This window comes from Triticum urartu, chromosome 4A (assembly GCF_056163025.1).
Source record: "Triticum urartu cultivar PI428250 chromosome 4A, HENAU_Tu73, whole genome shotgun sequence".
In the NCBI taxonomy this organism is placed as follows: Eukaryota; Viridiplantae; Streptophyta; class Magnoliopsida; order Poales; family Poaceae; genus Triticum; species Triticum urartu.
In genome coordinates this window covers 28,652,163-28,718,828 of record NC_141876.1, presented here as the reverse complement: position 1 = coordinate 28,718,828, position 66,666 = coordinate 28,652,163, and the positions used below count along the sequence as shown (strand labels likewise).

At 48.4% G+C, this 66,666-nt stretch overlaps 2 protein-coding genes across 2 annotated transcripts; one reads left to right on the top strand and one right to left on the bottom strand.

The window, feature by feature from the left end:
* Positions 1-18,223: 18,223 nt before the first annotated feature.
* Positions 18,224-21,368, top strand: LOC125531228 (glutamine synthetase cytosolic isozyme 1-3). Its single transcript, XM_048695634.2, has 12 exons — positions 18,224-18,470; positions 18,958-18,997; positions 19,129-19,232; positions 19,327-19,375; positions 19,514-19,620; positions 19,737-19,824; positions 20,003-20,131; positions 20,221-20,295; positions 20,383-20,436; positions 20,575-20,612; positions 20,707-20,866; positions 20,972-21,368. The coding sequence occupies exons 1-12, from the start codon at positions 18,397-18,399 to the stop codon at positions 21,140-21,142; spliced, it is 1,089 nt and encodes a 362-aa protein (XP_048551591.2). The 5' UTR covers positions 18,224-18,396; the 3' UTR covers positions 21,143-21,368.
* Positions 21,369-21,702: 334 nt separating this feature from the next.
* LOC125531227 (phosphoglucomutase, cytoplasmic) lies at positions 21,703-28,836 on the bottom strand. Its single transcript, XM_087517603.1, has 18 exons — positions 28,480-28,836; positions 27,125-27,206; positions 26,778-26,833; positions 26,117-26,230; positions 25,650-25,712; positions 25,429-25,548; positions 25,228-25,328; positions 24,990-25,049; positions 24,807-24,906; positions 24,576-24,730; positions 24,403-24,498; positions 23,596-23,659; positions 23,441-23,522; positions 22,960-23,135; positions 22,808-22,884; positions 22,466-22,598; positions 22,118-22,234; positions 21,703-22,017 (listed from the first exon to the last, which is right to left on the bottom strand). The coding sequence occupies exons 1-18, from the start codon at positions 28,759-28,761 to the stop codon at positions 21,946-21,948; spliced, it is 1,950 nt and encodes a 649-aa protein (XP_087373729.1). The 5' UTR covers positions 28,762-28,836; the 3' UTR covers positions 21,703-21,945.
* Positions 28,837-66,666: the final 37,830 nt, after the last annotated feature.

Here is a 66,666-nt window from a genome sequence, read left to right as displayed (position 1 = left end):
AAAAAGCATTCTTCTTGATTATATCTCACCTTCTATTTATATATCTCACCTTCTATTTATAGAAGAAACACAAGCCATCACAATATCAACAATATCTCTATGGGAACCCAATTTAATCATCATTCTTTCCAAGAACCTACATTCAACATGATCGTGAGCTTTATGAAGGAAATATGCCCTAGAGGCAATAATAAAGTTGTTATTTATATTTCCTTATATCATGATAAATGTTTATTATTCATACTAGAATTGTATTAACCGGAAACTTAGTACATGTGTGAATACATAGACAAACAGAGTTTCACTAGTATGCCTCTACTTCACTAGCTCGTTGAATCAATGATGGTTATGTTTCCTAACCATAGACAAGAGTTTTCACTTGATTAACGGGATCACATCATTAGAGAATGATGTGGTTGACTTGACCCATTCGTTAGCTTAGCACGATGATCGTTTAGTTTGTTGCTATTGCTTTCTCCATAACTTATACATGTTCCTATGACTATGAGATCATGCAACTCCCGAATACCAGAGGAACACTTAGTGTGCTATCAATGTCACAACATAACTGGGTGACTATAAAGATGCTCTACAGGTGTCTCCGATGGTGTTTGTTGAGTTGGCATAGATCGAGATTAGGATTTGTCACTCCGAGTATCGGAGAGGTATCTCTGGGCCCTCTCGATAATGCACATCACTATAAGCCTTGCAAGCAATGTAACTAATGAGTTAGTTGCGGGATGGTGCATTACGGAACAAGTAAAAAGACTTGTCGGTAACGAGATTGAACTAGGATTGAGATATCGACGATCGAATCTCGGGCAAGTACCATACCGATGACAAAGGGAACAACGTATGTTGTTGTGCGGTTTGACCGATAAAGATCTTCGTAGAATATGTAGGAACCAATATGAGCATCCAGGTTCCACTATTGGTTATTGACCGGAGATGAGTCTCGGTCATGTCTACATAGTTCTTGAACCTGTAGGGTCCGCATGCTTAACGTTCGGTGACGATCGGTATTATAAGTTTATGTGTTTTGATGTACCGAAGGTAGTTCGGAGTCCCGGATTTGATCACGGACATGACGAGGAGTCTCGAAATGGTCGAGACATAAAGATCGATATATTGGAAGCCTATGTTTGAACATCGGGATGCTTCCGGATGAGTTCGGGCATTTTCAGGAGTACCGGGAGGTTACCGGGACCCCCCGGGGACTATATGGGCCTTATTGGGTCTTAGTGGAATAGAGGAGAGGAAGGGAAAAGGTGGGAGGCGCGCCCCCTGGCCCAATCCAAATTGGGTTCCCCCCCCTTTCCTTCCTTCTCTCCCCCCCCCTTCCTTCTCTCCTACTCCTACTACTTGGAAGGGGGGAGTCCTACTCCCAGTGGGAGTAGAACTCCCCTAGGGCGCGCCATAGAGGGCCGACCCACCCCTCCTCCACTCCTTTATATACGGGGGAGGGGGCACCCCATAGACACACAAGTTGGTCATTGTCTTAACCGTGTGCGGTGCCCCCTCTACCATAATCCACCTCGGTCATATCATAGCGGTGCTTAGGCAAAGCCCTATTCCGGTAGCTTCATCATCACCGTCATCACACCATCGTGCTGACGAAACTCTCCCTCGACACTCAGCTGGATCTACAGTTCGTGGGACGTCACCGAGCTGAACGTGTGCAGATCGCGGAGGTGCCGTACCTTCAGTGCTAGGATCGGTCGGATCGTGAAGACGTTCGACTACTCAACCGCGTTGTCATAACGCTTCCGCTTACAGTCTACGAGGTTACGTGGACAATACTCTTCCCTTCTCGTTGCTATGCATCACCTAGATAGACCTTGTGTGTGCGTAGAATTTTTTTGAAATTACTGCGTTCCCCAACACTTTATGCATATCCAACTTAACCGCACAATATCCAACCTTTCATTTCTTATTTTTTTATTGTGTGTCTGAATTCATAGGCCAATAAAATATTGTGAGTGATGAGGTGACCGGGAACAGAGGCACTTTGGACCGGAGAAATATCTTCGTCAAGACAAACTTTCAACTAAAAAGCTATCATTTTAGGGATCACCTTATATAACACACTACATGAACTTATCTCGAGCTTTCGAGTCACCAATAGAACATAACCCCTTCTTTACCTCCTCAGCGGTCTAGGACTTCAAAACACCCTCGTTCATCTCTTGTGTTACCTGAGGGGCAACTTTCTCAATGAACGTGTGATATGGTTCATCAATTTTTGTGGTAAATATCCCATCAAAATAATAAAACTTTAATGGATCTAAATATGTCGTACTTTCATGCCAAACTCCCTGGTCATCCACAAATCGCTTAATCTAGTTCCTTTTCCTACATGTTAAACCAAAATTATGAAAGTGTGGTATTCTTGTCACCAAAATTGAGGCAATTTATCTAGCTTCCTTGGTCCCAATGTTTCTCCTCAAACTATAATAGTCTTTTGTTCTCCTATGGTAATTTCTTCTAGTGATTAATATTTTCATGTGATGTCACATATTGCATAACCCTTTCAAGATCTCTATGGACCTTCTTTAGTTTCTTTGATGATTTCTTAAGTATTGTTTTATCCCAATTATGTGGATGTTTATGAACAAGGTCTAACCTTCCTTTCGAACCTGTATTTTGAACTAGAGGTTCCGAGGCATGTCATGCTTCCTCAACTACGTATTAGAACCGGGTCTCTCTCAACCACCAAGCCTCAAAATGAAGAACTGTTGGCCCTCCTATGTCATGGGCCAATTCTTCCTCCAAAATCATTAGCAGAAATCTATAATAAGAATGGTAATAATCCAGATGTTATAGTATTGCACTAGGGAAAATTAATTTCCAACCTTCATTTGTTAATGCCCCTATCAAGCCTTTCTATAATCAAACCCCCATGCCACGTGAATTTATCGCCAACAAATCCATGGCCCGAGAGGTTACAGTCCTCTAGAGCATCTCTGAAAGCTTGCATAAAATGAGTCGGTCGATCATTACCACCCTCTTTTTTAAAAGAATATAAGATTTTATTAAGATCACCAATTACCTTCCAGGTCATGCTACGAAAACATTTTAGATATGTGAGCCTTCTCCAAGTGAGATGTTTATCTGCCCACTTGGGCTCCCCATAAAATCCGGTTAGCCAGCAAAACTTCTCTTGTCTAGTTCCAGCAGAAACATAATATAGTTGTTCGCCTTCTGTCAAAGAGAGACGCCACCTCCTTTTCCCAAAAAATCAAACCACTACTCTGGAAAACTATCTTTTGATCCATATTTAACCTTTGACGTAAGCATTAAGGAGGATATCCATCCAAGTTAGTTTCCAATGACATGACATCAGGGTTCCCATGCTTCTGAACATTCAGAAGCGCCCTCACTGGCGCAGCATGTTGAAGACCACGGATTTCAATTGAGAATCTTCATTGTAGTCTAGATCCCGGTGACTAAGCCCAAGATCTCACCCTCTACCTTGGCCGGGAAGGTGTGCAAGGATACCCCTTAGTCAACATGAGTAGGAGGTTTGTCCCAGAGGGAGGGAAGATGAGGACTAGTGAAGGAAAAAACTCTCGGTCGAAGGAGTCGTCGGAGGACTGCAAAGCATGGATTTTATCGCTTGGGGATAACAATTCTCGAAATGAGGTGCCCTCATCTTGACATCAAGCTAGCTTCACAAAGAGGCAACTAGGTTAACGGCGGTCCAAACATAGATCGCCAAATCAATCTCCTCTCAAGAGAGTTCGTGTGACTTTTGCAACACCATATGTTGAGCGTTGGGTAACGTATTACCTCTCATGGGTGACACAATAGTTGGGACCATCTTAAAAATTTCACAAGTGACCACCAATGTGTGACATATTTTATATTTTTGACAATCAAAGAGAAACTCTTAAAAAATTGGTGAGTCCTCATACCTAAATAGGTAGATTCACATCCACGTCTGCCCACCATTACACCATAGGAAAGTTTTAAATGGATAAGAACTTTTTTACCGATGTATCCAGATACACAAAGTCAATTGTTAAAAAGTTCACTAAGTCCAAAAATAAATAAATAATGTCCCACAAAAAAGGTCATGCACCAAGCCATAAACATACTAAGAAATCGTGTATTATATAGTCAAATGCCAAACAACAATTATGGTAACTTGCTCTAGTTTAGGTTACTAGCTATCATTTGTTCCTGATGTTTCAGCACATTGTACACCAAGAACACAACCAGCTGATAGCTAGACAAGAACATAGATGTTGAAATCTTTTTTAGTCAAAATTTGTATATGGCCAAAATTGTTGGTGGGTAACCTGACGATATTGCACCAACACTAGTATGAAATTCCATTGGTAATATTACTCATACATGACAAAATTGCTAATGCATCTGCATAGCCTTCAAGACGTATCGGAAGTAGCAGGGAATCTTGATTCCCTAATCTCCATATCAAAGATCAGTTTGCCCAGAGCCGGAGCGGCCATTCCAGAAACCAGCTAGCTCGTGAGAAAATATCTTACCAAGACAATAAATAGTAGTTGGTATAAGAGGATGATCAGACACACTGTGACTAAGACACGTCCCAAATTCCTACATGATCCATAAGTGGGGAATTTTACGCGATGGTGGGAAGCCTACCAGAGTAATGTCGCGTGGAGGTGGAATGCATATGATTCATCAACTTCTTTTCAACATTACTACAAGCAACATTGATGTCGTTGTGAGACCCGGTCATCTCGTAGAGACAGTTAGCCCGAAATGAACCAAATTCTAGCAACAATTATTTTACTTTCACGAACCATCTCCAAAATACCAAACATTAGCCTTCTCCAATGAAGATTTACCTCCTAAATATTTGTTTTTAGCAAGTCCCGCCACACCCATCCTCGTGCTTAAAGATTCATTTTCTCAATCAACCCTTATTCTCCTATAAACTCACAATATTGAGTCCCTGTTATTTTTTGGAGATGGACATGGTACCCAATTTTACATATCTATTGAAGAACCAAGAGCACAAAAAGACTAGGTGCTTATGGACTCTACTAACACTTCAAAAAGGGAAATGTGAACATCAGCATACTTGTGATAACTAAACTGATAGGCACAAGCCTCCCTTGATGGGATAAGTTCATACCTTTCCAACACCTCAATTATCTTATCTATTCTATATTTCGTGACTTTCTAGATGTTGTTTCATAACTTCCTATACTGAATGGGATGGAAAGACACGCAAAGGGAATTCACTAATAGTAGAGCCAAAAAGTTGTACATGTCGAACTTTAATTTCCTTAGTCTTTCCAACACATTACATCTTACTATTGTGGAAGTTCATTTTTTATCCGGCTCATAAGCATAGAGTATTAATTTCAAATTTCTGGCACATTCCATGTCTCCAAAATGAGCATGACGTAGTTTGTAAATTGTGAAAAAATGATACACACGTGTCGACTAAGTGAGGAATAATACCACGAGTTTTCCCATAATATTTACCCCTTTTAATAAAAATAACAACATATCCACCACAATATTAACTACAATGAGGGATATAGGTTCATTGTGTCCCTGGCACTATGAGTCTGGAACAAATTTCCAAATATCATCACATATGGTTTGAGGATGCAAGAATATTATCACTATATTTTTCTTGTGAAACTAGTCTATGTTGCATACTCCCTCCGTCCCAAAATAATTGACTCAACTTTGTACTAAGCTTAGTACAAAGTTAGTACAAAGTTGAGCCACTTATTTTGGGACGGAGGGGGTATTATTTTCCTATTTTTTGGGCATACGAGCAAAGTTATAGTCAAATTTGAGCATGGAGAACATGGAATATTCACTATGTCTTATATTTCCAGACAGAGTGAGTATTGGCATAGTGTATGCATGCTAACACAGCACAACTGCAGATGCTCACATACACGCACATGCACTCACCCTATGAATGCACACACACACACACTACCCCCTTTAACACCTCCAAGATACTGAGCCGATAGAACATCTTGAGATTGATGAAGTCACCACAGGCGTGTCATAGTCGATGGGAACGTCTCCTCCCACTGAACACACATCGCCAGAAAGCCTACAACAAACCAAGGAAAGTGCGAGCAACAGTGCCAAGTCTAGGACTTGAACCTTTGTGGGTTGGTTCCACCACAAGGAACCTAACCATCTGAGCTATGCTACTAGATCCTACCTTGGGGTGTTCTACAAACTTCAAACTTAATATTCCTAGCCGAAAACAAAAAAAATATGTATTCGAGAATGATCGGTGGGTGGTTTTGCATGCTTACAAATATTTTTTCTCAAGATAATCTCTTCTTCATCATCCTTTATTTTTGTTGTCTGGTTTTGCTCGGAGCTAGAGTCAAACTCAATGCCGACAAGGGAAGCGGTGTCGTAGAGACAAGGGTGATGTGAAACGTTAGGTATTAGGATGGAGGGATGCACCAAAGTCTCGGGATAGTCTCTAGAGAAGGTCTGATCCATTCATGGTTGTAGTAGCCACCAAAATAAATAAGTGACAAGGGGTGGGTGGCAGAAGAGACAATGTAGGTAAGAGATAAGTAAGGTAAATAAAGCAGGGTAGTTAGGGGCTGGAAAGTATGGACTATTATTTGAAGATCTTGTAGTAAACAAATCGATTATATTAACTGGGAATTTATTAGATGAGGTCATTAAAAACAAAAATAGAAACTTGATTATTCATGCACGAAGTAACAACTTACTAGAAGTGATCATTACTACTTACTTTCCTTCCCACCAAGGCATGTATAGCATGTATATTATGTTTTTAATAGTCACGGGGGAGGAGGGAGCCCCCCACCTAAATTTCATAACGGTTAGGTCAAGAGGCATGTTCTCCCACTAGGTATTACATACAAGGCAAAGAAAGTGTGTGGGGGAGGGGTAGATCAAGGGAGCACTATGGGTAAGGCATGTGAGCCATGATTCAATGAACTTGCTAGAGAATAATGTCATCAAGACACTTCTTAACCATGAAACCTATTCAAACACGGTAATTTATGGGGTAAATGAACTTGCTAAAGAATGATGTCGTTGTGACACTTCTTCAACCATGAAACTTACATTTAATTACTGCTTAATTAATTCAACCATGTAGATTTCATGTCTTCTTTCAACAAGAAATGAGAAATTTTGAATAAGATTCAGTCCAACTCTTCTAAGATTACCTCCAACAAGGAAACTCAAATCAAACTCTCAAACTGCCATTTGACCGCCACCCCCACCCCCCCCACACACACACACATATTCTGGCCCTTAAATTTTGAACTCTACTCCAACACTAGCTATCATTTCATATTTCCTTCTATTTGCACATATACATATTACACCTATTTTGACACCACAATAACTAAAACTAAAATTTTCTATGCATACGATTCAATGATATTAAATTAGATGAGGCTACTCACATGTCTATTGTCACTATTTATGATGAGTGTGGTATATCTATAACAATGATCATGGTTAAAGATAATTATGATACTTATTGTGGCATTGAAGATTTACTTGGTACTGATAATGAATATATATTTGACTACAATGATTGCCATGTTATTGAATGTGAGTTTGGAGAGGTCATGCCTTTAGGTAGTAATGTTCCCATTATTTTGGCAAATGTTCAATCTAATTGCGATACTAATAGAAGTGTGTTGAGAGGTCATGACTTTAGTCACTAATAATTCCACTATTTTGGAGAGCGATAAAATATATGTGCATGTGGATCATGAGGAAACTTTCCTAGGTGATAGCTATATTATTGAGTTTGATCATGATCCCACGTGTAATTATTACGAGAGAGGAAAATATGATTATAGAAATCTTCATGTTACTAAATCACCTCTCTTTATGTTGAAAGTTTTGAAGTTGCATTCTTCTGTGTTGCCTATGCTAGGGATCTTTTGTCTCGATGAATTGTTTACTTATAAGATGCATATGGATAGAAAGTGGGCCAGGCTTAAATGTATTTGATATAGGCTATCTTATACTCTCTTTTATGCTTCAATTCATGTTTTCATGTGAGCATCATTAAAATTGCAATCCTAGCTAACAAGACTATAAAGAAAGCGCTTACGTGAGGCAACCTATAGTAATTGTCAATAAAGTTTTACCTTTTGTAAAAACATTCTTTTTATGTTTTGCTTGAATAAAGGCCCATGATTTCCTTTACCATGTTAAGATTACAAATGTATGTGTTGTTATGCTGAAACAAAAAGTTTTGTTGTTGTTGTTGCTGTTGTTTATTTTGTAGAGAATTGATAAAACATGATAAAGGCAGAAAAAACACAATACACCTATATGAATTATATGCTACTATTTTATTTTAGAATGTAATTATTTACAAAAGAGTGGATTGAACTTTTCATATTTGCATACTACTCTTGTTCGCTCTGCTTAGACATATTGTCGTTATGATTGTCTTTATTTACTTATGTTTGCATTTTATTCTTCCCATAGGGATGTGGGAATTTTAAAATTGTGTTATCATACAGTAGTTAATGATGGGTTACAACTTTATAATTAGTCTATAGCGAGGCACGGTTAGATTGAAGTGTTCTTTATACTAACATATCCCATGAGTTATATGTAAGTTTTGTGTGGTTGAAATATTTATGAGTTGGGTGAGATAGTAATATGAGAGAAATCAGGAGATGCAAACGCTCAAGCTTGGGGGTGCCCAGGGCACCCCAAGAAATATTTTAAGAGATCCCAAGCTTCTAAGCTTGGGGATGCCCAAGGTATCCCCCTTCTTCAACAACTATCGTTTTGTCTTGGTTGGACCCATGTTTTTATTCTTTCACATGTTATGTGTTGTTCTTTGAGCGTATGCTTATTTTGATTATTGATCATTATAATCATCACACCTAAGGAACATTATCTGGGAGAGCTTATGCAGTGTCATGATAATTAGTCTAAATAGAAATACTTTAAACTCTTTATGCTTCACTTATATTTTTTTAGAGAGTTGGACAGAAATTGGTAGTTGGCATGACCTTAATATGTTGGCACTAAAATTGATAGGTATGTATAGGTGGTATAATCAAAAACTTTGGAGGAGTGCACACTTCCGTGAGTAGTAATGGCAGTGTGGTGTGTGATTCTCATTGTGTTTGAGCAATATGAATGACCTTTGCTTTTTCATGAGCTTTGCATTCGCATGATGTTTGATCATAGGATATATTATGTGGGGTGATGGCAAAGTATTTGGGATAATGGACACATATTTTGGTTCATTTATAACATAAATTTTATGTGATTTCGAATTTGAACATTTAAAATTATGAATTTGAAATGTTGTTGAATAATATGTGGTGGAAACATAGAAAGGGAATTGTTATGATATAAAATTAGTGTTTAAATGGGGTTCATATTTGCAAAGATAAACATATATTGGAAAGGGTGAGACTTTGGATTATATGATTCTGCAAAAGCCAAAAAGTGAGATAAAAGTGAAGGAAATATGCCCTAGAGGCAATAATAAAGTTATTATTTATTTCCTTATATCATGATAAAAGTTTATTATTCATGCTAGAATTGTATTAACCGGAAACATAATACATGTGTGAATACATAGACAAACAGAGTGTCACTATTATGCCTCTACTTGACTAGCTTGTTAATCAAAGATGGTTATGTTTCCTAACCATGGACAAAGAGTTGTTATTTGATTAATGGGATCACATCATTAGTTGAATGATCTGATTGACATGACCCATTCCATTAGCTTAGCACCCGATCGTTTAGTATGTTGCTATTGCTTTCTTCATGACTTATACATGTTCCTATGACTATGAGATTATGCAACTCCCGTTTGCCAGAGGAACACTTTGTGTGCTACCAAATGTCACAACGTAACTGGGTGATTATAAAGGAGCTCTACAGGTGTCTCCAAACGTACATATTGGGTTGGCGTATTTCGAGATTAGGATTTGTCACTCCGATTGTCGGAGAGGTATCTCTGGGCCCTCTCGGTAATGCACATCACTTAAGCCTTGCAAGCATTGCAACTAATGAGTTAGTTGTGGGATGATGTATTACAGAACGAGTAAAGAGACTTGCCGGTAACGAGATTGAACTAGGTATGGGATACCGACGATCGAATCTCGGGCAAGTAACATACCGATGACAAAGGGAACAAAGTATGTTGTTATGCGATCTGACCGATAAAAGATCTTCGTAGAATACGTAGGAGCCAACATGAGCATCCAGGTTCCGCTATTGGTTATTGATCGGAGACGTGTCTCGGTCATGTCTACATTGTTCTCGAACCCGTAGGGTCCGCACGCTTAAGGTTACGATGATAGTTATATTATGAGTTTATGCATTTTGATGTACCGAAGGTTGTTCGGAGTCCCGGATGTGATCACGGACATGACGAGGAGTCTCGAAATGGTCGAGACATAAAGATTGATATATTGGAAGCCTATGTTTGGATATCGGAAGTGTTCCGGGTGAAATCGGGATTTTACCGGAGTACCGGGAGGTTACCCGAACCCCCCCCCCCCCCGGGGAGGTATATGGGCCTTAGTGAGCCTTAGTGGAAGAGAGGAGAGGTGGCCAGAGATGGGCCGCGCACCCCTCCCCCCCCTTGGTCCGAATTGGACAAGGAGAGGGGGCCGGCCCCCCTTCCTCCTCTCTCTCCTCTTTCCCCCCTCCACGAATCCTATTCCAACTAGGAAAGGGGGGAAACGGTTCCAAAGTCGATGTGATCGCAGTCGGCACGCTACCTCTACATCTATCTTCGGGATTAATATTAGACCTAAATAATTGTTATTTGGTGCCAGCGTTGAGCATGAACATTATATCTGGATCTTGTTTGATGCGAGACGGTTATTCATTTAAATCAGAGAACAATGGTTGTTCTATTTATATGAGTAATATCTTTTATGGTCATGCACCTTTGAAGAGTGGTCTATTTTTGATGAATCTCGATAGTAGTAACACACATATTCATAATGTTGAAGCCAAAAGATGCAGAGTTGATAATGATAGTGCAACTTATTTGTGGCACTGCCGTTTAGGTCATATCGGTGTAAAGCGCATGAAGAAACTCCATACCGATGGACTTTTGGAACCTCTTGATTATGAATCACTTGGTACTTGCGAACCGTGCCTCATGGGCAAGATGACTAAAACACCGTTCTCCGGTACAATGGAGAGATCAACAGATTTGTTGGAAATCATACATACAGATGTATGTGGTCCGATGAATGTTGAGGCTCGTGGCGGATATCGTTATTTTCTCACCTTCACAAATGATTTAAGCAGATATGGGTATATCTACTTAATGAAGCATAAGTTTGAAACATTTGAAAAGTTCAAAGAATTTCAGAGTGAAGTTGAAAATCATCGTAACAAGAAAATAAAGTTTCTGCGATCTGATCGTGGAGGAGAATATTTGAGTTACGAGTTTGGTCTACATCTGAAACAATGCGGAATAGTTTCGCAACTCACGCCACCCGGAACACCTCAGCGTAATGGTGTGTCCGAACGTCGTAATCGTACTTTACTTGATATGGTGCGATCTATGATGTCTCTTACAAATTTACCGCTATCATTTTGGGGTTATGCTTTAGAGACGGCCGCATTCATGTTAAATAGGGCACCATCAAAATCCGTTGAGACGACACCTTATGAACTATGGTTTGGCAAGAAACCAAAGTTGTCGTTTCTTAAAGTTTGGGGCTGCGATGCTTATGTGAAAAAGCTTCAACCTGATAAGCTCGAACCCAAATCGGAGAAATGTGTCTTCATAGGATACCCAAAGGAGACTGTTGGGTACACCTTCTATCACAGATCCGAAGGCAAGACATTCGTTGCTAAGAATGGATCCTTTCTAGAGAAGGAGTTTCTCTCGAAAGAAGTGAGTGGGAGGAAAGTAGAACTTGACGAGGTAACTGTACCTGCTCCCTTATTGGAAAGTGGTACATCACAGAAACCTGTTTCTGCGACACCTACACCAATTAGTGAGGAAGCTAATGATAATGATCATGAAACTTCAGAACAAGATACTACTGAACCTCGTAGATCAACCAGAGTAAGATCCGCGCCAGAGTGGTACGGTAATCCTGTTCTGGAAGTCATGCTACTAGATCATGATGAACCTACGAACTATGAAGAAGCGATGGTGAGCCAAGATTCCGAAAAATGGCTTGAAGCCATGAAATCTGAGATGGGATCCATGTATGAGAACAAGGTATGGACTTTGGTTGACTTGCCCGATGATCGGCAAGCAATTGAGAATAAATGGATCTTCAAGAAGAAGACTGACGCTGACGGTAATATTACTGTCTACAAAGCTCGACTTGTCGCAAAAGGTTTTCGACAAGTTCAAGGGGTTGACTACGATGAGACCTTCTCACCCGTAGCGATGCTTAAGTCTGTCCGAATCATGTTAGCAATTGACGCATTTTATGATTATGAAATTTGGCAGATGGATGTAAAAACTGCATTCCTGAATGGATTTCTGGAAGAAGAGTTGTATATGATGCAACCAGAAGGTTTTGTCGATCCAAAGGGAGCTAACAAAGTGTGCAAGCTCCAGCGATCCATTTATGGACTGGTGCAAGCCTCTCGGAGTTGGAATAAACGCTTTGATAGTGTGATCAAAGCATTTGGTTTTATACAGACTTTTGGAGAAGCCTGTATTTACAAGAAAGTGAGTGGGAGCTCTGTAGCATTTCTGATATTATATGTAGATGACATATTACTAATTGGAAATGATATAGAATTTCTGGATAGCATAAAGGGATACTTGAATAAGAGTTTTTCAATGAAAGACCTCGGTGAAGCTGCTTACATATTAGGCATTAAGATCTATAGAGATAGATCAAAACGCTTAATTGGACTTTCACAAACCACATACCTTGACAAAGTTTTGAAGAAGTTCAAAATGGATCAAGCAAAGAAAGGGTTCTTGCCTGTGTTACAAGGTGTGAAGTTGAGTCAGACTCAATGCCCGACCACTGCAGAAGATAGAGAGAATATGAAAGATGTTCCCTATGCATCAGCCATAGGATCTATCATGTATGCAATGCTGTGTACCAGACCTGATGTGTGCCTTGCTATAAGTCTAGCAGGGAGGTACCAAAGTAATCCAGGAGTGGATCACTGGACAGCGGTCAAGAGCATCCTGAAATACCTGAAAAGGACTAAGGATATGTTTCTCATATATGGAGGTGACAAAGAGCTCATCACAAAAGGTTACGTTGATGCAAGCTTTGACACTGATCCGGATGATTCTAAATCGCAAACCGGATACGTGTTTACATTAAACGGTGGAGCTATCAGTTGGTGCAGTTCTAAACAAAGCGTTGTAGCGGGATCTACATGTGAAGCGGAGTACATAGCTGCTTCGGAAGCAGCAAATGAAGGAGTCTGGATGAAGGAGTTCATATCCGATCTAGGTGTCATACCTAGTGCATCGGGTCCAATGAAAATCTTTTGTGACAATACTGGTGCAATTGCCTTGGCAAAGGAATCCAGATTTCACAAGAGAACCAAGCACATCAAGAGACGCTTCAATTCCATCCGGGATTTAGTCCAGGTGGGAGACATAGAGATTTGCAAGATACATACGGATCTGAATGTTGCAGACCCGTTGACTAAGCCTCTTCCACGAGCAAAACATGATCAGCACCAAGCAAAACATGATCTAGGTGTCATACAGATTATTGACTCTAGTGCAAGTGGGAGACTGAAGGAAATATGCCCTAGAGGCAATAATAAAGTTATTATTTATTTCCTTATATCATGATAAAAGTTTATTATTCATGCTAGAATTGTATTAACCGGAAACATAATACATGTGTGAATACATAGACAAATAGAGTGTCACTAGTATGCCTCTACTTGACTAGCTCGTTAATCAAAGATGGTTATGTTTCCTAACCATGGACAAAGAGTTGTTATTTGATTAACGGGATCACATCATTAGTTGAATGATCTGATTGACATGACCCATTCCATTAGCTTAGCACCCGATCGTTTAGTATGTTGCTATTGCTTTCTTCATGACTTATACATGTTCCTATGACTATGAGATTATGCAACTCCCGTTTGCCAGAGGAACACTTTGTGTGCTACCAAACGTCACAACGTAACTGGGTGATTATAAAGGAGCTCTACAGGTGTCTCCAAAGGTACATGTTGGGTTGGCGTATTTCGAGATTAGGATTTGTCACTCCGATTGTCGGAGAGGTATCTCTGGGCCCTCTCGGTAATGCACATCACTTAAGCCTTGCAAGCATTGCAACTAATGAGTTAGTTGCAGGATGATGTATTACAGAACGAGTAAAGAGACTTGCCGGTAACGAGATTGAACTAGGTATGGGATACCGACGATCGAATCTCGGGCAAGTAACATACCGATGACAAAGGGAACAACGTATGTTGTTATGCGGTCTGACCGATAAAAGATCTTCGTAGAATATGTAGGAGCCAATATGAGCATCCAGGTTCCACTATTGGTTATTGACCGGAGACGTGTCTCGGTCATGTCTACATTGTTCTCGAACCCGTAGGGTCCGCACGCTTAAGGTTACGATGATAGTTATATTATGAGTTTATGCATTTTGATGTACTGAAGGTTGTTCGGAGTCCCGGATGTGATCACGAACATGACGAGGAGTCTCGAAATGGTCGAGACATAAAGATTGATATATTGGAAGCCTATGTTTGGATATCGGAAGAGTTCCGGGTGAAATCGGGATTTTACCGGAGTACCGGGAGGTTACCGGAACCCTCCCCCCCGGGGGAGGTATATGGGCCTTAGTGGGCCTTAGTGGAAGAGAGGAGAGGTGGCCAGAGATGGGCCGCGCGTCCCTCCCCCCTTGGTCCGAATTGGACAAGGAGAGGGGGCCGTCCCCCCTTCCTCCTCTCTCTCCTCTTTCCCCCCCTCCACGAATCCTATTCCAACTAGGAAAGGGGGGAGTCCTACTCCCAGAGGGAGTAGGACTCCTCCTGGCGCGCCTCTCCTGGCCGGCCGGCCCCCCTCCCTTGAGCTTTTATATACGGAGGCAGGGGCACCCCCTAGAGACACAAGTTGATCCACGTGATCATATTCTTAGCCGTGTGCGGTGCCCCCTTCCACCATAGTCCTCGATAATATTGTAGCGGTGCTTAGGCGAAGCCCTGCGACGGTAGTACATCAAGATCGTCACCACGCCGTCGTGCTGACGGAACTCTTCCCCGACACTTTGCTGGATCGGAGTCCGGGGATCGTCATCGAGCTGAACGTGTGCTAGAACTCGGAGGTGCCGTAGTTTCGGTGCTTGATCGGTCGGGCCGTGGAGACGTACGATTACATCAACCAAACGCTTCCGTTGTCGATCTACAAGGGTACGTAGATCATACTCTCCCCTCTCGTTGCTATGCATCACCATCATCTTGCGTGTGCGTAGGAAATTTTTTGAAATTACTACGAAACCCTTCAAAAAGACCATCTAAAACTACTCATTCAGTTAGGGTTTTTTTTTAAGTATTCCAATGCAGCTTTAACCAATAAGATATTTGTTTCTATGTATTTGTGTAGATGCTAGATTCCTTAGGATTGTGTCCGTTTTGACATAATTCCTTAGGATTCTAAGTATTAGGTGATTCTTTGTAGAAAACTCCTAATGATTAGAGCGGTCAGTGCATCCTACTCCCTCTGTTTAAAAATGTTTGAAGTTCTAGGTTTGTCCTAAGTCAGACTTCTTTAAGTTTGACCAAATTTATAGGAAAATATAAAATTATCTACAATACCAAATTAGCTTCATTGGATTCATCATAAGATATATTTTTCATACTATGTATATTTGATGTCCGCGGACAGGGGATAGGGGCAGCCCGTCCAACTCTATGTACCCAATGCCTGACACTTTTTTCCTATATTTGGACCACTTCATCCTTCACCCATAATCATGTTGTGCAAATATTCCAATGCTACAGTAATTCAAATATAAATATTACAATCCAAACATCAATTTTCAATAGAATGGTTCAAATTTGAATTCAATTTATTTGGACACATTTTTAGTTCTCCCCTCGAAGCGCCCACAAATGCTCGATCAGATCATTTCGAAGTTGCTCAATGGCAAATCTATTGATGCATTTGGATAAAATCCTCAAGCATCGTTGGGTTATGCTTTAAAAGTTGGATAGGATCACTCATGGGCTCAAATTCTATAATGCGGCGAACTTCGTCATCATCATCCTCCACAACCATGTTGTGCATGATCACACAATCTGTCATCATCTCCCACAACGTTCCTGGATCCAATATCTTTGCAGGTCCTCGGACAACTGCAAAACAAGCTTGGGGCACTCCAAATGCCCTCTCAACATCCTTTCCATCTCCTTATTGTCTTTGCGAAAAGTTAGATCTGTTCTCACCCCTTGGATTAGAGATGGTCTTGACGAAGGTTGCACGCGAAGGATAAATACCATCACAAAGATAATAGCCCATGTTATAGTCATGACCATTGATGGTATAGTTGCACAGAGGAGCTTCTCCCATACACACAACCTTGCAAACAATGGAGACCACTGCAACACATTGATGTCATTGCGAGACCCGGGCATTCCAAATAAAGAGTGTCAAATCCAGATGTCTTCTAATGCAACTACTTCAAGAATGATGTGTACTTCTTGCAATGGCCCTGATATTGCCCTTCTAGAGCATACGGGTGATTCTTCCATTGTCCGTGCATGCAATCCAGGGATCCGAGCATACCTGACCATCTTCCTGCTTTTGACGGTCCCAAAAGTCATGCGGTGTCTTTGGTAGTTGGTTCTCTGAAGTACTCCGGTCCAAACACCTTGAATACCGCAGTAGAAAACCTGGCCATGGCTTCGAGACATGTGGTTCAGACATTTAGAGGTACTCGTCCCGCAAATCTGTGATGCCACCGGCAAGCATCCTCAACGCATATGTGCACTTTTAGTAACCAGAGAATCCATTGTTCCCAATGACATCCTTCTTCAAGATGAAGTAGTCATCATATGCACGGACATCATTGTAGAGGCAGTCGAACACAGTTCAACTCATCGGAAATCGATGACGGAAAAAGGACTCGAATAGCTCATCGGGGACCAAACAGTCGTCCACCAGCATCATATCCCCTCGTGCCCTATGCCGATTCAACACGCGATGTCCCTTGACCGATCCTTTGAAAATGGGGACATGTTCCACCGCACGTTCCACGTCTTCAATTACCGCTTGCATCATCCTCAAATCCGTCCTCATCTGACGAGGACGAATCCATGAACTCGACGTCGAAGTAAATTTGGTCATGACATTTAGCCGAACACTTGTCGGGCATGGTTTCCATCATGGACAACACTGTGCAGAGGCGGGCGTTACCTGGGCGGTGGCCAAACCAATGGGGGGGCGTAGGCAAGTCGGGGCTGGCACCCGGGCGGAGCGGCGGAGGTTTGGCGAGGCCTGGGCGGCGGAGTGGGTGTTACGGCAACGGTGGCAGATCGACTACTGGATTCAGAGCAAGGGCGTGGGGTCGGAGAGAGAAGAGCGGGGCTCTAGGCGGGTTTTTGTGTGGGCCAGGTGTGTCAAATGCCTGCGTGGTGGTTGTCCGGAGGTCCGCAAACCTCCTCCTCATGTATGCTTACGGTTTATGGGAATTCGGACGGCCAACCCGATTCACGAGCCATCGAACCCTTTGATGTATGACATCGGATGACACAAAGAATCTGAACCCTAGACGTTTGGCAGCATTTTTGATGATGAAGGGCGTTGGAGACGCCCTAAGCGTCTGCTAGAGTTGGCTGTGCATTTCCTCATGAACTCGTTAGGTGAATGTATTTTGTCGTCCACGAGATAATGATAGGCACGGTGGGTATAAAAGATTTGCTACTAGCGTGTTCAGGAAGTTGCACGGTGGTCGCTTTCCTACATATCTTGCCGGTGTCACTCACGTCTCACTCATGTCACCATCTAACTTTGACCCCTCGGGAAGATCCGTCGGGTCAGTCAGTCCACTGGGATCTGCACTGCACGGACGCTGGGACAAGAGAACGTGAATTTGCCCTTCACCACCGGTGTGCGGATCAGCGAAGCGCGGCGCGCTTGTCCGTACGCATGGGATCGAATCGGATCACAGCGAAGCGCGCCGGCGTCCCGTGCACAGTGGAAAAGGGGTGCCGTGCGCGCAGGCCGCGGAAACGTACGCACGCAAGGACAGCCGTACGTACCAGCCGCCCGCAACGCCCACCAACCTTTCGGGGGCAGGGGCTCGTCGCCACGCTACTTATAGAGGGGCAGGGCACCACTCGGCTCGCTCCTCTGTCCCGCATTCCCAACAACACCTCTCCCTCCGCTTGCTCTGCCCTCTCCATCACCGTCTCCATCTCCGGCGACCGGGGGAAGAAGAAGAAGAAGTAGCAGCCATGTCTCCGCTCGCTGAGCTTCTCAGCCTCGACCTGTCCGGCTGCACCGGCAAGATCATCGCCGAGTACATATGGTAACATCGCTCTGCTCCCTCTTCCTCAGCACTGTCCCAACCTCCCATCTCATCTTCCTTCCAAGTTAGGCAGGCCACAGATTTTTTGTCCTCCCCACAAATCCCATCTGACGTTTCTTTAGTTTAGTTTACTAGTGGGTTTCTCAAATTTGAGCCCGGTAAAAACCCTTCTCGTCTTGTTTTTACTCCTTGATGATCCGTTGCCAATATGGTGTTTTTCTTTTTTCTTTGTTAGACGTTTGGCTCTATGCATCTTAGCTATGCGTTGGCCGGGTGCCGCTCATCATGATATATACCTGCATGATACTGGTACTTTCTCTGTAAAAAAAAATATAAGAGTGTTTAGATCACTACTTTGATCCAAACGCTCTTATATTTCTCTATGAAGGGAGTACATCATAAGTTAATAAAATGGGAAAATCGGCATCGTACTTTTAGGCCTTAATACTGATCTACTTCTATTTACACCTTGCCTTGCCTAATTCAGGGTCGGCGGCACCGGGATGGACGTCAGGAGCAAAGCCAGGGTAAGCCTAACCCTCGACGACTCATAACTTTGCCGGCCGGCTCCTTTTTGTCCAGCTGTGACGGCACTGCAAATATGTTCCTAATTAACACTTCTTGTGACCCTTTTGATGCCTTGGATATTCACAATCAGACGCTGCCCGGACCCGTCGATGACCCCAGCAAGCTTCCAAAATGGAATTTTGACGGCTCCAGCACCGGCCAAGCCACGGGTGACGACAGCGAGGTCATCCTCTGGTAAGCCCTTGACTGCACCCTTCAGTTAACCCTGCCTTGGCTTGCGTGCCTTGAGGCTGAGCTGATCTGAATTTCATGTGTTGCTTCTCCCAAGCCCTCAAGCCATCTTCAGGGACCCGTTCAGGAAGGGGAACAACATCCTGGTAAGAATGATCAAGATCTTCCCTTTTTTTTTACTCATGGGTTTCGTATCGTTGTTTTGTTTATTTGTGTGAATGAATTTTGAAAATTGTTCATGAATGCTTTTTCACCTGTGGTAAATTGTTTTTAACCTCGTTTAGGTCATCTGTGACTGCTATGCGCCTAACGGAGAGCCGATTCCGAGCAACAAGCGGTACAACGCAGCGAGGATATTCGGCCACCCTGATGTCAAGGATGAAGAACCATGGTCAGTATCAGTTGCTCTGTTCTTTAGAAATTAGTCGACTGATTAATTTTTGCACATAATTTTATTTATGTGGCAATTAATCTTGTGACACCCTCTTATGTTGCCTGAAATGTAAGGTATGGGATTGAGCAGGAGTACACCCTTCTTCAGAAGGACACCAACTGGCCCATTGGCTGGCCACTAGGGGGTTACCCTGGCCCTCAGGTAACTTAACTAGACATGTTCCATACTGCAGCACTCTTATTAAGTCTTAACCAAGATCGCTCCCCTAAACATGGGAGGAAACTTGGCTGTAAATGCTATTATAGCTTAGCACTTGCTGATAACAGTTCAAAAATGTTGGACCGATAGTGACACTGACAGAGCAAAATGTGTGTGACAGGGACCTTACTACTGCGCCGTGGGTGCAGAGAAATCTTACGGGCGCGACATCGTCGACGCGCACTACAAGGCCTGCCTCTACGCCGGCATCAACATCGGCGGCATCAATGCAGAAGTCATGCCAGGACAGGTAGTTTCAGGCGCAGGAATACCTTCACTTGGATGCCCCTTATTCCTATCAAAATTGTTCATGGACTGATTTCTCTCTGAACCAACCAGTGGGAGTTCCAAGTTGGCCCTTCCGTCGGCATCTCTGCCGGCGACGAGCTCTGGGCGGCTCGCTACATCCTGGAGGTAAATAAAACTACTGCCTCATCTAGTGAAATGAATCAAATGCAACATTTTGTAATAAGAACAATTTTGTTTTGTGTAACCCAACAGAGGATCACTGAGATTGCTGGCGTCGTCGTCTCCTTCGACCCCAAACCGATCCCGGTGAGCATTTCTTCTTCTTCTTCTTCTTCTTCTTCTTCTTCTTCTTCTTCTTCTTCTTCTTGTGCCAAAATTTCAGCTTGATCTGCCGTTTCACTGGCCAGCAGCGATATGTAACTGTGTATATGTGTGTGACTGTAGGGAGAGTGGAATGGTGCTGGTGCCCACACAAACTACAGGTAAGATACAGAGAGGAAGCCAAGGGATGCATCTCCGTCTGCTCTAGTCTTGTGTCATGGGTTATGACATGATCCTCCCGATGTCTGAATGCAGCACCAAGTCGATGAGGAGCGAGGGCGGGTACGAGGTGATCAAGAAGGCGATCCAGAAGCTGGAGGCGCGGCACATGGACCACATCGCCGCCTACGGCGAGGGCAACGAACGCCGGCTCACCGGCCGCCACGAGACCGCCGACATCAACACCTTCGTCTGGGTAAGCACGAAAGCCCCACGGGGAGTCCAGACTTCAGACAGAGTCACCACCATTGCTGCTCTTCTCTTACTGCTTTCCGGCTGCATTGTTTGTTTGTTTTTGCAGGGCGTGGCGAACCGCGGCGCGTCGGTGCGGGTGGGCCGCGACACCGAGAAGGAAGGCAAGGGGTACTTCGAGGACCGGAGGCCGGGGTCCAACATGGATCCCTACGTCGTCACCTCCATGATCGCCGACACCACCATCCTCTGGAACGCCGGCCTCTCCAATGGCAGGTAGATGTCATCTTTGATGGGCTCTGTCTTCTGTGTGAGTGCCCGTGGTTGTGTGTGTGTGTGCGCGCGCGCGCGTGAACTGCATTGCAGTGATGAGACCGGCAGGGTTTGAATAATAATGATAAAACAATAACATCCGATGTGATGTGGTGTATGCTTGTCGTAGCTGGATGTATGTAACTCGTCCTGAACTTGTGTGTGGTTTGCAAATATCTCGTGCTGAGCGTCCACTTGTTTGTTGTCTGCATCAATCGTTGCCATAGGGTAATCAACAACAAAGAAACAGACCATTGTAGACACAAAAGCTCAAAAAACATTTCAATGTCACATCGGGAAGGAAAAATTGTAGACAGAGAGAAAATCTCAAGGGCTCCTAAATTCCCGTGGAGTAGCAAATTCCGTTGTTCCTCGGGGAATTTCAGAGAGAAGTAAGATGGTGATTCCGTTGTTCCAAACGGTGCCTAAGGAATATTTCCTATACAAATGATATCCGTCAGAAATTCCTATGTTTTTCCAGTTTTCCTTTGGATGTTCAAGAAAAGATTGGTACGCGAATCCTCGACGAAAAAGAAACACGTCAATATATTGCATGAAGAAACACACTCTTGATTACAATCACTGCGACAAGATTACTGCCATACACTGTACGTCTGTACCAGCAGCAGAGTATGCAGTATAGGCAACGAAACAAGGACGGTCTGGCACATACATTTATTCAGGTGCAAGGGAGATGTAAAAAAAAAGCTATCGAACAGGAGGCCAGAACTGAACTTCATACGCGGCCTCGGCGCATATCTAGGTCAAAATTTATGTGATCACCGTGGGGGCAGATCGGCCGGTGTACTCCTGGATCTTCGAAAGCTTCAGGGCCACGTCAACCTGGATAAAAGAATAGAATCAGAACTGCATCCTCGCCAAAATGTTTCAGTGATTGTTACAGGCATGAGAGGGTATACAGTACAGGGGAGTTGGATCTTACCAGTGGAGAAAGAGCATCGCTCGACTCCCTCCCGGTTTTGGAAGAATCCTTCTCATACTGCTCAATGTAAATACGGATAGTAGCACCAACTGAACCAGTTCCAGAAAGGCGGAACACCTACAATAGCAAGATTTAGTGTTAGTTCACCTTCACCAGCATTTGTTGCCCCCAAAAGGATCAACTCTGCCAATGTTAAGCATCGACTGGTTACATTGCAAATTTGCAAGGTCAAATTTGAGTATAAAGACTTAGGCTTTATGCTACTTGTGTTGGTTTGGTTAAAGAAACGTGACGGGAAACGTTTGAAGTGTACGGTTCACCAATAAATAACAGCATGAGATTCCGTACCAGTCGGGAACCATCTCCAAAGAGATACCGGATACCCTGATGCTTGGAGACAGAACCATCAACAGGGTCCTTGTACTCAAACTCATCAGCCGAAACCACATCTGCAACAGTAGGCTGGATCTCCTTGATCGACCTGAGGAAAAGATACAACTTAGATGTAGTTTCCAATGCATACACTTTCTCAGTGACATGAAATAAAAAGCTCCAAATACTTCAGTGCTTATGATAGTACACTCTAATTTCACAGCAAATCGGAGAGGCTTAAATATGTGCATGAAGTCCATTTGGGTGACAAGAGAGATCTTCATATAGGTGCATTAAGTGCGACAGTAACATACGTACTTGTTAACGTCAGACAGGGACGACTGCATCTTTACTAGGTTAGCCATAAGTTCCTTGGCAGCTTCTGCATCAACATTCTTCGATAACAAATGGTTTTGTTAGCATGTTATCAAATGTGCAGTATATACACAAGTGTCAGTTGAATGAAGTACCTCATAGTCATATCGTGTATAATAATGGCGACCATAAGTAGCCCAGTGCTGAAGAACAATGTCTTCAACCGTAACAAGCTTATCTCCTCCAAGGTTGTCCTTGTTCTTGTAAGCTAGAATAGATAGCCAAGCTAGAACAGCCCAAATACCATCCTTTTCACGGATGTGGTCAGAACCTAGAATAAGTAGAGGATATCAGCAACCCCATGACCATATCGTGTCCAGTTAACGCTATGAATATCAACACGTCTTTCAGCTTCATGTTGATCCTTCATGGAAATCCAAATAATAATAGTTCATTTTTTTCAGAACATCATGTCACCTGTCCTGTTCCTTTTTACAAAAGGAAAAACAAATTTGCTGAATATCCCAAGAGAGGTGCTACATGCCAGAATGCATGGCATTTACCATAAGGCAAGACCAATTTGTTCAATTAATTCACATGCATGTTATTGTGATCAAGATAGTCCCCAAGCATTACCCGTGCCAAAGCTTTCTTCACCACAAACTGAGCACATTCCAGCATCCATCAGGTTTCCAAAAAATTTCCACCCAGTAGGCACCTGAAAAACATGGTCTTCGTCATATATCTGTCCTATATTTGAAGTATAGCGATTGATGATCATAACACACTACCTCAAAGAACTTGAGATTTAGATTCTTTGCAACTACATCAAGTGCAGCTGATGTTGGCATGCTCCTGCAAATTCACCAATGGATCAGGAAAAAGTGAAGCACTGAAGCACAACAAAATATTAAAACATGGGTAGGATGGCGACTGTAATCTTGGGCATATAGTACATGATTCAACAACATGGATGCAAATCATAAGATGGTACTCCCTCCGTAAAGAAATATAAGAGCATTTAGATTACTAAAGTAGTGATCTAAATGCTCTTATATTTGTTTACAGAGGGAGTAGTATTTAACTTAACTAAATACCCCAGTACAAATAAATTTCAAACTGTACCAGTCAGACAAACATAGCTAACAGTTTAAGTGAGTACTGAGTAGTAAGCCAGCTCTTCAGTCAAGTCTAATTAAAATTTTACTTTTCATCTCTATTTCCCTAGCTAGTTATTTCTTCAATCTTATGTATCCAGTGTTTTCCTCAAATGGTGTCAAGTCTAGCTAAACGGTGTCAAGTCTAGGAAAGCAACATAGCTCCAGAACTGCCCATTGTAGATTCTGGACTACCCATGGGCAAATAATATCTGTTAACTGATGGTACGACGAGTTACCATCAGAAATGGAGAGCTACCACAGTATCCTGCCTAGTCCCTGAATGCTTATTTGGATGGACAACTCTATAGGAGAACATGTGTGCTTACTGCAGACATCAGTGCTATTTGCAACTTAAAGCCTTGATTTGACTTGGTGTAAGTAGTAACCAGAAAGAAAAGAGCATATGGTAGAACCTCAATTTGCAGGAGATAATTTTACCTGGCAACTCCCTTCAGGCCAGAAGCGAAGTAAGGAATTGATTGGACAGCATTGGCTGCGATAATGGCAACCGAATCTGATGGTGTCACGAAGAATCTAGAATAGGACAGAAGAATTATTATGAAAACCTTCAAGTGCTTTTGTAGATTTCCTAAATGTAGTCAAAACATTACCGTTTACCCAGAACCATGTTACGGTCAGCATCTCCATCAGCTGCCGCACCAAATTCAGGGGGGTCAGCGTTTGAGGTTTTCCCAAGACCCATCCGCTCAACCAGTTCTTTTGCATAGGTGAGGTTAGGGTCAGGATGACCACCTCCAAAGTCTTCCTGTAAGAACACAAATGACAAATTAACACCAACCCAAACTCCATGTTCAACTTGTGATGATGGAAGAAAGTGTTACCTTTGGAACACAGTTCAACAGTGAGCTTTCACTGGCGCCGAGCTCATCCACAAACATGCGCTTTGCATAAGCTCCAGCAACACCGTGAAGGCCATCAAAACTAAAATTGCAAACCGAGGGTTCAGATATGCTATTTGCTGTTAATAGGAGGATGATAACAAAATTTAGGCTAAAGATAAGTACCAGAACGAGAACTTTGGAGATGCCAGAAGCTTTTTAATAGACTCAAAGTCAAAGATTGTCCTGGAATTGAATGCACACTGTTAATGAAATCACTAATCATCATGTTTTTATTCTTGTGTTATGAGATTATAGTGTTTCCCCTTCATAAATGCAAAAAAAAAAATCACTTTCAGTCAAAGAAACCAGCAAATGATACTTGAAACATAATATTTGATGTATTGAAACAGAAGCTACATACTTCATTAGCTTGATGTAATCTGTAGCAGAGTCAAAGACATCGACATCAAAAGGTCCTTCAGGTCCAGTGAAGGAAGTGACACCTGTCACAGAAATATCAACCTACAATGTGGGAACACAGAAGAGTAAATGGGGATTCCACTACCTTGGGATCAAAAGGAACAGAAAGAGAACAAAAATACAAGCAGGCACCAAATCGTACATTTGGAAGGTCCTCCGCAATGAGGTATTCAGTAATTGTCTTTGTATTAGAGAAGATCTTATCGGTAACAGACTCAGGGGCGGGTCCACCATTCCCCATGTTGTATTTGATTCCAAAGTCCTGGAAAATCCAATAAAAGGTGTTGATTTACAAAGAACACCAACGGCCTTGATTTGCCAGAGATGGTAACAGTGAACATCCTAACTTTCAAAGCATGTTACCTCGGTTGGACCACCTGGGTTGTGGCTGGCTGTTAAAATGAAGGCACCAGTAGCCTTTGCGCCCTGTTATTCATTGTGTCAATAGATCAATATACAGATACTTTGTTGCAACAGAAAAAGAGGCAAACAATAAAATAATTATATCATATTTGTTCATCTAAACATTTCATTTAGTGATAATGCCTCATCTGCCATCTGCCACCATTACCTGACAGCTGGCATCAATAGGATTAGTTGGTAACTCGTGAACAGTTTAATACAATGTGCGGGTTAAGAGGTTTGAACTCAGACATCCTTGCTAGTGGGCATTGTATCGTGTCACAACCAAACTACATACTATATGTCATGTTTATACATACATGATCCACTTATGTAAAACTACTTCCATGGTTCAGCTACAACAATGGTTTATATGGGATATGCTGCAATGCATACACACTTGCCAAATTGGAAGAAACAAGACTTACATCTGCAGAAATTCTTTCACGGATGATAGCAGATACAGCTGGAGTTGACAAGAGACTGTCTTGTCCAACCCAGACACGTCTTACTCCATTAGCAGCAGCCATTTTTGCAATGATCTATAACAAGGAAAATAATATCAACTTGTAATGGTCATTCAATGAAAATGAAGATGTCTTAATAATAATAGAAGTCACACATATAAAGGAGTTACATAGAACAGGTGATTTGCTATTTAAGTTCTTAACAGCCAATAGGCTAAATTTTGGCCAGCATATTTTTAAGAACAAGAACGGCACAACTACAATACGCACGTGGAAATCTGAAGCAGCTACCATAAAACTATACATATTCTACAAAATGGGGTTAACAAAAGGTGCACGAGGCATACGGGTCTGAAATAGTGAATACTCCCTCCATTCCAAAACAATTGAAGTTCTAGGATTTTCCTAAGTCAAACGTTATAGAAAAATCCGCAAGGATCTAGGATATCAAATATAGATGATATGAAAATACATTTCATTATGAATCTAACTAAGTAAATTTGATTTTGTAGATGCAGATATATTTTTGTATAGACTTGGTCAAACTTAATGAAGTTTGACTTAGGACAATCCTAGAACTTCAATTATTTTGAGAAGGAGAGGATGGTTTATCACAAAGCACCTGAACAGCATCCTTTGAGAAATAGCGCCCATCGCCGGAGACAACAATGGTGGCACCTACAAGGAAAGAAATGATAGCAGTTATGAGGAAGGACTCTAGAGACAAGACAAGAAACACTGGTAACATCATTTACAAGGTAAATGACAAAGAAATATGTGCAAAAATGCTCAATCATAATTAATTAAACCCTTTCGATATTTTGAAAGTTCTATAGATCTGGTTATTTTTCGTTATCTGACAGTTAAAGTTGATACCAGGAAATGGAAGTGACTTCAATTATATTTATTGGTACTTTTCGTGCCTAGCAAAAAAGGATTATTTTCTAACAAGCAGCATAAGCAACTAACCTTTTACTTGGTCAGCTGGAAGGGCATTAAATGTTGCTTGAACGAAATTCGCGAGGTAATGAGGCTGCTGGAATACTGTAACCTGATAACAGTAACAGCCAATTATGAATAAGCAAATACAACAAATGAATTGTGCTGGGCCGCTGACAACATCGAAAGTACTTCAACAGAGAAATAACAGAACTAACAAGAGAACAGCTATGCCATAAGCAATCAGTGATCATCATTCATGAACATTCAATCATTTTATTTATGTATCATAAAATTAAACTATCAACCCTTTTATCTTCCATTAAGGTTATCTGGCTAGGAACAGATTGTTATGTCAGATAAACTAAAACCAATATATTTTATAGAAGGCAAATCATAGACACTAAAACCAATATATTATATAGAAGGCAAATCATAGACACCAGCGAATACAGATGCCATAGATTTGGCTGCCTGAACACTAGCAATCATTTATTGCTCTATAACCCATTAAATAACAAACATTTTACTGTTTGCTTGCTTATTTATGAAGAGTGAAAACAATGAAAAAAACCTCTCCCGTAATCAAAATTGCACCCAAACATGAATTGGATCACATCTGACATGTCACCAGAGACAAACGAAACCAGAACAGCATTTGAGCAACAGGTCAGTGCTGTACAGCTGTAGCACTGTACCGCACTACACATTCAGAGTGTTAAAATCTTCTGCTTCGTCATGTTTACAAGCCACGTGAATGCACTCCTTATTTAAATATATGATGAGGTCCCCGCAGAAGAACAAAAAAAAAATGCGAGGCAGAGTCCAAAAACGATCAGACCAAGCATGGCACCGCTACATGCCAGATCCCAAACGCAATAGGACATTGCAGTATGGCTGTCAGCCATGGTAGCAGATCATCGCCATGCGTGGCGCCATTGGCAGGCAGTTTGCAGGCAATTTAACCGCACTCAGCGAGATCCAGTGATCATTAACGAAACTGATGATCTGCGCGAGTGCACATCTCCCGGATCAGACCCCCACAATTCGAATCGCACTAGCCCTCCTGCTTCGACCCAACGTTGCCAACGGAACAGGGGATCCCACCGAAACGCGCCGAACCAAAGCAATTCGACCGCCCGAGCACATGGGCGCAGATCACGGTAAAACCATTGGAGATCAGCCCGATTCCCCAGAGCTGGGGGCCGAAATCCCTCCCGCGCACGTGCATGGGGCGAGATCACGGGGCCCGACACCCGGGGTTAAAAAAATTACAGAGGAGCGGCCATCGCGGATCGGGGCACAAAAGCCTAACCGCGCAATGAGATCCGGATCGGGGCCGCGGGAATGGGGAGCAGGGGCGGGGGAGGGGAGGGGGGGCGGACCTTCTTGCGGAGGCCGGAGGTGCCGGGCTTCTGGCCCTCGTAGGGCTTGGTCTCCTTCTTCGTCACGGAGAACACCATCTCCGCTGCCGTGGGCGCGGCGGCGAGCCGCTGCGCGCGCGCGAGGGGGCGGGGGGTCGGAGCGGGCGAGGCGAGGAGGAGGTGGCGGTGGGGGGATCGGGAGTGAGGTAGGGAGGGAGTGGTGGTGCGGTGACGAAGGCGACGAGGGCGTGGCGCTATTATAGCGGGTGTGGACGGGGAGGAGGATGCGCACAGCGGAATCATTCGGTTGCTCGCCTTCGCTCCTCCTTTTTTTCCTTATTTTTTTTAGGGAAATTCGGTGGGTCGCGAGCGAGCTCTGGGCCTGGGGCGCCTTTTCTAGTCGGTGCGCTGCTGCCGTGCCGCCGATGGAAGGCGATGGCGGAAGACATGTGGCTGTAAATTTATAGCATATCCGTGGGGGCATATCCCAGGGGTTGCGCGAGGTGAAACTGTCAGCGGTAGTTTTGTAGGAGTAGTTCTGCATTTTTTTTAGCATTTACTATTTATATTTATGTATTCACTGAATGGCTTTTTTTTAAACATCCGAGGTTAATTATGGTAGTACAATGAACATAAGAAATAATAAAAATTACATCTAGATTTATAGACCACCTAGCGACGACTACAAGCACTAAAGGAAGCCGAAGGCGCGCCGCCGTCAACGCCTCTCCCTCACGGGAGCCGCGCAAAACTTGTTGTAGTAAACAGTCCGGAAGTTGTCGTGCTAAGGCCATATAGGACCAGCACACCAGAAATAGCAACCGCCGCCGATGAAGAATGGCGTAGGTCGGAAGAATACAACCTGAAGACACAAAAACGTAGACGAACTACGAACATATCCGAGCAAATCCACCAAAAGCAGGTCCACCGGAGACACACCTCCACATGCCCATCGACAATGCTAGATGCACCACCGGAACGGGGCCTGGGTAGGGAGAACCTTATTCCATCTTCAGGGAGCCGCTGCTACCTATTGAGCACTTGCGTTGGTTTTCCCTTGAAGAGGAAAGGGTGGTGCAGCAAAGTAGCGTAAGTATTTCCCTCAGTTTTTGAGAACCAATGTATCAATCCAGTAGGAAGCTACGCGCGAGTCCCTCGTACCTGCACAAAACAAATAACTCCTCGCAACCAACACGATAAGGGGTTGTCAATCCCTTCACGGTCACTTACGAAAGTGAGATCTGATAGATATGATAAGATAATATTTTTGGTATTTTTATGATAAAGATGCAAAGTAAAATAAAAGCAAAGGAAATAACTAAGTATTGGAAGATTAATATGATGAAGATAGACCTGGGGGCCATAGGTTTCACTAGTGGCTTCTCTCAAAAGCATAGGTATTTTACGATGGGTGAACGAATTACTGTTGAGCAATTGACAGAATTGAGCATAGTTATGAGAATATCTAGGTATGATCATGTATATAGGCATCACGTCCGAGACAAGTAGACTGACTCCTGTCTGCATCTACTACTATTACTCCACTCATCGACCGCTATCCGGCATGCATCTAGAGTATTAAGTTCATGAAAACAGAGTAACGCCTTAAGCAAGATGACATGATGTAGAGGGATTAATTCATGCAATATGATAAAAAAAACCATCTTGTTATCCTCGATGGCAATAATACAATATGTGTCTTGCTGCCCCTACTGTCACTGGGAAAGGACACCGCAAGATTGAACCCAAAGCTAAGCACTTCTCCCATTGCAAGAAAGATCAATCTAGCTAGTAGGCCAAACCAAACTGATAATTCGAAGAGACTTGCAAAGATAACCAATTATACATAAAAAAATTCAGAGAAGATTCAAATATTGTTCATAGATAATCTTGATCATAAACCCACAATTCATCGGTCTCAACAAACACACTGCAAAAAGAAGATTACATCGAATAGATCTCCACAAGAGAGGGGGAGAACATTGTATTGAGATCCAAAAAGAGAGAAGAAGTCGTCTAGATAATAATTATGGACCCAAAGGTCTGAGGTAAACTACTCACACTTTATCGGAGAGGCTATGATGTTGATGTAGAAGCCCTCCGTGATGGATGCCCCCTCCGGTGGAGCTCTGAAACAGGCCCCAAGATAGGATCTCGTGGATACAGAAAGTTGTGACGGTGGAATTAGGGTTTTGGCTCCGTATCTGATCGTTTGGGGGTACGTAGGTATATATAGGAGGAAGGAGTACGTCGGTGGAGCAACAGGGGGCCCACGAGGGTGGAGGGCGCGTCTGGGGAGGGTAGGCGCACCCCCCTACCTCGTGGCCTCCTCCTTTATTTCTTGACGTAGGGTCCAAGTCTCCTGGATCATGTTCAGTGAGAAAATCACGTTCCCGAAGGTTTCATTCCGTTTGGACTCCGTTTGATATTCCTTTTTTTCGAAACCCTAAAATAGGCAAAAAAACAGCAATTATGGGTTGGGCCTCCGGTTAATTGGTTAGTCCCAAAAATAATATAAAATGGATAATAAAGCCCAATAATGTCCAAAACAGTAGATAATATAGCATGAAGCAATCAAAAATTATAAATACATTGGAGACGTATCAAGCATCTCCAAGCTTAATTCCTACTCGTCCTCGAGTAGGTAAATGATAAAAAAGATAATTTTTGATGCGGAGTGCTACTTGGCATAATTTTAATGTAATTCTTATTAATTGTGGTATGAATATTCAGATCCGAAAGATTCAAGATAAAAGTTCATTTTGACATAAAAATAATAATACTTTAAGCATACTAACTAAGCAATTATATCTTCTCAAAATAACATGGCCAAAGAAAGTTCATCCCTACAAAATCATATAATTTAGTCATGCTCCTTTTTGTCACACAAGAATACTCTCATCATGCACAACCCCGATGACAAGCCAAGCAATTGTTTCATACTTTAGTAATCTCAAACCTATAAACTTTCACGCAATATATGAGCGTGAGCCATGGACATAGCACTATGGGTGGAATAGAATATGATGGGGGTTATGTGGAGAAGACAAAAAGGAGAAAGTCTCACATCAACGAGGCTAATCAATGGGCTATGGAGATGCCCATCGATTGATATTAATGCGAGGAGTAGGGATTGCCATGCAACGGATGCACTAGAGCTATAAATGTATGAAAGCTCAACAAAAGAAACTAAGTGGGTGTGCATCCAACTTGCTTGCTCACGAAGACATAGGGCACTTGAGGAGGCCCATTGTTGGAATATACAAGCCAAGTTCTATAATGAAAAATTCCCACTAGTATATGAAAGTGACAAAATAAGGGACTCTCTATCATGAAGATCATGGTGCTACTTTGAAGCACAAGTGTGGAAAAAGAGGATAGTAACATTGTCCCTTTTTTGTCCTTTCCCTTCTTTTTTTTATTTGGTCTTTCTCTTTTTTGAGGGGGGGGGACAATGCTCAATGAATGATGATCATCACACTTCTATTTACTTACAACTCAAGAATTACAACTCGATACTTAGAACAAGATATGACTCTATATGAATGCCTCCGGCGGTGTACCGGGATATGCAATGAACCAATAGTGACATGTATGAAAGAATTATGAACGGTGGCTTTGCCACAAATACTATGTCAACTACATGATCATGCTAAGCAATATGACAATGATGAATGTGTCATGATGAACAGAAATGGTGGAAAGTTGCATGGCAATATATCTCGGAATGGCTATGGAAATGCCATAATAGGTAGGTATGGTGGTTGTTTTAAGGAAGATATAAGGAGGTTTATGTGTGAAAGAGCGTATCATATCACGGGGTTTGGATGCACCGGCGAAGTTTGCACCAACTCTCAAGGTGAGAAAGGGCAATGCACGGTATCGAAGAGGCTAGCAATGATGGAAGGGTGAGAGTGCATATAATCCATGGACTCAACATTAGTCATAAAGAACTCACATACTTATTGCAAAAATCTATAAGTCATCAAAAACCAAGCATTACGCGCATGCTCCTAGGGGGATAGATTGGTAGGAAAAGACCATCGCTCGTCCCCGACCGCCACTCATAAGGAGGACAATCAAAGAACACCTCATGTTTCAAATTTGTTACATAACGTTTACCATACGTGCATGCTACGGGACTTGCAAACTTCAACACAAGCATTTCTCAATTTCACAACTACTCAACTAGAACGACTTTGATATTATTACCTCCATATCTCAGAACAATCATCAAGCATCAAACTTCTCTTAGTATTCAAAACACTCTTAAGAAAAAATACTAATCTTGAATGCCTAGCATATTAGGATTATTTAAGCAAATTACCATGCTATTTAAAACTCTCAAAATAATCTAAGTGAAGCATGAGAGATCAACCGTTTCTATAAAACAAATCCACCACTGTGCTCTAAAAGATATAAGTGAAGTACTAGAGCAAAACTATATAACTCAAAAAGATATAAGTGAAGCACATAGAGTATTCTAACAAACTCCAAATCATGTATGGATCTCTTAAAAGGTGTGTACAGCAAGGATGATTGTGGTAAACTAAAAAGCAAAGACTCAAATCATACAAGATGCTCCAAGCAAAACACATATCATGTGGTGAATAAAAATATAGCTCCAAGTAAAGTTACCGATAGAAGTAGACGAAAGAGGGGATGCCTTCCGGGGCATCCCCAAGCTTTGGATTTTAGGTGTCCTTAGATTATCTTGGGGGTGCCATGGGCATCCCCAAGCTTAGGCTCTTTGTCGGTGTTAAAACCGGCGGATCTCGGATAGGGGGTCCCGAACTGTGCGTTTAAGGCAGATGGTAACAGGAGGCAGGGAACATGATGTTTTACCCAGGTTCGGGCCCTCTTGATGGAGGTAAAACCCTACGTCCTGCTTGATTTATTATTGATGATATGAGTATTACAAGAGTTGATCTACCACGAGATCAAAGAGGCTAAACCCTAGAAGCTAGCCTATGGTATGATTGTATGTTGTCCTACGGACTAAAACCCTCCGGTTTATATAGACACCGGAGGGGGCTAGGGTTACACAAGGTCGGTTACAAAGGAAGAGATATACATATCCGTATTGCCTAGCTTGCCTTTCACGCCAAGTAGAGTCCCATCCAGACACGAGACGAATCTTGTATCTTCATAGTCCAACAGTCCGGCCAAAGGATATAATCCGGCTGTCCGGATACCCCCTAATCCAGGACTCCCTCAGTAGCCCCCGAACCAGGCTTCAATGACGATGAGTCCGGCGCGCAGTATTGTCTTCGGCATTGCAAGGCGGGTTCTTCTCCATCTTTCGAACGTCTGTAAAGCAGTGTCCGGTCCCATAAATGTTTGGACCTCTTGGCTTATGTGCCCAATAAGGGCTTTCTCTCATGCATCGAATGAATACGAGGTGCCATGGCGTTTTTACATTCGCCCCCTAGCCAGATAAATAAATTGTCTATTAAAGGGATGGGGATCCTTAGATCTGATCCATACCATCCTCCCCAGCAAGAGTCCATCAGAGCGCGTTCCGGAAAGATCCATTCCAGCATGGCCGACCTCCGCAACTCCTCCTCCCGCCTCGGAAGCCCTAAGCCCGGTGATTGGGAGAGGTGTTTAGTCCCGCACAGTCGTTTAGTCGAACTACAGACTAAGGGATTTCTCCCTCTGGCGTACATGGTGCCCGTTCGAGCCAGGCTCGCCACCTATAATGGCGGAGAGCTTTCCCTGTCCCTCTATGGGGGAACGGGTCTGCCTTGTTCCCTATCTATTAAGGGGACTCGGATTTCCAATTCATCCGTTCCTCCGCGGGCTCCTAGAGTTCTACGGCCTCCAATTACACAATTTTACCCCCCGCCTCCATCCTACATATCGCCGGCTATGTGGCTCTCTGCGAGTTGTTCCTGGGCTGCGAGGCTCACTTCGAGCTGTGGAAAAGGCTATTTTGCCTCGTCCCTCGCACACAGAGGGGGTCTCTTTATCAAGTGGGCGGAGCTGAAATATGGCGCATCGCCGATACCGGATACCTGTCCGGTACTCCGACGAAATCGCCCGAAGACTGGCCTTCAGAATGGTTTTATATGGAGGATGTTCCCCTTCCGGACCCTGTTCGGCGGGGTCTTCCTGAGTTGAACAATGCCCCTCTGAAGAAACGCCGAAGTTGGTGCCCACGGAGCCCCCAGGTGGAAGACAACAGAGAAGTCCTCTATTTGATGAACCGGATCAAAGCTCTGGCTCAATCAGGATTGACAATAATCGAAGTTATGTCGATTTGCATAATGCGGGGAGTGCAGCCACTTCAATATCGTGGGCACCCCTTGTGGTGTTATAACGGGGCGGATGACGCCAGCCACTGCGGGCGTAAGGGTCCGGACAATGCCGCCGCTTTAGCGAAAATTCTGTCCGAATTGTTCAAGGGTGAGGAAGGGGAGTTCACCCGCATCAAGCCACGGGATGGGTTCTCCATGTACAATCCTCCAAGCCGGGTAAGTTATATCTTCCTGCTCCCATTTTTCTCGCATTCTTTGTCGTAAGTATTCACCTTGCCACTTTGCGGCAGGAACTACGAAAAGCCATAAAGGAGGTCAGCATCCCTTCTCCACAACCAGAGGACCCTGACCGGGCCCTCGACTCCGGACTCGAAGAAGATTCGGTTATATCCATGGAGCTGATAGACCGACGGTTCTATCAATTAAGCTGCAACGATGCCATGGTGGCCATTACGACCGACTATCCCGGACTGCTCCCTGCATCGCACGTAAGAAAAACCAAAAATCCCAACTCCAAAACTAGGATCCCCTTTTAGACACTTCACCCACCATATACACATGGCATTTTACAGGGAAGGCATTCGGGACGCCCTGCCGAACCCACGGCAACGCGCCAACAAGAGGCACCGAGGCAGGGTAGGCCAAAAAGGAAGGCGGTCAGGACGGAGACGCCGGCGCAAAGGTATAGGAAAAACCCCGCTCCGTGGTTGTCGTCTTTCTCAAAATGTAATGACGCCCTCATTTCTTTAACAGAAAGAACGCTCGCCGGAATATGTCCGGTGATGCTGCCAATCAAGCTTCCACCAGTCGGGCGCCTGGACCGGACATAGAGGCGGAAGGCAATATGGGGCAGGCGCCGGATAATCCCCCGATAGAGGATGCAGATAGATTGTCCGCTGCAAACTCAGAAGTGGAAAGTGCCATGAATCATAGGCGCCGCCGGGCCGTACTCCGTGACGCTTGTTTCTCACCAGAGGCGTTTGACGCCTTCAATTCTGGAGAGGCGTACCTTCGTGCTGCTCAAGATGGTCTAACCAGAGCCACGGATCAGTATGGAAAGGATGTACGGGTGAGTAAATCTGATGATTTATATGTATCAGTAGCCCCTGAGACTTGAAACAGTTAGCAGAACTGATTTAAGGATCATCTTTATTGTGCGGGTTCTTACAGAGAAGAATACTAGGCTGTCACAGGAGCTGGAGGAATGCAAGACCCAATTGCGGGCTGCTGTGGCCGCATTGCAGGAATCGAAAAAGTCACCTGCTGGTAACATTTACTTTAAAGAATGATGGTTACCATATAACGTGCGGCCTGGCTGCAGATCTAACAACAGATGTTGCAGATGAATCCGGAGAGAATCCGGAGGACCAACATGTTATGCGGCAGCTAGAGGCTGGCAAACGCGTGCTGACTGAGGTTAGGCGGGAGAAAAACAATCTCCAAGATGCCAATATTAAGCTGAGCGTGGAACTAAAAGACATTCGGGGCCAGCTTGCAGACTCCGAGAAGGAGAATAAGCGACTTCGGCGCGGCATTTTCAGTAAGTGCTTGAACGAATCCTTTTAAAGGAGTTCGGCGAAGAAGCCGACTAACAGCGTTATGTCTATAGGTATGCTGACGGGTCGTCCCGCGGAGGAAATGCCCGGTGAGGGAGTCCTGGATTAGGGGGTCTCCGGACAGCCGGACTATCTCCATTGGCCGGACTGTTATACTATGAAGATACAAGATTGAAGACTTCGTCTCGTGTCCGAATGGGACTCTACTTGGCGTGGAAGGCAATCTAGGCAATACGTATATGGATATATCCTCCTTTGTAACCGACCTTGTGTAACCCTAACCCTCTCCGGTGTCCATATAAACCGGAGGGTTTTAGTCCTTAGGACAACAATCACAACATACAATTATACCGTAGGCTAGCTTCTAGGGTTTAGCCTCTCTGATCTCGTGGTAGATCTACTCTTGTAACACCCATATCTTCAATATTAATCAAGCAAAACATAGGGTTTTACCTCCATCAAGAGGGCCCGAACCTGGGTAAAACTTCGTGTCCCTTGCCTCCTGTTACCATCCGGCCTAGACGCACAGTTCGGGACCCCCTACCCGAGTTCCGCCGGTTTTGACACCGACATTGGTGCTTTCATTGAGAGTTCCTCTGTGTCGTCGCCATTAGGCTTGATGGCTCCTGCTATCATCGATAGCGATGCGGTCCAGGGTGAGACTTTTCTCCCCAGACAGATCTTCGTACTCGGCGGCTTTGCACAGCGGGCTAATTCGCTTGGCCATCAGGTCAGATTTGGAAGTTTGGATTACACGGCCAATATCCGTGGGGACTTGATCTTCGACGGATTCGAGCCACAGCCGGGCGCGCCGCACTGTCGCGATGGGTATGACCTAGCTCTGCCACCGGACGATACTCCAGAGGCCGCGCCCGCATCAGCTCCGACCCTTAGATCGGAGCCAACTGCGCCAATCAAGGACGGGTGGCTAGACACCGCCTCATGGGCTGCAGTCTCGACGGCGATCGAGCCAAACACCAGCATAATCCTCTGCACGACCCGTGACTCCAAGGTGCCGGACTCTCTTCCGGACCACGAACCATCCGCGCCCCTGCCAATCGAATCCGATTGGGCGCCGATCATGGAGTTCACCGCCACGGATATCTTTCAGCACTCGCCTTTCGGCGACATTCTAAATTCACTAAGGTCTCTTTCTTTGTCAGGAGAGCCCTGGCCGGATTATGGCCAACAGGATTGGGATGCGGACGACGAAGAAATTCGACGCCCACCCACCACCCACTTTGTAGCCACTGTCGAGGATTTAACCGACATGCTCGACTTCGACTCCGCAGACATCGACAGTATGGACAACGATGTGGGAGGTGAAGATGAACCACTGCCCACAGGCGCTGGACGTACACTTCATCATATGACGTATACATGGTGGACACACCAAAAGAAAACGACGACGAGGAACGGAAGGACGCACTGAAGGCTTGTTCCCTTGAGAAGCAGTCAAAGCGGCGGCGCAAGCGCCGCCCCAAATCCCGCCTCGCCAGAAATAATGATCACACAGACCAAGCGTTGGAGCAGGGCGAACCACTGCCGGACCATGGCAATATGGAGAATCAAACCGAACAAGCCAATTCTGTCAAAGATAATAGTCCGGACGACACAACACCGGACAGGCACCCAGAGTAGCAGAATGCTCGTCAAAGGCTTGTTGCCACCGCGAGGAGTCTAAAAAAGCAGAAGCAAAGGCTCAAGGCTGCGCAGGACACACTCCAAATCAGATGGAGTAAAGTACTCAACACAGCAGCGAAGTACGGCGACAATCGCCCCACCAAGAGCTACCCAAAGCGGAAGTTGCTACCTGAATTTGATGAGGAGGCTTCGAACCCCTCACAACCAAAAGTCAAAATAGCCACCTGGCCAGATAGACGACCTCACGGCCAACATAGAGCGGCAAACAATGCCACTCACAAGACAATACGCGATTCACGCGGGGGCTTGCACCAAAAGGACAGCGCAACCAGATCCATCTATGGACCACGCAAGCATGCCCCAGCATACGATATAACATCCGAACAACGCGGTACACCCAGATACAGGGGTGCCGCACACCCCCTATGTTTCACCGATGAGGTGCTGGATCATGAATTTCCAGAGGGATTCAAACCTGTAAACATAGAGGCATACAACGGAACAACAGACCCTGGGGTCTGGATCGAGGACTATATCCTCCACATCCATATGGCTCGAGGAGATGATCTCCACACCATCAAGTACCTACCACTCAAACTGAAAGGGCCATCTCGTCATTGGCTTAAAGGCCTCCCCGAAAACTCCATTGGAAGCTGGGCAGAGCTCGAAGACGCTTTTCGGGCAAACTTTCAAGGGACTTATGTCCGACCTCCGGACGCGGATGATTTGAGTCATATAACTCAACAGCCCGGAGAGTCAGCCTGAAAGCTTTGGAATAGGTTTCTTACTAAAAAGAACCAAATTGTGACTGTCCGGACGCCGAAGCCTTGGCAGCTTTCAAGCACAGCGCCCGTGACGAATGGCTTGCCCGACACCTCGGCCAAGAAAAACCGAGAACAATGGCAGCATTAACAAGCCTCGTGACCCGCTTTTGCGCGGGTGAAGACGGCTGGCTAGCCCGATGCAGCACCAGCAACCCCAGTACATCTGAAGTTAAAGATGAAAACGGGTGAGGGAATCCTGGATTAGGGGGTGTTCGGATAGCCGGACTATACCTTCAGCCGGACTCCTGGACTATGAAGATACAAGATTGAAGACTTCGTCCCGTGTCCGGAAGGGACTTTCCTTGGCGTGGAAGGCAAGCTTGGCGATACGGATATTCAAATCTCCTACCATTGTAACCGACTTTGTGTAACCCTAACCCTCTCCGGTGTCTATATAAACCGGAGGGTTTTAGTCCGTAGGACAACATAGACAACAACAATCATACCATAGGCTAGCTTCTAGGGTTTAGCCTCTCTGATCTCGTGGTAGATCTACTCTTGTACTACCCATATCATCAATATTAATCAAGCAGGACGTAGGGTTTTACCTCCATCGAGAGGGCCCGAACCTGGGTAAAACTTCGTGTCCCTTGCCTCCTGTTACCATCCGGCCTAGATGCACAGTTCGGGACCCCCTACCCGAGATCCGCCGGTTTTGACACTGACATTGGTGCTTTCATTGAGAGTTCCTCTGTGTCATCGCCGTCAGGCTCGATGGCTCCTACGATCATCGATAGCGATGCAGTCCAGGGTGAGACCTTCCTCCCCGGACAGATCTTCGTCTTTGACGGCTTCGCTCTGCGGGCCAATTCACTTGGCCGTCTGGAGCAGATCGAAAGCTACGCCCCTGGCCGTCAGGTCAGATTCGGATGTTTAAACTACACGGCTGGCATCCGCGGAGACTTGATCTTCGACGGATTTGAGCCACTACCGAGCGCGCCGCGCTGTCCCGACGAGCATGATTTAGCTCTGCCGCCGAACAGTGCCCTGGAGGCCGCACCCGCACCAGCTTCGACCCTTAAGTCGGAACCAACTGCGCCGATCGAGGATGGGCGGTTGGACGCCACCTCGAGGGTTGCGATCCCAACGGCGATTGAGCCGAACAACAGCCCCGTACTCCGCGAGATTCGTGACTCCAAGGAGCCGGACTCCGAACCCTCCGCGCCCCTGCCGATCGAATCCGATTGGGCGCCGATCATGGAGTTTACTGCCGCGGACATCTTTCAGCACTCGCCTTTCGGCGATATTCTGAAGACACTGAAGTCTCTCTCTTTATCAGGAGAGTCCTGGCCGGACTACAGTCAGCAAGGTTGGGATTCGGACGATGAAGAAATTCAAAGCCCACCCACCACCCACTTTGTAGCCACTGTCGATGATTTAACCGACATGCTCGACTTCGACTCTGAAGACATCGACGGTATGGACGCCGATGAAGGAGATGATGAAGAAGCAGCACCTACTAGGCCCTGGAAAGCCACCTCGTCATATGGCATATACATGGTGGACACCCCAAAAGAAGGAGATGGCGATGGAACAGCGGAGGATGACCCCTCCAAGAAACAGCCTAAGCGCCGGTGTCAGCGGCGCCGCTCAAAATCCTGCCAAAACAAACACGGCGATTCCAACACGAGAGATAATAATACTCCAGAAAGCGCCGAAGAAAATCCCCCCGAGCAAGATTTAGCACAAGAGGATGGAGAAACCATCCCTCATGAGAGAGCGGCTGACAGAGAGGTCGAGGACGATAATTATATGCCTCCCTCCGAAGACAAGGCAAGCCTCGACGACGACGAATTCGTCGTGCCAGAGGATCCCGTCGAACAAGAGCATTTTCAACACAGGCTTATGGCCACGACAAGAAGCCTAGAGAAAAAACAGCAACAGCTTAAAGCTGATCAAGATTTGCTAGTCGACAGATGGACTGAAGTCCTTGCGGCCGAAGAGCATAAACTCGAATGCCCCTCCAAGAGCTACCCAAAGCGCAGGTTGCTACCCCGATTAGAGGAGGAAGCACTTGATGCGGCCGACCGGCCACCTCGTGGCCGCAACAGAGAGGCCTCTCAGCCCTCCACACAAGCCGCACCCCGTACCAAGGCATGGGAATATGCGCCGGACTTACGAGATATGTTGGAGGACAAGGCAAGGCAAACAAGATCGATCTACGGATCGCGTGGGCGCCCCACGGCTCGAGACAGTAACCGTCACGCCAGTCACAAATTCGGCAGGGCCGAACATAGTAGACAAAGCTCATTGGAGCTACGTCATGATATAGCACAGTATAGAGGCACCGCACACCCACTATGCTTCACAGACAAAATAATGGATCATCAAATCCCCGAGGGTTTCAAACCCATAAACATCGAATCATATGATGGCACAACAGATCCTGCGGTATGGATCGAGGATTATCTCCTTCATATCCATATGGCCCGCGGCGACGATTTCCACGCCATCAAATACCTCCCACTCAAGCTTAAAGGACCAGCTCGGCATTGGCTTAACAGCTTGCCAACAGGATCAATCAGTTGTTGGGAGGACCTGGAAGCCGCATTCCTCGACAATTTCCAGGGCACTTATGTGCGACCCCCAGACGCCGATGACCTAAGCCACGTAATTCAGCAGCCAGATGAATCGGCCAGGCAATTCTGGACACGGTTCCTAACAAAGAAAAATCAAATAGTCGACTGTCCGGACGCATAGGCCCTAGCAGCCTTCAAGCACAATATCCGTGATGAGTGGCTTGCCCGGCACCTAGGACAGGAAAAGCCGAAATCTATGGCAGCACTCACGACACTCATGGCCCGCTTTTGCGCGGGAGAAGACAGCTGGCTTGCTCATAGCAACAATATGACCAAGAACCCTGGTAATTAGGATACTAGGGACAGTAGTGGCAGGTCGCGTCGCAACAAGCAGAAGCGCCGCATTAACGGCGACAATACTGAAGATACGACAGTTAATGCTGGATTCAGAGGCTCTAAATCCGGTCAGCGGAAAAAGCCATTCAAAAGGAATCCACGGGGCCCGTCCAGTTTGGACCGAATACTCGACCGCTTGTGCCAGATACATGGCACCCCCGAAAAGCCAGCCAATCACACCAACAGGGATTGTTGGGTGTTCAAGCAGGCAGGCAAGTTAAACGCCGAAAATGAAGACAAGGGGTTGCATAGCGACGACGACGAGGAGCCCCAGCCGCCGAACAATAGTGGACAGAAGGGTTCCCCCCACAAGTGCGGACGGTGAACATGATATACGCAACCCACGTCCCCAAAAGGGAGCGGAAGCGCGCGTTAAGGGACGTATACGCGGTAGAGCCAGTCGCCCCAAAGTTCAACCCATGGTCCTCCTGCCCGATCACCTTTGACCGAAGGGACCATCCCACTAGCATCCGTCATGGCGGATTTGCCGCATTGGTTCTAGACCCAATTATTGACGGATTTCATCTCACTAGAGTCCTTATGGACGGCGGCAGCAGCCTGAACCTGCTTTACCAGGATACAGTGCGGAAAATGGGCATAGATCCCTCGAGGATTAAGCCCACCAAAATGACCTTTAAAGGCATAATACCAGGTGTAGAAGCCAACTGTACAGGCTCAGTCACACTTGAAGTGGTCTTCGGATCTCCGGATAATTTCTGAAGCGAGGAGTTAATCTTCGACATAGTCCTATTCCGCAGTGGCTATCATGCACTGCTCGGGCGAACCGCATTCTCCAAGTTCAATGCGGTCCCGCACTATGCATACCTTAAGCTCAAGATGCCAGGCCCTCGAGGAGTAATTACGGTCAATGGAAACACCGAACGCTCCCTTCGAACAGAGGAGCACACGGCGGCCCTTGCAGCGGAAGTACAAAGCAGCCTCTCCAGGAAGTTCTCCAGTCCGGCCATTAAACGTCCCGACACCGTCAAGCGCGCCCAGAGTAACCTACAACAAGACCGCCTGGCACGTTCTGAGCAGGCATAGCAATGCGGCCCCAACCCCAACCCTCGCAAAAAGGCGACGCCAGTGCTTCGCGTATATAACTACGCTCTAAAAATACCATGGGTACAGGAGGAGGGGCACCATCACGGCACGCCCGAAATGCGGCTTAAACCGCACCAGGGGCTATCGATTTTTTAATTTTCTCTTACTTTCATAACTCCATTCTTCGAAAGGCCTGTTCGGCAGTTCAATTGCCGCACAAACGATGCAAGAACCAGGGAGGCAGACAAGCCACGCTGCATTACGGAACTCACATGTGGTCTCTATCACGAGCAGTATACCTGTTTCGCATATTATTCCGTAGCTTGCCCCTGGAGAAGACATGTTAAATAGTCCAACTTTTTGTTTATCGCATTACTTGTATCGTTCTGCTTTGATCGCAGCTATTTTTAATAAACAATGCATAGCTTTTGTCTATTTTTGCATTACTTTTTTATAAATATATATTCCTTAACGACATGTTGCACCCGTACAATTTGGTACGGCCAAAATACGCCAGGGGCTTTAATACCCCTCAATACGGTGTGAGAAGTCCGAACACTTTCACAAGTGCGGCACCCCGAACTTATAGCATTATATGCATCGGCTCCGAATCATGTCTTGGGTCAATAGTTGGGTTTGCCCGGCTCCTATGTTTTGGTGCCTTACGTTCCGCTATATCGGCTAAGGTAGCACTAGGAGAACCACTGCGATTGTGCCCCAGTTGAGCTGGGCCGAGCACCTCAGTGGAGAAAGCTAAAACTAACTGTCATGATGAAGCAAGAGCTGGTCGCTGTTCGAGAGGTTTTTTCGAGTCCCTAAAGACTTATGCCGCTTAGGGCGAGGAGTCGGCTCTGTCCGGCCAAGGCGTGGATAGCGCCCCGAACTCGGTCTTTCGAATACCAGGGGCTTCGCCGAAATTTAAAATTATAGAATTCTATGGCTAAGTGAGAGTGTTCACGCGTTATAGTCCGATTGCCTTGTTCGTTGGGCTGAGCGCCTCCCTCGAAGGACCCAAACATGGGAAAAAGAGCGCTCAGGTTTATCCCCGAACACCCCAGCACTAGCGGCACGGGGGCAGAAGCCGACGACTCGCCATCTCTCAGAATTGATAAACAGCCGCACAGAAGGTAATATTTTAAATTCAAACAGCATTGCTCAGCGCATATGAACAAGTTTTTAGCGCATAGGAAAAAAACGAGCGAGTTTTACTCAAAAATTACATCCCTAGAACATTCATCTGCCACAAGGCAGGCACCCTTAGAACATCCTTATAGTAATTCTCGGGCTTGCGATGCTCTTTCCCCGGCGGTGGCCCGTCCTTCACAAGCTTCTCAGCATCGAGCTTGCCCCAGTGCACCTTAGCACGGGCAAGGGCCCTACAGGCACCTTCAATGCAGACGGAGCGCTTGATGACTTCGAGCCTTGGACAGGCCTCCACCAGCCACCGCACCAGCCCAAAATAGCTCCCAGGCAGAGCCTCTCCAGGCCACAGCCGAACTAGGAGGCCCTTCATGGCCTGTTCGGCCGCCTTGTGGAGCTCGACCAGTTGCTTCAGTTGGTCGCTCAGGGGCACGGGGTGTCCGGCCTCAGCATACTGGGACCAGAACACCTTCTCTGTCGAGCTGCCCTCCTCGGCTCGATAGAATGCGGCGGCATCGGACACACTCCTGGGAAGATCTGCGAACGCTCCTGGAGAGCTCCGGATTTGGGTAAGTAACAAGTAACTCATGTTTATATGTTTGCTTTGCATAAAGAATGCCTTACCCGCCGCTATCTTCTTCACCTCATCCAATTCCTGGAGGGTCTTCTCGGATTCGGTCTTGGCAGACTTGGCATTTTCAATAGCCGCCGTGAGCTCGGACGCTCGCGTCTTCGAGTCAAGCTCCAAACTCTCATGTTTCTTCATGAGAACCTGGAACTCTTGCCGCACCTTGCCAACCTCGGCCTCATACTTCTCCCGCTCGGTGCGCTCCGCGGCCGCACTCTTCTCGGCCTCGAGTAGCGCTTGCTTAAGGGTCGCCACCTCAGACGTGGCCCCTACAATAGCCATGTTAATCCTGTCATTTTTTGAAATTGCACCTTTTTTATACATATTCAACAAGGTATTTCTCACCTTCCTTCTCCTCGAGTGCTTCTTGGCACGCCCGAGCTCTTGCTCGGACTTCTCGAGGCTCTGCTTCAGTGTGTCCACTTCCGCAGCTAGTGCGGCGGACGCCAGCAGGGAAGCCTGCATACGCATATTGACTCCTTTTGTTAGACTCCTGCGAATTCTTTGATCCTCTATTCGACTTTTCTTCCCGAACGCCCAACAGAGCATCAGGGGCTACTGTCTATGCGGTAATATTATTTACACATTCTTTACTTACCTCAAAGCCTGTTAAAAGGCTAGTACAAGCTTCAGTTAGTCCGCTCTTGGCGGACTGAACCTTCTGGACCACCGCACTCATAATAGTGCGGTGCCCCTCGTCGATGGAGGCGCCTTCGAGCACCTCCAACAGATTGTCCGGTGCCCCCGGTTGGACGGGGGTCATTGGCATGGTAGGCTTGCTCCTCTTGGAAGGAGGTCGCCCCCGGACTCTGGAACCTTTGAAGGTTCCAGAGCGGTGTCCGGCCTTGAGTCGGACTTGGAGCCCTGGGGGGTTTCATCCCCTTTACTCTTGGAGTCCGGGAGGTCGCCTTGCGGCGCCTCCAGGACCACCTCCTCCCGGCTTGGAACCTGTTGGGACAACACTTCGGTGTCGTCCGTAGGGCGGGGGGATGAAGCCGTCGGAAGCGAGTTCACATCCGACGAGTCCAGTGAGCCGCTCGACGACGCGTCGAGCCGGCCTTTGGGTGGGCTGCATAAACATATTCGACATAAGGGAAAGCTGTGCGATAAATGAATACTATGAGTTACTCCGGTATCCGGATACTTACAATTTCGCCAGGGGCTTGGCCCTGGGCTGCCACTCCCCTCCGCCATTGTCGGCGTCGGTGGAGTAGTCCGGAGGAAGGGTTTTCCCCTTCTTGGACCCTCCGGCCTCCCCAGAGAGGGCGGCCTTCCTTTTCTTCTCTCCTCCCGCTGGAGGGGGAGAGGTTTCTTCTTCTTCTTCCTCCTCGTCTTCACGGGAGGAATGCGCCTCGGAACCGCCGGATGATGAATCCGACACCTCCTGGCGCCGGGCACTCTTTCGAGTCCCCGTGGCCCTTTTCGCGGCCTTCTATGCGAGCGTCCGCTGGGCCTTCGGGCAAAGGAGCCGGACAGTTGATCCGTCCGGACGTCACCTGCCAATCCTGTCAAAGGTAAGGGGGCTTAGATCCCGCATGGAGTCAAACTATGAAAAACTAATATCCTGTAAAAGGAAAAATAACAGCTTACCGCATGAGCATTATGCTGCGTACTAAATCCGCGATCCTCGGTAGCGGATGCGGGGGCCTCGGCGCCCTTGAAAAGCACCCTCCAGGCATCTTCGTACGTCGTGTCGAAGAGCCTGTTCAGAGTTTGGTGCTGCCCCGGGTCGAACTCCCACAGGTTGAAAGCCCATTGTTGACACGGGAGGATCAGGTGGATGAGCATAACCTAGACTACGTTGACAAGTTTGAGCTTCTTGTCCACCAGGGTTTGGATGCATGTTTGGAGTCCGGTCAGCTCTCCTTTTTTACCCCACGACAGGCCCCGATTGCCACCCCTTCAGGGTCTCCACAAAGGAGCCCTCGAGCCATAGGACGTTGGCCATCTTGCCCACCATGGCACCTCCGCACTCCGCCTGGTTGCCGCGCACCACCTTTGGCTTGATGTTGAAAGTCTTGAGCCATAGGCCGAAATGGGGGTGGATGCGGAGGAAAGCCTCGCACACGACGATAAACGCCGAGATGTTGAGGACGAAGTTCGGGGCCAGATCATGGAAATCCAGGCCATAGTAGAACATGAGCCCCCGGACAAATGGGTGGAGAGGGAAGCCCAGTCCGCGGAGGAAATGGGGGAGGAACACCACCCTCTCATGGGGCCTAGGGGTGGGGATGAGCTGCCCCTTTTCGGGAAGCCGGTGCGCGATGTCGTTAGACAGGTATCCGGCCTTCCTCAGCTTTTTGATGTGTCCCTCCGTGACAGAGGAGACCATCCACTTGCCTCCCTCTCCGGACATGGCTGGAGAAGGTTGAGGTGGGAGTGCGGACTTGGGCGCTGGAGCTCGAGTGCGCAAGAATGGATAGGCAAAGGAGGAAGAAGGCGTAGGTGAAAAGGTGGATCCTTATCCCCTTATATGGGTGGACGCAACTACGTGTCCCCACCAGCCTGGTAAAACTCGCTTATCTCCAAGCGCCGTGATCAATGGCGCGGTTGGGTTACCCACGCCCGTATTGATGAGAATACCGGAATAAGGGGACATGATCTCTGCTTTGACAAGACGTGCCAAGGAAACCGCCTCGCATAACGTGCTGAGGTGGGATAATGAAACGACTCGGATAAAGGCTTGGCCGTGGTGTGTCACGCTACAGAATACGTCAGCAGATTAGATTTGTGTAAATATTATTCTCTCTATGGCAATATGTGGAAACTTATTTTGCAGAGCCGGACACTATCTTTGTGTTCAAAATCTTCTATAAAGTACTTGGAGGAGGAACCCACCTTGCAATGCCGAAGACAATCTGCGCGCCGGACTCGTCGTCATTGAAGCCTGGTTCAGGGGCTACTGAGGGAGTCCTGGATTAGGGGGTGTTCGGATAGCCAGACTATACCTTCATCCGGACTCCTGGACTATGAAGCTACAAGATTGAAGACTTCGTCTCGTGTCCGGAAGGGACTTTCCTTGGCGTGGAAGGCAAGCTTGGCGATACGGATATTCAGATCTCCTACCATTGTAACCGACTTTGTGTAACCCTAACCCTCTCCGGTGTCTATATAAACCGGAGGGTTTTAGTCCGTAGGACAACATAGACAACAACAATCATACCATAGGCTAGCTTCTAGGGTTTAGTCTCCTGATCTCGCGGTAGATCTACTATTGTACTACCCATATCATCAATATTAATCAAGCAGGACGTAGGGTTTTACCTCCATCGAGAGGGCCCGAACCTGGGTAAAACTTCGTGTCCCTTGCCTCCTGTTACCATCCGGCCTAGACGCACAATTCGGGACCCCCTACCCGAGATCCGCCGGTTTTGACACCGACAACGGGAAACCACGACGCAACAGCAATAACAAACGCCGGAACAAAGGAGACAGCATGAAGAGCGCGGCAGTAAACGCCGGATTCAAAAGCTCTCGGCCAGGTCAGAAGCCGCCCTCTAAAGGCGCCAGAGACAAACTGTCCAGCCTGAATAAAATTCTGGACCAAATATGTCAGGTCCATAGCACCCCTGGCAAACCAGCTAATCATACCCACAGAGAATGTTGGGTCTTCAAGCAGTCCGGCAAGCTCAACGCCGTACACAAGGGGGAGGATACACCAAGCGAAGATGAAGATGAGCCTCTCAAGGGAGACGCTGGGGAACAAAAGAAATTTCCACCAGAAGTCAAAACAGTAAACGTGTTACATGTGATCAATGGAAGAAACAAAACGGCACTCCCAGAAAAATATGCCTGAAAGCTTATCATCGCGGAGTTCTGCCACTGGTCGTCTCAACCGATCACTTTCCACCATCATGATTACTCAGCAAGTACCCGGCGTGCAGGATGGGCTACCCTAGTATTAGACCCAATAATTGACGGATACCGCTTCGCACGAGTCCTGATGGACGGTGGCAGCAGCCTAAACCTAATATACCAGGATACAATCTGCGAAATGGGGATAGACCCAACAAAAATTCGCCATAGCAATATTACCTTTAAAGGAGTAACGCCAGGCCCAGGGGCTCGTTGCACGGGCTCCCTGCTACTAATAGTCATATTCGGCTTCCCCGATAACTTCCGTAGCGAACATCTAACCTTCCACATCGCTCCGTTCCAAAGTGGCTATCAAGCACTACTTGGACGCGAAGCTTTCGCTCGCTTTAATGTAATACCACACTACGCTTCCCTCACACTCAAGATGCCCGGTCCGCGTGGCATCATTACAGTGAACGGAAATATTTAAGCGATTTCTGCACGCCAAAGAGCGTGCGGCTGCCTTGACAGCCGCACACTAAACACGGCCTCACCAACTAAAACATTTAGCAGGTTGTCACGACCTCGGACACGGTTAGACGAGTCCGGTGCAGCTATATGCAATTTATGCCGGATCAATGATCACACCCCTGTTACAAATACAAGGGGCTCAACGTGTGCAGACAAGTGGCAATTCTTACTCAACCTGAATTATACATGGTTTATTTACAAAACTATCTTTTTGCATGACAGCTTTTTTACCTAAGCTCCTCTCTTTTATAGATAATCATCGTGCTACACCCATCCAAGATATGGCACAACGGAGACACAGGTGCAGACGTGCAGCAGGGACCCGCTCCAAGGATTCTCTTTAGATTAAGACCCTGCGTAAACCTTTTTTACTGTCTCTTGTTGATACATATCCACCGAATTCTCGGCACAATTGAGAAGGATGCTGATGTCTTGGCATGTGGCCATGTCAGAATAATGCACGTACCTGGACACAAGGGGCTTCTTACAAGCAGCACTATTTCGGCCCGGTTTATACCATAAAGACCGAATACCTTAGGGAGTGTTCGGCGTCACGAGTTCGGCCTTATATGCATCAGCTCCGAATCATTGTCTTTGGTCAAATGTTGGATTTTCCCAGCTCCTGTGTTTTGGTGCCTTACGTTCTGCTTTACCGGCTAAGGTAGCACCAGGAGAACTACTGCGATTGTGCCCTGGTTCATCCGGATGAGCGCCTCAGTAGAGAAAGCCGAAAACTAACTGTCATGATATAGAGTGAGACTAGTCAACCACTCGATGACTTATCGGAATGTTAGAATTCCTCCGCCTTAACGAAGGGCCATTTTCCGGCCAGGCATATACGCACCCCGCGATCGGGAGAGTGCGGAGCCACCAGGGGCTATCTAGTAGCCCCACTGTCAAACTCCTATGGCTAAGTGAAAGTGTTCAAGCATTATAGTCTGGTTGCCTCGCTCGCTGCGCTATCACCTCCTTATCAGGACCAAGACGTTGGATTAAGTGTGAACACGCGTTTTTGCGAGCACCTCCGCATTATATGCGTGGGGGTTGAAGCCGACGACTGCAATCTTTCAGGTTATACACATGTATACATAAACGGCCGCACAGGAGGCATCATACTACTTTCAGGCAAAAGTATAAACATAGCCTTTTAAAAACTCCAGAAAAACATTATGTTTACAATGAGAATACATATCACTCAAACATAATATTTTTCGAGCACCGGGCCTCTATCAAACGAGCACCCTCGAGAACTTCCTCGAAATAGTGTTCGGCAGCCACACGGCCTATGGCCGAACCCTGCGCCGCAACAGTGGTAGCGTCCATCTCCACCCAGTATGCTTTAACATGGGCAAGGGCCATCCGCGAGCCTTCTATGCACGCTGACCTCTTCATCACATTAATGCGCGGCACCGCATCACGGAACTGCTGCACTAAGCTGAAATAGCTGTTCGGCTTTGGTCTTTCCGGCCATAGTTGATCCACAACAGACCTCATGGCGAGTCTGGACAACCTATTCAGTTTGGCCCATTCGGCTAGCTGGTCAGTCAATGAAAGCGGATGTTCTGGAACATGGAATTGCGTCCAGAACAGCTTGTCCACTTCATGATCTGTTGGGCCTTGGAAGTACTTGGCCGCATCGGCAGCACTCGCCGCCAAATCCATATACGCATCTGTCGAACTCCACAGCCGATCCAAAGGGGCATACCGAGGATCTCCGAACTTCCTCCATAACATGAAGGGTTTCCCAGCCGCAATATCCCTGGCTTCCCGCAGCTCCTCCTTCTTCACTCTCATAGCAGAACGGGTGTCTTTGTCCGCCGCCACGGCCTTCTCAAGGTCCGTTGCCTTCGCTCGGTTTTGTTTCTCAAGAACCCGACAATGGTCAGTAGTGTCTTCCAATTCTGTGGCCATCTTGGCCATCTTCTCCTGGCTCTCGCAATGTGCGGCCTTCTCGGCTTTCAACTCTTCAGCCGCCTTCAAAGCAGCCGCATTACTAATCCTCGCTTGTTCCTTGGCTCGGGCAAGTTCCGCCCGCAAGGCTTCCACGGTGGCAGCTCCATCTGCAGTCACAACATATTAAAGATACTGGCATTACGCTGCTCTTACTATGTGGTGTTCACTGGATAATGACACTTACCCTGTGCCTCGTCAAGCCTCTTGTTAACAAGCTCGATGTCGGCGTCTGCCGCATCCAGTTGTCGTTTTAATTGGGCAAACTCCCTAGTTCGGCTAGCCACCGGAGCTCCCACCACCTGCACATAAAGGCATTTTGGTTATTGCTCGGGAATATGATCCTCTATTCGCCGCCGTTCTCGACGACAACCAGAGTCTCAGGGGCTACTATAACATGTGCAGTACTATCACATATTATCTCACATACCTCAAAGCCTGTCAATAGACTCATTAAAGGCTTCATGTAATCCACTTTCAGCGGACGAGATTCTCTCCATCACCGTACCCATCAGCGTACGATGCTCTTCTGAGATGGCCGCTCGCCCCACCAACTCCCTCAGAACATCCGACCGCACACCAGACGGTGCCGGACTCTTTCGTATGCTCTCTTCGGGAGCCGTACACTGGGGACTTTGGGGGTCTACGGGATTATCTTCTGGCCTCACCGGATCCGGAGAGGCCCTCCGCAACGACACTTCAGGGTCACCCGCTTCTGGAGTGGAGGAGTCTGGGGGAGGCGTTTCGCTCTCCATCATCTTTGGAAGAAGATCCCACGAAGACGAGCTCATTTGAGAGGGGCTGAGGCCCGCACTGCAAGATAGATGCGGTGGTTATTTTCTCAGAGGAAGAAGATAGCATACCCTTACTACTGAAATATTTTGGATCACTTACGACTCGTTGGAGGGCTGATCCCCCCGCGGACTCTGTGCGGCAGAAGCACCCCCCAAGGCAGGACCCTCAGTGGGAGACCTTTTCTCCCATTTGGAGGCTTCGGCTTCCGGATCCTCAGAAGCAGTCCTTTTCCTCCCCCGATCATCCTCCTTCGTGGAGACACTTGTTCCCTCGGTTGGAGTGGATGGCGATGGGAGCCCGCGTCCGCCCGTATTATCTCCCTCGGTATCTTCCTTCAAGGGCTCCGGGCAAGGTGCGACCTCGAGCATCTTCTCCAATACCGGATTTTCCAAACCCTCGGGGAGGGGGGCCAAACACCGAATCATCTTCACCTTTGTTAGCCAGTCCTGGTCAAAAAGCGAACTCTCAGAAATAACTTCGAATAAAAGACAGCGTGTTCAGCTAGGGGATTTCTTACTTGTTCGGCGGCGCGGTTACTGCTCAGGCCCACGTCCTCGGTGATATCCGGACATTCCACTTGAGGTCCGAAGAATGACTTGTACATCTCCTCATGCGTCAGGCCGAGGAAACTTTGAATGGCACGTGGTCCCTCTGGGTTGAACTCCCACAAGCGCAGGGGCCGGCGTTTGCAAGGCTGGACTTGACGAACCAGCATAACTTGTATTACCGCAACCAAATTAAAATCTCCCTCGAAGAGATCTCTGATGCGGCTTTGCAGTATAGGAACGTCCTTGACTGGACCCCAGCTCAGGCCCCTGCTAATCCATGACATCAGTTGTGGTGGGGGGCCTAGGCGGAAAGCGGGGGCAGTCGCCCACTTGGCACTTCTGGGAGCCATGACATAGAACCACTCCCGTTGCCATAATTCGGATACCTCTGGAAAGGAACCTTTTGGCCATGGAGCTCTTGCCGTCTTGCCTATTGATGCACCTCCGCACGCTGCATGCTGCCCCTTGATCACCTTCGGTTGTACTTCAAAGGTCTTGAGCCACAGGCCGAAGTGAGGGGTCACACGGAGGAAGGCCTCACACACGACAATAAATGTCATGATGTGGAGAAAGGAGTCCGGAGCTAGGTCGTGGAAATCTAGCCCGTAATAGAACATCAAGCCCCTGACGAAGGGATCCAGAGTGAGGCCTAGACCTCGGAGGAAGTGGGAGATGAACACAACATTCTCGTTGGGTTTGGGAGTAGGGACGACCTGCCCTCGAGCAGGCAGCCGATGCGAAACCTCGGCGGTCAGGTATCTGGCCTCCCTCAACTTTTTAATGTCCTCTTCCGTCACGGAGGAGGGCATCCATCGGCCTTGAAGGCTGGATCCGGACATGATTGAAGATCCGGAGCACCTAACCTGGGCTATGGGTGTTAGAACTCGAGGCGGGGGAGGGGTTTGGTTGAGCACGAGAGGGAAAAAGCGAAAACCTTGTCTGTCGGTGTACTAAAGTAGGGGTGCCCTTAGTACCCCGAACTTGTGAACGGGCAGTCGCAGCATCTCGCGGCAAGGCTTGCCGGGTGGCCGCCAAGACCCTCCGAGGTTCCTCTGAAGACCATTCAAGAACAAAGTACTCAAGACAAGACCCCGGCAAGAGGAGCTTGCCGGGAAGAAGACAAGACCCCGGCAAGAGGAGCTTGCTGGGAAGGCCATCAGAAGCGTCCCAAGGCCCCGGCAAGAGGCGCTTGCCGGGAAGGCCAACCAAGGCGTACCAAGAAAACTTGCCGCGGCGCCCCACGCGCCCCGGCAAGGCTCGGTGAGCGACAAGCTCCCGGACAGACACGACAAGACGATGACCGCGACGACCGCGGCAAAGAGCTTGCCGCGGAAAGCCCCCACTTCGTGCCCGCGCTCCAGCCCACCCGCCACGTGTTGCTCTAGGGCCCGCCCAAGCACATGTGGCAGGAGGCTGTGCAGCAAGGAGTGCGAGGTGGCAAGCAGGCGCTGGCAAGATAACCACCGTGGCTAACGGTGGCTTCCCTAGCAAGCCCCTTTCGGCACTGTTTAGGCGACATAGATGGGCATTTAATGCCCTTGTCCCCTGCCGTCAGGGTTAGGTATGATAGCACTGTAGCAGGTAGCTGTGCCTGCTACAGCACCTAGCTGCCCCTACTACGGCGCCTTTCCATTTTTGCCCTTGACTCCCGTTGCTCTATGTCGGTAACCCCTTGAGCATATAAAAGGAGGCCCGAGTGCAACGGAAGGGGGGGGGGTTAGCCAATTTGAGAACCCTTCGAGAGGAAGCCACCTCGAACACTGGCGCTCGGTCTCGCTCCCGAGCTAGAAATCAATACAATCCACAAAGCAGGAGTAGGGTTTTACGCATCCGTGCGGCCCGAACCTGGGTAAATCGCCCGCGTGCTTCGCCTCGATCTGCTCTTTGCGCGACCTCCGCCCCCCGCCGAACCGAAAGGGACCCGACCCGCCGCCGGTCCCATAGGTGCCCGTGGATCAGCAACCCCGGCATCTTTGGCGCGCCAGGTAGGGGGCGTCGAAGTCGTGTGAACCAGATCCGGCGTTCTCGCGGCCTAGATCTTCGCCATCTTCATCAACATGCCGCCGAAGAAGAAGGTTTCGGAGGCAGCTGCTCCGTCCGCGCCGAGCCACCCGCCGCCAGAGAAAACGGCCGGTAGGGCAGGCACCGGCGGAAGGACGGGCGCCGACGAGGGGGTTCACGGTGCTTCCAGGTCCAAGGATAGGGCTGCGCTGCCCATCGGCAGCGTGGCCGGCTCCCACAACGACCGGGCGCACTCCAAGACCTCGGCGTCCGTGCATGCACCGCGCCCGTCCCAGGAGGCGCGGGACCGGCAGCGTCATGGTACTCACGGTACCATGCGTTCGCTGGATCCGGACCGAGCTGGTGGATCTCGGAGCGCTCCGGACCGCCACGCACGTCAACCTGTCGGCGCGAGCGAGACACGGTCGCCTGGACGGGATATTGCTCCTTCTAACGTGGTTAGAAGTCCGAGCGTATCCCGCTCCTCGCACCGTTCGCTACCGCCGCCCACCACCACAGCAGAAGCTCTGGTGCGAGCTCAGCTGCTCCTAGACTACCCTCCAGCGCCGGACAAGATCGATGACTGGAGGGCCACTATCCAGAGCCTCATCGGCTTCGCCAACGACGACACTCCTCGGCAGCCGAGCACGTCGCAGCCGCAGCGAGTCAGCCAGGCGCGAACCGGTGGCGACAAGACCGGTGGGGGTGCAACTACTGTGCACTCCCCACCCCGAAGGCCGAGATCGCCGACTCGCCGGATCCACCTCGACAGCGACTCCACCGCGTCGTCAGATCCGCGAGCTCGTCGCGATCAACGCCAGGTTCTTCAAGAACGACAGCATGAAGACGCTCGTACTCGCATCGAGCGCCGAAGAGAAGTGTGACGTCAGTCAGACCAGCGCGCTGGGCCCTCTGTTGACATGCATGCGCCAGGGGAACCAGGCGACTTGCCGTACACGGTAGGTTGCCCCGCGTTCACTCGTGAGCTGCAGCAAGTCCAGTGGCCCAGTACAAAGAACTTCAAGCCAGATGTGCCAGAGAAGTACGACGGCAAGTCGCATCCGTCGAAGTTCCTCAGCATCTACACCATCGCGGTGTAGGTTGCTGGGGGGCGAGACGACAAGATCCTTGCCAACTACTTCCCGTTGGTACTCAAGCCCAACGTCAGGTCCTGGCTCATGCACTTGCCGGACAACTCCATATCCTCCTGGGCTGAGCTGTGCCATCAGTTTGTCGGCGCCTTTACAGGTGGCCACAAACCTCATGGCCAAGAGAGTGATCTCCATCTGCTCGTCCAGAGGGAAGGGGAGCCCCTGCGCAAGTACATCCAGAGGTTCAGCCGTGTACAGTACAACATCCCAGACGTCCACCCCGCCGCGGTCATCAGCGCGTTCCATCAGAACGTGCATAACCGCAGGATGCGGGAGGAGATGGCGATGTGCTGGATTAGGGACGTCAGCGAGCTGTACGCCCTGGCCGACAAATGTGCACGTGCTGAGGAAGGGAGGAGACTCCCCGGAGAGAAGACTGGAGCGGAAGGATCTGACAGTGAAGATGCTGCCCCCGCAAGGAAAAACCGGCGGCGCAACAACAGGAAGAAGCAGAACAAAGAGCTGCTAGTCGTTGAGCAGTCCGGCAGCGAGGGTGGCGCCAAGAAGGCTATAGTTGGTTGCTCTGGCAAGGAGGTTGCCGCATGCACCAACTGCCAGGCCGTGGCCGCCGCCGACAAGCAGGACGGCTCCGACAAGCAATACTGCAAGATTCACCGCACCAAGGGCCATGACCTCCAGAGCTGCAAGAAGGTCGAGCAGCTTGTCCAGGAACAGAGGGCTGAGTACGAGCGGCGCGACAAGGAGAGAGCCCAAGGGCGTGCCGAGAAATCCGGCCAGAAGCGCACCGTCCAGGGAGAACGCCGCGGCAAGGCCAAGCAGTGGCAAGGAGACAGGCCTCCCCGCGGTCGCGACAAGGATGAAGACGGCGACGACAGCGACGAAGACCTGGATGATGTTGAGACCAGTGAGCAGGAGTTTCAGAAAGCCACGGAGGTCTTGTGTGTTGACGGTGGTGCTTCTCTGCATACCTCGCACCGCCGACTCAAACAGTGGATGCGAGAGGTTAATGCAGCAGAACCACCTATCGAATCATGCAAGCTTCTGAAGTGGTCCAGCACGCCTATCATCTTCGACATTGAGGATCACCCTGATCGCACAACTGCGGTCGGGTGTTTGCCGATGTTGGTATCACCAACTATCCGCAACCTCAAAGTCACCAAGATGCTAGTTGACGGCGGGGCCGGCTTGAATCTGATCTCCTCCGCTGTGCTCCAAAAACTCCAGATCCCTGACAGCGAGCTCGAAGAGACCGGTACGTTCCAAGGAATCAATCCGGGAAGGAGCAAGCCGAAGGGGAAGGTCACGCTGCCGGTAACATTTGGCAGCGAGTTAAACTTTAGGACTGAGAGGGTCACGTTCGACGTTGCCGATATCCCGTTGCCTTACAACGGGATACTTGGCCGTCCAGCACTCGCCAAGTTCATGGCGGCCTCTCATTATGCATACAACATACTGAAGATGCCAGGCCCTATAAGCATTATCTCTGTCCCTGGCGATAGGAAGGATGCGCTTATCTGTGCCGACAAGATCTACCGGGAAGCAGCAGCCACGGCAGATCGCCATCCACTTGCCGCTGAAGCTCCCGGGGGGGAAGAAGACCAAGTCCGGCAAAAGCTCTGGTGCCCACTCCGGCAAGCGCACCTCTTCGGAGTGCTGCGCTGCCGTTGAGGACGCACCATCGAGCTCCACCGGCAAGCACAAGAAGACGATGGCAGCTCCGCCAGAGACGAAGAAGGTGTCCGCCAAGGAGGACGGCACTGGTGGTACCTTCACCATCAGTGCCACGCTTGATCCTAAATAGGAAAGCGCGCTCGTTGCTTTCCTGCGGGCGAATTCGACGTGTTTGCATGGCAACCGTCTGACATCCCCGGTGTTCCCAGGAAAGTGATTGAGCACCACCTTGCCGTTTGTCCTCATGCGCGGCCTGTCAAGCAGAAAGTCCGGAAGCAGGCAGTGGAGCGTCAAGAATTCATTGCAGAGGAAATCAAGAAACTAGAAGTAGCAGGCCTTGTCAGAGGAGTGCTCCATCCCACGTAGTTGGCCAATCCTGTAGTCGTGCGCAAGGCAAACGGGAAATGGAGGCTTTGCATCGATTTCACCGATGTTAACAAAGCTTGTCCCAAGGACCCATTTCCTTTGCCGCGCATCGACCAGATTGTTGACTCCACAGCTGGATGTGATTTGCTTTCATTTCTTGATGCATATTCCGGATATCATCAGATCTTCATGGCAGAGGAGGATGAGGAGAAGACCGCATTTATTACTCCATGTGGCACGTACTGTTTCGTACGGATGCCTTTCGGATTAAAAAATGCTGGTTCGACATTTGCAAGAGTAGTCCATATTGCTCTTGAGCCACAGATACACAGAAATGTGGAAGCCTACATGGATGATATAGTGGTCAAGAGCAAGGACAGAGCAACCCTGATCCAAGACTTAGACGAGACTTTTGCAAATCTGCGCAAGATCAGCCTCAAGCTCAACCCCGAGAAGTGCGTGTTTGGAGTTCCCTCCGGCAAGCTGCTCGGGTTCTTCGTGTCTCAGCGGGGGATTGAAGCCAATCCCGACAAGATCAAGGCCATTGAGCAGATTGAAGCGCCGAAGCGCGTCAAGGATGTACAGAAACTTGCCGGTTGCGTGGCTGCTCTCAGCAGGTTCATCTCTCAGTCTGCTGAGCGCGCCCTGCCGTTTTTCAAATCATTGAAAAAGGCAGGTCCAATGAAATGGACTCCGGAAGTGGAGGTTGCGCTGCAAGACCTGAAGAGATACCTGTCCTCCCCTCCAATACTTGTCGCACCTAAACCGCAAGAGAAGTTGCTGCTGTACATAGCGGCAACCAATCAAGTGGTTAGTGCTATGTTAGTGGCTGAGAGGGAGGCAGATGATGAGCCAGCGACCGCGACAAGCGCATCCAGCGACAAGCAGGGGGCTTCCCCGACAAGCTCTGGTCCCGACAAAGATGAACCTGCGCTGATACACGAGGAGATACGGAAGAAAATGGTGCAACGCCCAGTTTACTTTGTCAGTTCCCTCCTACAGGGGGCTAGGTCAAGGTACTCTGGTGTGCAGAAATTGCTTTTCGGCCTTCTCATGGCCTCGAGAAAGCTGCGCCATTACTTCCAAGCACATGAGATCACAGTTGTCACTCGCTTTCCGCTGAAGAGGATACTGCAGAATCCAGAAGCGACAGGCAGGATTGCTGAGTGGGCACTGGAACTGTCAAGCTTTGGCCTCAATTTTGAAAGCACTTCAACCATCCAGAGCAGAGCATTGGCAGAGTTTATAGCTGAATGGACGCCAATGCCAGATGAAGAAATCCCAGAAACGAGCACCCCCGACAAAGAAGCAAGCAAAGAGTGGCTGATGTACTTTGATGGTGCCTTTTCGCTGCAAGGCGCCGGCGCTGGCGTACTGCTTGTCGCGCCCGCCGGAGAGCACCTCAAGTACGTAGTCCAGATGCACTTTCCCAAGGAGCAAGCAACAAATAATACTGCAGAGTATGAAGGCTTGCTTGCCGGTCTCCAGATTGCGGCAGACCCTTGGATCAAGAAGCTCATTGTCAGGGGTGACTCACAGCTTGTCATCCGCCAAGTAAACAAAAGTTATCAGAGCCCGTTGATGGAAGCCTACGTCGACGAAGTGAGGAAGCTAGAAGAGCGTTTTGACGGCCTTCAGATGGAACACGTTCCGAGAACTCAGAACGCCATCGCCGATGGCCTGTCAAAATGCGCTGCACTTAAGTTACCTGTGGAACCAGGGACCTTTGTGCTCAAGCTGACTCAACCGTCCGTGACACCGTCAACTGGGCAGAGCAAGAAGAGGAAGTCGATTCCTGGTGACTATTTGCCGGTCGAGCTTCTCGAAGCCACCGCCAAGAAGGTCCCCAAGATCGACGCCAAGACCGCTGAGGAGCAGTCTGCTCCGGCAAACTCCAGGGTTTGTTCCGTTGTAGCAGAAGCTCCCGACAAGTTTTGCTCCGGCAAGCTTGTCGGGGAACGTCACGCTCCGGCAGAGCCGCAGGCTCTTGCCGTAGAAGCGGATGTTCCCGCAGCAACCCCCAAGATCAACGCCAAGACCACTGGGGAGCAGTCTGCTCCGGCAAGCCCTAGGGCTTGTTCCGTTGTAGCAGAAGCTCCCGACAAGTTTCGCTCTGGCAGGCTTGCTGAGGAACGTCAAGCTCCGGCAGAACAGGAGGTTCTCGCCGTCGAAGCGGACGTTCTCGCAGCCGCAGAATTGCCTTTAGTCCTTGTTGTCGAGTCACAAGCTCCAACATGGGCGCAGCAGATTGTCCATTTCCTTCAGACAGGAGAACTTCCCGAAGAGCAAGAAGAAGCCGAAAGAGTAGCCCGGTAGTCAAGTATGTACTAGTTCGTCGATAAGACACTGTATAGAAGAAGACTCAACGGCGTGAAATTGAGGTGTATTCCCCGGGAAGATGGACAAAAGCTGTTGGCAGAGATACATGGAGGCATATGTGGTCACCACATTGGCGCAAGTGCACTTGTCGGCAAGGCATTCCGGCAAGGTTTCTTCTGGCCAACAGCCCTCCAGGATGCAACTGCACAAGTAACCAAGTGTGAAGCGTGCCAGTTCCATTCCAAGCAGATACACCAGCCAGCTCAAGCTCTCCAGACGATCCCTTTATCCTGGCCATTTTCGGTCTGGGGGCTCGACATCCTCGGCCCCTTTCCCCGTGCTGTCGGGGGCTTTGAGTACTTGTACGTTGCAATCGACAAGTTCACAAAGTGGCCGGAAGTGGAACCAGTGAGAAAGGTGACCGCACAGTCGGCCGTCAAGTTCTTCAGGTCGATTGTTTGCCGCTTCGGGATCCCTAACAGGATAATCACCGACAACGGTACACAATTCACAAGCCACGCCTTCATGCAGTACGTCCAAGATCTCGGCGCCAAGGTCTGCTTCGCTTCTGTTGCTCACCCAAGAAGCAACGGTCAAGCGGAGAGGGCAAATGCCGAGGTGCTGCGCGGGCTCAAGACCAGAACTTTCAACAAACTGCTCAAGTGCGGAAGAAACTGGATCGAGGAGCTACCAGTGGTTCTTTGGTCGATCAGAACGACGCCAAATCGAGCCACTGGCCAGACACCTTTCGCTCTAGTCTATGGAGCGGAAGAAGTTATCCCCACGGAACTCGTATACGGGTCACCTCGAGTGCTCGCTTATTATGAGCTTGAGCAAGAGCGGCTGCGACAAGAGGACGCACTGCTCCTTGAGGAAGATCGTCTTCAGGCTGCTGTGCGAGCTGCTCGCTACCAGCAAGCTTTGCGCCGCTACCATAGCCGCAAAGCTAATGCCAGAAGTCTCGAGGAAGGCGACCTTGTTCTTCGGCGCGTTCAGTCGGCCAAGAATTCCAACAAGTTGACGCCGAAGTGGGAAGGCCCTTACTGGGTGAAACGAGTCACTAGGCCTGGCGCTGTCCGCCTTGAGACCGAAGATGGCATTCCGGTGAGCAACTCCTGGAACATCGAGCATCTTCGCAAGTTTTACCCGTAAGGCGCGGTTGTCGGGCCCTGCCCGGCAACCACCTTTCTGTACAAGTCTTGCCGCTGTTGCATGTAATCCTTCGTACAGAGCCAGGCGCAGACCCTGAGCACCAGAGAATGAAGCGCTGCATACCCCGGGGTTATAGCATGCATGCTAGGTTGAGTCTCGTCCTTGGTTAGGGTCGATAGTGCCTAACAGCGCCTAACCCCTAACTTAGAGGTCGAGTGTCCGTCCCTTTGCTTTTCCTTCGTTCGCAGGGCTCGCACGTCCTGGCCAGACCACCTGGAGACGAAAAGGAGAAGAAGGGCGCGCCGGCACCTGGGCCCCGGCAAGAACGCCGGGGGCTGCAAATGCCAAGATGTCACCCCCGGCAAGCCAGAGTTGCCGGGGGCTGCAATATCAGATAAGTCTTTCATCCCTCTTCATGCATCCTCTTATGGACTGGGGAATGCGAACCCGCGTTTCTTCCCGAAAACTGCCGTGCTCCCTCACTCTAGGCCCTGGAGCTAGTTCCCGGGGCCAAGTTTGGTCGTAGTCGCGGCAGCAAAGGGATGAAACGAGGAGGCCACACCCACCTCGTTCTCGCCTCCGTCAAAGGCGTGAGAACGGTCGAGCGACGTAGGAAGGTGGCGGGGCTTGTTGCCGGGGAATGGAATGTCTGTCCGAAAGATATCAAGGATTTGTTCCTTGGCGTGGGTTCGACCCGCGAGGCAAATAACCCGGCAAACATCCCCTTTTCATTAAAAAACATCCCACTCAGGTACAGTCCATAGAGGATGAAAAACATGAAAGAGAGGATTACAAGTTTTAGATACAGCTAAGGCCCGAAGGCTTACAATTAAAAAGATAAGGTGCCCGTAATCCCTTTCCTGTCCCTCTCTTCAGGAGGTAGGTCAAGGAGACGAAAAGGGGAAAGGGGCGCCAAGGCGAGCTACAGGTGCCAGAAGACACCAAGAGAACATCCCGGGGGCCGGACGGTGATGGCGACACCGGGAGAAGGGTGCGAAGGAGGGGCGGCAGGACGTCAGCGCACTGTCGAGGGCACCACGCCCTCGTACTCCAACCTGACGGCCTTGTCGCCAGCCCTCTTCCCCTTCCGCGGCCTCCCTACGCCAGCCGCCCAAGGAGACGCCCCCGGGGAGTTCAAGAAGCCGGCGGCGCGGATGATGGGGTCGCCGGTGCCGCACGAGACGGCGCCCGACACCTAGTCGGAGTCGCCATCCTGCCGCCCGCCACCCTCACCATCACCGCCGCTCTCCTCCTCGTCACTCTCGCTCGAGGAGGAGCCTTCGCTATCGGAGGAGCTGTCCACGCAGCACTTCGCCCGGGTGCCGAAGCACCCGAAGACCTTGACGGAGAGGAGATCGCCCTCCACCAGCTTAAAATGGAGGGTGAACCCCTCCATCAGGCTGTGGATACGGGCGAACGTCTTCCACCCTCGATCGAGATACATCACACTAGGGGCTGGGAACACCACGCGGACTCGCGTGTCGCTGATCCCACAACCCCTCATGTGTAATCTTAGAGTTTCGGGCGGGTCCGACTCCATCGCGCTCGCGAACGGAGCTGGAAGCCGGAGGCGACGACGAGGCGCCCGGCGCAGCCTGACGAAGAACTCGCAAGGGTTGTCCCCAATATGGACCGCCGTGGGGGGAGGAGCCGCCGGCAGAGGCGAAGCTGGCGCGTCGCCCCGTCCGCCTCTTCCCCGAGCGCTTCGACCTCGCCCTTGGCCTCGTCCATGGCCTCGCCCCCTCCCTCTTCCCCTTATGGCTGGCTCTACCGCCACGAGCGCGGGAGAGGGAAGGGTACGCTGCCTGGTGGCGACCCTCGCCGCCACCGATGAAGGCCCAGGGTTCCCTTTCTCCATGGCGAATGAGGGAAAGGGGAGCAGAAGCTGAAGAAAGGAGGAGACGAGAGAGTGCGGGCTTCGGTGCTCCCTTCCCGCTCCTTATAAAGGAGCGAAGTGGGAGCCCAGCCGCCCCGCTTAGCGAATCAAGGCACGGGAAGAGCAGGGAGGCGGGCCGACCCGCCACCTCTGCTCGCAACGGCCCAGATTCCCGCTCCCACTGTCCGCGATCCCAAGTGCATGGGAACCGCGTGGCGGGGATGCAGAACTGAGGCGACGGATGGGGCGGCCTCGCCCTACCCCGTGATCTCGGGGAGTGGGCGCTTAGAAAACCGCGCACCGGCCCCGTCCAGTAAATGCGCCACGCCCCCACGCCTACCTCCGTTTGGAGAAGAGGGCGTGGGCCGTTCCCCTTCATCATGGCTTGACGCATGCTCGCGGGGCTTAGCCCCGCGCACGCCGCCCACGTCACCCACGACGCCGCATTTGACGTGTGCCGTTCCGGGCGTGCGCGATGGAAGCGGAGAGATATACGGCGTGACCCAGGCCGCGCGTGCCCGTGCACTGTTTTGGGCCTGGCCCAACAGCGCTCGGCACCGTGTCTGGCCCAGGCCCGGGGGCTCCTGTCGGTGTACTAAAGTAGGGGTGCCCTTAGTACCCCAAACTTGTGCACGGGCAGTCGCAGCATCTTGCGGCAAGGCTTGCCGGGTGGCCGCCAAGACCCTCCGAGGTTCCTCTGAAGACCATCAAGAACAAAGTACTCAAGACAAGACCCCGGCAAGAGGAGCTTGCCGGGAAGAAGACAAGACCCTGGCAAGAGGAGCTTGCCGGGAAGGCCATCAGAAGCGTCCCAAGGCCCCGGCAAGAGGCGCTTGCCGGGAAGGCCAACCAAGGCGTACCAAGAAAACTTGCCGCGGCGCCCCACGCGCCCCGGCAAGGCCCGGTGAGCGACAAGCTCCCGGACAGACACGACAAGACGATGACCGCGACGACCGCGGCAAAGAGCTTGCCGCGGAAAGCCCCCACTTCGTGCCCGCGCTCCAGCCCACCCGCCACGTGTCGCTCTAGGGCCCGCCCAAGCACACGTGGCAGGAGGCTGTGCAGCAAGGAGTGCGAGGTGGAAAGCAGGCGCTGGCAAGATAACCACCGTGGCTAACGGTGGCTTCCCTAGCAAGCCCCTTTCGGCACTGTTTAGGCGACATAGATGGGCATTTAATGCCCTTGTCCCCTGCCGTCAGGGTTAGGTATGATAGCACTGTAGCAGGTAGCTGTGCCTGCTACAGCACCTAGCTGCCCCTACTGCGGCGCCTTTCCATTTTTGCCCTTGACTCCCGTTGCTCTATGTCGGTAACCCCTTGAGCATATAAAAGGAGGCCCGAGTGCAACGGAAGGGGGGGTTAGCCAATTTGAGAACCCTTCGAGAGGAAGCCACCTCGAACACTGGCGCTCGGTCTCGCTCCCGAGCTAGAAATCAATACAATCCACAAAGCAGGAGTAGGGTTTTACGCATCCGTGCGGCCCGAACCTGGGTAAATCGCCCGCGTGCTTCGCCTCGATCTGCTCTTTGCGCGACCTCCGCCCCCCGCCGAACCGAAAGGGACCCGGCCCGCCGCCGGTCCCATAGGTGCCCATGGATCAGCAACCCCGGCATTGTCCCCTTATAAAGAGGGTGAATATCAAGCGTCCTCTCCGTAGCCGTTTTGGACTTAGCTATAATCTAGGAGTCCTAGACACGGTTGGGTTACCCACGAACCGCATTAATGAGAATCCCGTAATCAGGGGAACACGATCTCCGCTTTGGCAAGACGTGTCAAGAAACCGCCTCGCGTTATGTGTGGAGCTGGTTAAGAGAAACGGTTCGAATGATCGCCGGGCCATGACGTAACGTCATGTTGCCAAAACAAGCTAGCGGATTAGATCTGCAAAAACATTATTCTCTCTACGGTGGAATGTGGAACTTATTTTGCAGGGTCGGACACTATCCTTGTATTCAAATTCTTCTGTGATGTATTCGGAGAAGGAACCCGCCTTGCAATGCTGAAGACAACTGCGCGCCGGACTCATCGTCATTGAAGCCTGGTTCAGGGGCTACTGAGGGAGTCCTGGATTAGGGGGTCTCCGGACAGCCGGACTATCTCCATTGGACGGACTGTTATACTACGAAGATACAAGATTGAAGACTTCGTCTCGTGTCCGAATGGGACTCTACTTGGCGTGGAAGGCAAGCTAGGCAATACGTATATGGATATCTCCTCCTGTGTAACCGACCTTGTGTAACCCTAACCCTCTCCGGTGTCCATATAAACCGGAGGGTTTTAGTCCGTAGGACAACAATCACAACATACAATCATACCGTAGGCTAGCTTCTAGGGTTTAGCCTCTCTGATCTCGTGGTAGATCTACTCTTGTAACACCCATATCTTCAATACTAATCAAGCAAGACGTAGGGTTTTACCTCCATCAAGAGGGCCCGAACCTGGGTAAAACTTCATGTCCCTTGCCTCCTGTTACCATCCGGCCTAGACGCACAGTTCGGGACCCCCTACCCGAGATCCGCCGGTTTTGACACCGACACCCGGGTCTGCGGGTGATCTTCTGTCCGAGCTATCACACCTGCATGAACAAGTTCGGCAGGTGATGCAGTGTGTTGCCCAGGCCTTGTGGCCGTCCGTCTCCCTGCCAGAGGGCGTTGCCAAGCTTGCGGAGAAGCTCAAGGGAGCACGGCGGCGCTTCCGATTATGGAAGATATCAGCCTGCCGACAGGGTGCCAGAGAAGCCTAGGCCATGGTGAAGACGCGGTATACCAAGGCAGACCCAAATCACATGGCCGAGGTCGGACCTGTGGGGCCCGACGGAAAAGAGATCCCCGTTAGCTTAGTTTATGGGCAAGTAGAATTAGCCGCAAAGTATTCTCAGCAGGATTGTAAGCTAGACCGCCTGTTGTATGGTATAGAAGAGGAATTTAGTCAGTATGCATGACTATGTAATTAAAGTGACATGTATAATGCCTTCTAGCCAGATTGTAGATCATTTGTCGTTGCAGACCTTTTCGCTTCAACCTCCGGGCCCAATAGTCCGGAGTGTATCCGAATACCCGCTCAGTTATATAAGAACCGGGGTATGCGTGGAGACCAGGCGTAGGGGTCATTGGTGCTTTATCAGACAAGTGCCCAACTAGTTATGTTATATTACATGGGTAGTAAGAAACATCTTCTAGGGAGAATAGTTCTGTTAAGGGTTCCTTTCCCTGGGTAAGCATGCCCTAAAGTGCATGTTCGGACTGCGATAGGAAGCGCAGGAAAAACATCTAGGGGCAGATATGGACAATAAATAAGAATCATCTTTTGTTCACCAACCGAATATTCCCTTAAGAATGCTAGCTTTCGGCTTCACCCAGTCTGAGGTACACATCCGGCTAACCCGGCAGTAACAATCGCAGAGGTGCTCCCCTTATGCCCTAGCCGAATTAACGGGAACGTAGGGCATAAATACAAGAGCCAGGCAACCCAGCTTGGCCAAAACTTAAGTCATATCGATGCATATAATGGTGAAAAAAGGTACATGCGGAAGTATAACACATGTGTGGGGCATGAGGCCCAGATAAATAATTTAAGCTTCTGTGAAAGAAGCCCCCAGGTATGAAGAGTGCGGCTAGCGCATCTGTAATGTGCAAGCGAGGCACAAGGTGACCCTTGAAGGCCTAGAGAAATAATAAAAGAAAGAAAGAAAGAGAAACAAGACAGATAATGTATATTTTAAGAAAATGGACAAAGGGAGGCGACTAACATAGAGTCCGGTGCTAGGCGTACAATCTTTGGAGCCTGGCCGCGTTCCATGGGTTCGGCTCGAGTCGACTAGTCGATGCATCCCGCAGTTGGTACGCTCCACCGGTCAGAACTTGGTCAATAATGAAGGGACCTTCCCATTTGGGCTCTATCTTGTTCTTTTTGTTATCCGGCAGGCGTAGAACTAGTTCGCCAATGTTATAAGTTTTGGCCCGTACTTCTCTGCTTTGGTATCTACGAGCCTGTTGCTGATAAAATGCGGAAGGGGCTTTGGCTACGTCGCGCTCCTCCTCCAGGGTGTCCAAACTGTCCTGCCGATCGAGCTCGGCTTCTCT

What these genes read in the sequence shown, in the direction of transcription:
- LOC125531228 (XM_048695634.2), top strand. Translation starts at nt 18,397, where the DNA reads ATGTCTCCGCTCGCTGAGCTTCTCAGCCTCGACCTGTCCGGCTGCACC. An exon ending in GGTGCCCACACAAACTACAG is followed by an intron (nt 20,613 to 20,706) that starts GTAAGATACAGA and finishes GTCTGAATGCAG; the next exon opens with CACCAAGTCGATGAGGAGCG. An exon ending in ACATCAACACCTTCGTCTGG is followed by an intron (nt 20,867 to 20,971) that starts GTAAGCACGAAA and finishes TTGTTTTTGCAG; the next exon opens with GGCGTGGCGAACCGCGGCGC.
- LOC125531227 (XM_087517603.1), bottom strand. Translation starts at nt 28,761, where the DNA reads ATGATTCCGCTGTGCGCATCCTCCTCCCCGTCCACACCCGCTATAATA. An exon ending in TCCAGCTGACCAAGTAAAAG is followed by an intron (nt 26,834 to 27,124) that starts GTTAGTTGCTTA and finishes CTTTCCTTGTAG; the next exon opens with GTGCCACCATTGTTGTCTCC. An exon ending in TCCCTGTCTGACGTTAACAA is followed by an intron (nt 22,599 to 22,807) that starts GTACGTATGTTA and finishes TCTTTTCCTCAG; the next exon opens with GTCGATCAAGGAGATCCAGC.